This window comes from Pinus tabuliformis, chromosome 9, assembly GCF_031772625.1.
Source record: "Pinus tabuliformis cultivar Carrire ecotype Pingquan chromosome 9, CPIR1, whole genome shotgun sequence".
NCBI classification, from domain to species: Eukaryota; Viridiplantae; Streptophyta; class Pinopsida; order Pinales; family Pinaceae; genus Pinus; species Pinus tabuliformis.
Window position 1 is genome coordinate 1,736,685,001 of NC_142307.1, and position 72,089 is coordinate 1,736,757,089.

Genomic DNA, 72,089 nt, shown 5'->3' on the forward strand with positions numbered 1-72,089 from the left:
GGCTCCCACCAATCAACAAAGGCTAATGGCAGCCTATGATATCCAAGAAGGGAAAATGACCCTTAGTCACTTCAGGTCTACAGTACAGTAGCCCCAGTCAGCGGCTGATTATATCAGAACCAATCTGGATATCCTTTCTAAAGACATCCACCCAATGGACCAGATTGAACTACATAAGCAAATCGGAGAAATGGTGTACTCCACCTTCGCAGATAAAGCAATATTGGCCCATAGATTGCAAAATTCACTTCATAATACTTCTGCCCAATTGGAATTGGAGAAAGCTTCCTCATTAGCTAAGGACAACAGAATTAAATCTTTGGAGGAGATTATCACGGAGCTGGAACATGATCCCAAGGATCCCAAGGGCTTACAGGCCTTGATAAAAGAGAAAGAGGAAGATAGCAGCCCTCAGGAGGCAACTCAAGCTGCCAATTACAATACATCCTCAAACCACAGAAGTTGCACAACAGAAAGAAGAGGAGGATGTGGTAAGTTTGCTAATGAGAATGAATGAGAGACTGCTAGAAATAGAGAAAGCCTTGGAGACAGCACTGCAAGGAAAATAGAGAGAGTTGGCCTCTCAGCCAGCTCAAACAGCTCTAACTATTACAACTACTCCTCCTACAGTCGCCACAGCAGTCCCTCCTACTGATCTGGCATCAACACTAGGTACCTCAGCTCCAGCCTCAACTTTAGCAACAAATACAACAGTACCAGAGGCCAGCCTGGGTATGGAAGAGATGATGAAAGAAATAAAGGCTTTGGAACTCCAAATGGCAGAGCTCAAGGAAACCAAAGAAAAATTGGCCAAGATTGAGGTAGATTATGATAAATCCAAAATGGCTGTGGCTGAGAAGACAAGGGAAGTAAAGGCCCTAGAAAATAAGATAAAAGCCTTGGAGAAGGACCTTACTCTTCACAAAACTCTGGTAGAAATCAAAACAATCTTGTCGAGTAAAATTGGCCAGTCCATCACTGATCAATGGACATCAATCCAGACTATTCATGACCAAAGTGAATTGATAGGGATAGCTCAATTTGAGACTAAAAAGGCCAGAGCATTATTGGCAAACAAGCCCGAATAGGCCAACGAGATGATCCATTTTTTGAATACTCATACTAGAGAATAGTTAGCAACTCTAGATATCAGGAACAGAACAGACACAATTTTGTTAGTAAAAAAGGTGTTGACCATGACGAATTTTCTGCAGAATTTGGAAAGAAAGTGCCAAGAGATGCAAACAGAAATAAATTCCTTCAGAAAAAAGTTTGTTGTGTTGCAGAGCAAGGGTTACCCAGTTTATTGACCAACAATGGAAGACTGTTGACACATGAATAGTATGCTCGCAGGGTAAATACCTATGTTACCAATCAAATTACAGCATCATCAAGCAGAACATAAGAGACAGTACCTCCCTCTGGACAGAGTTTATATGACAAATTAGAAAATTTGTTCTATATTGAACATGAAATAAATCATCTTTTTGAAGTCCAGCCAAATTACTACACATATACTGAAGCTGATGAAACATTAATTAAACTATAGAGACACCAGCTGCCAATAGATGAATGGTGGGAGGGCATGCTTGAGGTTTTACCAAGGTAATTTTCATTCTCTTCTTTGGTCAGCTACAAATTATCAAATTCAAATATAAGAGCCACCTATCAGAAAATAAGATTGACAAAGGAGGGAAATTGCGCTAAAAAGTGTTAAGGCAAACTCAGGCACAACTGCCAAGTGACAGCGCATCAGGAATGCAAATCAGAGAAGTAGCTATCAGCTGACTACTTAAGCTGAAAACTCAACAATAGTGGAACACCTAAGGTGGCCAGTACAGCATAATTACTTTTGCATTCATTTATGTACGGTTTTTCCATATCAGTTATTGCCTTTTCCAAAGTAGATGGATGAATTTATTACTTGATATTTTTCCTACGGGATATTTTGTAAACTCTTTTATAAATACTTCCCCAAGATATGTATTATTGTTGGCTGGTGAATATCATTCTGGACCTGCGCTGTATGTTTTGAGAACTCTTCTGAAATAAAGATTGCTGGAATGCTTTGCTGGTGAATTTGCTGGTTATGGAATCAATGGTAGAAGGATATATTGCAGAATTCTCGTGTTAATACATGGATCAATAAGTCTTCTTTACTCTTGTGTTATTGTATCTGTGTTTTATTTACCATTTAAATATTATTCTCTAAGTTAGAGGAAAAAAGGATAACATAGAATTTACTTTGTTGTAGTCTGTGTTCAATTCCTGTAATTTCTTATGTTTTCTACAGGACTAGCATAGGCAAGAATTCTTGACTACTCTTGTCTCCCTGGTTCTTTCACTCTAAATATCATCAAGGAATTCTTAACTGCTCCCTGATAATGTTTATACAATTTCCCTCTGTTAGCATAATGAAAGATTCTTGATTGCCTTTCATTCCCTGACTTCATTTCATCTTATTCCAGTTTGAAAATTGTTCTGTGTTTAATTATCTTGCTTTGTAGTTTTCTTATTGCCAAAGAAACCATACCTAGAGGTTTATTTCCTAACTCCATCAACCCAACGGTCTGAAATTCTCTCACTTTACAGACCTGCTCTACTGAATGTCATCTTCCAAACACCAAACAAGACTTGTGCCTCATAACTAGCCTAACATATAACAAAACAAATCTAAATCATAAAGAGAGAGCCCTCTCTGGTTGCAGATTGGCTAGGATCTGCAGCTAAAAGACTGGTAAGTGGTTACCTTGGCCGTATTCCCTTCTGGAGGTAGGGAACAACCTGAGTGATAACATCATTGGCGACTCCACTGGGGATCTGAATTACGATTTGTTACTGCTATCTATTTTCTAGAGCTACAGATGGAGCCTGAAGCTAGCCAGGTAGCCTTTGAAACTGTTTTTGTTGTGCATCTACAGGAGTAAATAAACACTGCTTCAGTCAATCTCCAGTCTAGTTTTAGGCTTTAAACAGTTGTCCCAAAGATTTGATCAGTCTCCCTGTTTCAACATATTCAAAGGAAAGCCCAAAGCCTCCTATATTTCAAAAGAGCTTCCTGCAGAATATCGTCAAAAACTGTGATCTTTAAACATTTCCAGAAAATACCAAAAACAAATTTAGAAGCTGGCTCCAAAGAAGAAAGTCCGGTATACTAGGTCAAATCCTGATCCAGATCCTCTAGCCATTTTTGAAAATCCTAACCTGATCTCTAAGAGCCTTAGAAGACAAGAAAGTCTAGCTAAATCTGTTGATTTAAACCCTGATATACTTCAGCAAAATCTTACAAAATCTGAGCTCACCCCTGGGAGAGCAGCAGTCCTTTCTATCAATACTACAGCCTCTCTGAGTTCTTCATCCACACCTCAAAGTATCTTCTCCATTCCCCCATCCACTGCACATATTTCCACTACTATCCCTGTTGTTCCACCTGTCTTATTTCTTCCTGCTGTCCCGTTTATCCCTGTAAATATGGAAAACCGTTATGCTCCTCTATAGTTGCCTGCAAATCTAGGGGCTATGCCTCAGGATTATCAGAGCAAGATTACATATTTTGATGGTACTGGCTCCTACACATCCCAACAACACACTAAGAAAATGATGGACTACTTTGAGAACTATGAAATTGATGACAATGATGTCAGAATGAAATTTTTTGTTCAAAGTCTAACTGGTGAAGTAAGGACCTGGTTTAGGGCACTTGGTGCAAACACAATTGCTGATTTGGATGCCCTTTACCAAACCTTTCTCAACAGATGGGAAAAGAAGAAAGATCCATTGCACATCCTATCAGAGTATGACAGTTTAAAAAGAGGCCCACAAGAAACTGTCCAAGACTATTGTGCTAGATTCAACAATGTGTACAATGCTATCCCTCAAAACCTTAGACCTCCACCTAACTTAGCCTTAATCAAATTCCCTGATGGATTTGACTCTGACATGGCATATCAGCTAAGAGAAAGAGCTCCTGCCAACTTGGAAGACATGCAGAGCATAGCTGTTAGTGTAGAGGCAAATCTGATCACTAAAAGAGCCCGAGCTAGAGCTGAAAGAAGGCTAAATTTTAAAGAAGAGCCTTCAGCGTTTGAAAAAAAATTGGATGCAATCATCAAAGGAATGGATAGGTTGGGTGATAGAGTGGAAACCATTGAAATAAAATCCTCTTGGGAAGGTCAACCAAGTAACACCACTAGGAATCCGAACTTTAGAAAGAACCAAAATCCTAACATCGGGAAGGCTGGCCCTGATCAGAATATCAGACCTCTGTTTCAAGAGAACTATGCCAAAGCCTCAACCTCTAGTGAGCCAACAAAGGACACTCAAATCAACCTAATGGGTTTAAACAGTGAGCAAAAAATCTTTCTAACACAAGATGACCAAGAGGCCCATAATTTCAATCAATTTCAAACCAAGTCCAGAGAGTCATTTGATTTCAGAGAAGGGTATGATGCAGCGGTCTATGAGGTCCATAAACAATACAAAATAAGAAGCAGAACCATAGATGTTCCTGAAACTACCAAGCTAAAAGATACCAAGCAGCCAAAGAAAAGAAAAGATAAAGTTGCCCTAACAGAACTCCCTGCTAAAACAGACCCCAACCCAAAGGAACCCACAGTTGAGGATATATCAGACTCATAGCCCTCGAGGAAACAACCATCCACATCCTTTCCCTCAAAAGAAAATCTAAACTCTGTCACACGGAATTGGTCAAGGGTGCGGACACGGCTGACCTTCCTAGAAGTCTAAGACATTCTAATGACAAACAAGACAAAATGGAGTGATCTTTCTCTAAATACACCTTTTACAACATGAAAACTACAAGTGTTTAGGCTTACCTTATTCCAAAACGCTGTTGTTGAAGTTTGTCCTTGGCGATCCGGATGAGCTCCTCCTTCATGTCAATTCCTGCAACCACAAACAATCAAACAATTACCAAGCACTTGTATTTCATATAATAAAACATATATTCAACATGCAGACCAAGGAACACATGAAATAACTCATTAACACAAGCTATTGAGAAAAATAAACCAGTTTGTATTAATAACGAAACAAAGAAACTCTTACAACCTGGCCTTGGTGTTGTGCAAGTTCCTCCCAGGGTCCATCAAGGGTTTTCCTCTACTTTGACAAAGCTCACCCACTTCCAAGTAGAATCAAGTAAAGACAATCTCTCCTCACAAAGGTTGTAATGGAAGACCTAAATCCTGCAGCATTTACCCAAAGAAAATGTATAGCTCCAACCTCTCCTCCCTCTGGCTCAATGTCTTTATTTATAGTGCTGTAAAGAGGTTATTCAGGTCCACTATCAATGGGATCATCCCCCTTTATGGGTGGGATAGCTCCCTTATTGATGGGATAAGTTCCCTCTTAATAGAGATACATGAACCAACTGGAGGCGCATCCATTTCATCAAACCGACCTCTAGAATGTTCTAGAAGTAACCACAAGTAACTTTTTTAAGATGAAACTCGCGCATTTTGCCTTTTACAGAAGGACGCACCTGTCCCTTAACATACAGAGCGTCCATGGACGCAGCTTTTGTGAACATGGTCAGCATCCCCGCAGGTAAGGCTAGAGAGAACCTGCGACCCCAGAGATAAACATAGTTTTTACAAGACTTTCTCTCTTCTTTGAGTTTGAGATGGATAACAGAGGCATGAGACTTGCCTAAAAGGGTAGCATGACTGTTGATTTGAGCCATACTAACTGTAAGTAGTCAAGGTGACATTTTTTAGTGTAACAAATTGCCCCCTAAAGTGCGAAGCCTGGAATAGATTAGGGTTTTGTAATTCTAGGAAGGGTGAAGCGCTTTATCATTTCAAGGATTGTCTTGTGGATGACCTGGTTGGAACCTGCAATTTTCAACACAAAATACATGTATAAGATTATATCATCACTGAGGTAGGCATTCCCATACTCAGATTCAAAACTTTAACTAATGGACTAACTATTCTGATACAGGAATGATCTTGCAGTACATCATTTTTATAGACTTTTGTAGACACAGTATGGACACAGCCATCTGTTTATGATTAGTCTACATAGATAATGAATACAAAACTCCTTGCAGCCTGGATGGTAAAAACTAGATCCAGGGTCTTCACTTCTACTTCCCGAATTGGTACGATTCTAAGCATGTGATTAAATGATTTGATGTCGAACATGTTAGAAACCACTTGATTACCAGTCGATGATGTGAACTGTTAACAAGCGTGAGAGAGACCACTAGTAATGTCAATGGTTCTCAAAGTACCAAGCACAACCCGTGAAATGTGAATAGATGTTTTGATGTCGAACACTTCACGGAATCCTTTGATCGAAAGTCAATGATGTAAACTGTCGTCAAAGGCGAGAAACCTGCCATTGATGCATGCAGACTTCAAGGTACCGTCGATTCCTAAGTCATATTTCTAGATAATGTGTCGATGTCGATAGAAAGCGACTCGTTGCAGGCAAGCCTGCAACACGGAATCATTGTTCAAGTCAAAGAAATGTTGCTGTAAGGACTGACTCAGGGATGGTCAAATGGATGACAAGTATTTTGCAGATGAAAGTTTTACTTGCAGACCTCCTGAACACATAACGACACGACAGATGGTTTGGTGAATAACTCAAAGTTAATCCCTGGAACCCGGTTAAAGACTTTCAAAGTGATTTTGGTCAACTGTGAGGTAAAAGATTTCCCAACCCAGGTGAATGAAAAAGTGTCGTGTTCAAGAGTGGTAATAAAGTTTCTTTTGAAATAAAGGTAACAAATAGGCTCATTCTTCTCTCTTTTCCCCCACCATTTCTGGCAAGTACCTCTTTATTTTTAACAAGCTTGAGGAGGATAACATATGCTTGATTATAAACTCATCCTTCGGACGAGTCCAACCTAGTTTAAATTCGAACCCTAGGAAGGAGTGGTTCGTTCCTGTTTGTAATTGAACAGGTCCTTTACTGTAAAAGTTTAACGAGCCCAATATAGGAACAACTCGGCGTTTTTCAATTTTAGAGAGTCTGAAAAAACTTAAGGAAACTCCACGTTGAACTTTTTCGTAAATTTGTGTCCCTCAAGCCCGAAAAAGTATAAAATAATACCTGGGGGAACCGCTTGATCTTGCGACCAAGGAGTACTTTCATGATAGTGTCGTCGACCTGAAAAGTAAAAAGCGATCAAGGACACGTCGTTTTATTTCCTTATCGAGTTTGAAACGACAAAAACCCGGCAATCTTTTCTTGATTTTACGGCCAGAAAAGAGCTAAAAAGGGACCGTCTTTTAATTCCGTTTTAACGAGTGAAAAAGAAACACTCGGCGATCTTTTCATGTTTTAGGAGTTAGAAAAGGGCTTAAAAGATGACTCTGATATTTTGTTTGTGAAAAATGACAATTTCCCTTGAAGTCCTTTTGTCCTGTACAAAAGCAACACATTACTCATACCTGTTTAAAATAGGCAAAAATACGTCGAAAAACATCTTTTCATGGTAAAAAATGAACTAATTCACCCAAAAAACCTATAAAAAGACCTTTTACCATGTCATTTTTACCGTTTGACTTTGGAGGTTGAAAAAGGAGCTTTTGACAAGAAACTTCCCGTGGTTGCTGCGGAAAATCTGACCGTCGGAATCGAACGCCGTTTCATCCAGGTATTTTACACATCCTACTCTGCATTTCTATCCGTTTAGAATTAGGTTTTAGGTCTTAATTTCATTTTTTGGGGGGGTTTTGGTTTTGGAATGCGCCTCTCGGCGGACGCAGGTGCCCTTCGGGTGACCTGCGTCCCCCGACTTTTTCTCATACGGGAAAACGGTCGGGGGACGCAGCCCGCCTTCAGGCCAGCTGCGTCCGGACGCCCTGTGCTACAAAACTGGGGTGCGTCTTCCGAGAAATGCGCATTCCAAAACCCCAACTCCCTCAAAAAAACTACCAAAAAACCTCAAATCAATTTCTAATTGCCTTTTTTGATATGCAGGGCATTAATCATGTTAGACTGGAGAGAGAGAGAGCATGTAGAGGAAGATGAAGCTGCAATAAATCACCAACCTTCTCTGGATGCCCTAAGAGCATGTGGGTTATACAAATATTGGACCATACCGGGCATGAGGGGCCAGGTAAGATTCTTGGAATGGCTGGTTGAGCGATGGAACGTTCAAGAACAATGCTTTTACATAGGAGGGCACCAGCTCGAGATAGAGCCCTCGGATGTATACTTTCTCACTGGCTTGCCAAACAGAGGTGAGCAACTCAATCTTGCGGGGACTAGGCCGGGTGGCCAATCCCTTGATAGTCTCCGCGAGGATTGGTGCACACGTGGGGCTCACCATTCAAAAGGCATAGAGATAAAACACATCACTCTGCCTGAACTCAAAGTCATTGCGTTCACGGTCACCAGAATTTGCGGCGCGGCCGCTTTGCACATTGCTTCCGGATCCCAAATGCGGATGGCAATTGACTGTTACCAAGGCACCATTTTCAACTGGTGTGAAGCTGTGTCGGCTCATATGAAGAGCCAACTGACCAAGGCAAAGAACGGACGACTAAAGACTTTTGGATATGGGCCTATAGTCGTGAGCTTTGCCTTGGAGAGAGTTCCAATGCTGATCCCTCAGCAACTCACTGTTGATATCTTGGGTCCTCGGGAGCCAAAGCTGATTCGATGGGTTGCGGTGATGGCCCGGCATCCTGACGAGGGTGCGGCAGTGGTTCGATTCTCAGATAGTTACTTTGACTGGTTAGAGGGCCAGCTTTTTGTGATACAGGACTTTCCGTATGCCGGAATGGATTTCAGAGGTGATCCGGACATGGTTCTTCCACAGGGAGAACAATGGGACGACAGAGGTACTTTTATTTTCACAAGTTTTCTAATTATGTATTTTTTGTATTTTTTATATATATCGTCTCAAAACTAATAGTAAAACTTTTTCAAAATGCAGATGTTGGTCCACAGCGTCCAGCCAACCTCCGGCCTTATGATAGACTACATCCAGCTGCACCGGTACCGGCCCCACAGGACGCGGCTGCAGACGTACTAGCTGAGTTGGAGCATGATCTAGAGCGTCTCACGGCAGACATACCTGAGACTACTATGGACGACATTCCTATCAGGCTTCAGCGTTTCGTAGTCGCGGTCCCTGGACCGTTTAGGAGATTTTTGCGTAAGGTAGCCCGCGCAGTGGTGTCGTACAGAGAGCACCACCAGTGATTGACTAGTCACTTTTGTAGTCACATGTGACATTTTTGACTTTTTGTACTATCATTTTGCCGATCATAAGGTGTTTTCAACCTATGATCGAAGACGATGTATATATTTTTTGACACACTTCTATCTATATATATCACTATTACCGGCTTATCTTGTTTAACATATATGATGAAATGTTTTTAAATTTACTTGCATGATTATTATAAATGTCTGTCCAACACTCGAGAAGCAATTGCATCTGCTAATGTATTCAGGGACCTTGGAATATGTTGATATTCAATGTAATCAAATTCACGTTCCAAGAGACGCACTCTCAAAAACAACCTTAATAACACAGGATTTCTAATGGCATAAACTCTATTAAGCTGTAATACAACAAGTTCAGAATCTAACCTCACTATCAAACGTCGAATTCCAAATGAAATAGATTCGGATAATAATTCAACCACTGCACTGTATTCTGCAATGTTATTCGTTGTTTGACCGAGGCTTACCCCATGCATAGAAACTAACTCGTCAGAGGGCGAATAGATAACCCAAGCTGCGGAAGAGATATTCCGTGTACTACGACAAGCACCATCAGCAAATCCAATGTATGTTTGGAGAGGCGTCGACATCTACAATATCAAGAGTAAAACCAAGATAAGCCAGAATAATGACGAAAAACCACACTCGCTAAGCTAAGCACACTGACTAAACTAACACACTTGCTAGCTAGAAAGGAAATCTAACCTATCTAAAAATTTCTCCATACCCATCATTTTAAGCATAATACCTCTTTAGGTAAAGTCCATTTCTGGGTTTACCCAAAGAGTCCCCATCAAAATCAACTAACTCATAAGCCCCTTTTGCTAGCTTTCGCTTTACAATGTAGGGCCCATGCCACATGGGAACGAATTTTCCGGCACCTAGCTTATCGTTAGCTTGATCATATAATAGTACTAGGTCTCCTTCCGAAAAACTTCGAGGGGTTACATTTTTATCGTACTGAGCTTTCATTCGTTTCGCGTGAGTCTCGATAGCTAAAGTAGCGTCACGTCGAGTCTCATCTAATTTAGCCAAGTATAATAACCGTTTCTCCTCTTCGGAAGTAGCTGGAAGTAATTCGACAGCCATTTGAAGTGATGGGATTTCGCATTCAATAGGTAACACAGCTTCTAAGCCATAAACTAGCTGGAAAGGGGTGAAACCTGTTGAATTTTTCACTGAAGTTCGATATGCCCATAGCGCCGAAAATAACATGTTATGCCAATTCGTTCGATGGATACCAATGATCCGTCGAATCATGATGACTAGAACTTTGTTGATTGACTCAACCAAACCGTTGGCTTGCGGATAATAAGGAGTAGAGCTATCGTGGCGCAAACCAAGCTGGCTTGTAAGCTCAGTCATCATGACGTTTCGAAAATGGCTCCCATGGTCAGTAATGATTGCTTGTGGGACACCAAACCTAGTTATGATATGATTGAATACGAAAACTGCAGCTGTCTTGCCGCTTGCGTCGAATGTAGGCATCGCCTCGGCCCATTTTGTAAAATAATCAACCGCGAGGATGATATACGCATGCCCCCCGGCCGAGTGAGGGTTACAAGTAATAAAGTCAATACCCCATTTGGCGAATGGACCAGCGGCAATTATAGGGTGGAGAGGAGCAGGTGGAGCGCGCATCTTTCGATCAAACACTTGACAGTTGTGGCATTTTCTGACGGCAAGGATACAATCTTTAAACATAGACGGCCAGAAATAGCCAGCGCGCAACACCTTCTGAGCTGTGGCATACCCAGACATATGACCGCCACATGCTCCAGAGTGACAATCATTCAAAACTCTCTCAGCCTCTTCGTGAGTTAAACAACGTCGAAAAACTAAGTCTGCCCCCAGGCGATAAAGTGTATCTCCGATAATTTTGTATTGCTGGGATCGAAACCGAATTTTTCGACGGTCTTCCTTGGAAGCTTCAGGCCGAAAGGTTTGGGTTTGGAGATAGATGATTATATCCCCATACCACGGATCTAAAGTGCTAATAAGAAACAAAGATTCGTCCGCAATGGACTCGTCTGCCACAGTCTCTGTGTCAGCACTCGGGAAATCACACATCAATTCCGCAAAAACTAAAGATTTCTTAGACTTGGACTTCTCGAACTCCAAGTCGAACTCTTGCAGGATGACAATCCATTTAGAGTACTTGCCCCCTAGCAGTTGTTTTGTCAAAATATAAATCATAGGGTTGCAATCCGAAATAACTGTAGTTTTGCGGAGAAGAATGTAATGACGAAAACGCTGGACAGCTTGAACGGCTGCCAGGGCCAATTTCTCCACATGCGAATATTTTAACTCAGTGGGATTTAAGGTTCTACTAAGATAATATATCACATGCTCTGCTTTGAATTCATCTTCTTGAACTAACACCATTCCAATGGTGGAATGCGAAGCTGCGAGGTATAAGAAGTAGTCCTGGTTGTAGTTGGGAGGATGCAATAACGGTGCATGGGTCAACGCGTGTTTTAATGCATCAAAAGATTGTTGGGCAATCTCGTCCCAAAAGAATTGTGCGTTCTGTTTCAACAACCGTGTAAAACCTTTAGTGACCTCGGCGTAGTTTGGGATGAATCGGCGTAAAAAGTTCGCTTTCCCTTGCAAACTTTGGAGTTGGCGCAAACTCGAAGGAGGAGGCAATTTGATGATAGCCTCGACTTTCGAGGGATCGACGCGAATGCCGGCTTTTGAAACAACAAATCCCAGCAATCGACCTGTTTCTATACAGAAAACACACTTGTGGGGATTCAACCGAATTCGATAATGCCTACACCTCATAAAGATTGCTCGTAGGTGGACAAGGTGATCAGCTCGATGTAAAGAATGAGCAGGCAAATCATCGAGATAGGGTTGCACAATGTGCTTGATGTCATGAAATGCATAAGACATCGCCCGTTGAAAAGTAGCGCCGGCATTCTTAAGCCCAAAAGGTAATTTGCAATAAGCAAATGTCCCCCATGGACAAATGAATGCCGTTTTTGGTTGATCGGCAGGTAGAATATTGATTTGATTATAGCCTGAGAAACCATCCATGAAGGAAAACATCTCACTTCCGGCACAATCATCAATAATTTGATCGATATAAGGCGTAGGATAGTTGTCTTTTGGACAAGCTCGATTGATATCCCTATAGTCGATACAGATTCTTATTGTTCCTTGTTTTTTATTGACGGGAACAATATTCGATACCCAATCCGTTAACGGGATCGGATAAATGAAACCTGCTTTCAACAGCTTTTCGACTTCTGCTTTAATTGCAGCCGCTTTTCGAGGGTGAATCTGACGCAACCGTTGCCGAATGGGTTTAGCATCCGGGTAGGTTTTGATTTCATGAACAACAATGGCAGGATCGATTCCTGGCATTTCCTCGTAAGACCAGGCAAACACGTCGCGGAATTCTTGGAATAGGGCCTTGTAAGTTTGGATTTCTTCTTCAGTACATGCGGCACCTATATGAATGTTCTCCTCGATTCCGGGCTTCACTGATATATCAATGGGAACAGTACGAGAAATATTCCCTAAATTCAACTCTGAGTGTCTTTGACATATTCAGCGGTAAAGATAGATGAAAAATCATTTTCAAATGCATCGCCCTTAGGTAAAAACGAAGATCTGTGATGGAGATCTTCCCATGGTAGATCATCTACACTTAGGATTTCGCGAAGTTGTTCGTCAGATGACACTTCTTCGGGAAACGTTATCCGTTCTAAGGGTGAGGTGAAAAGTGACTCTTCACTGACCACATTCATTTGGTCGGTTTCGGTTGAATGAAAGTCGGTAAAAGACATAAGAGCTTCATAAGCAATCTCATACGGACTCAACGGCATAACATCACCGAGTGAGTCTAGCTCAGAGTCAGATGGAACATACCAAGGATCATCATAAATAATGTTTTCTGACGTGATCATATGAATTGTTGCAAACGAAGGGTCTGCATTGAGTGGAGGGAGAGGAAAAGTTCCCAGTAAACCGGAATCCTTAACTAAACCTACACCAATGTCCCTATAAGGGATTGTCGTTTTACCAACATGCTGGATAGTTTCTGAAGAGGTTGGGTCGGATGAAAAGTATGTCAGCTGATCAATAGTCACGATCTTACCGTTATGTGGAAACTTAATGACTCTGAAGACCGATGAAACGACCGCTGTCATAGCATATGACCAACTTCGACCCAAAAGAAGGTTGTAGTCTAGAGGGGCATCAACCACTTCCACATCCAGACTAACGGTTTTACCTTCGACCCCTATAGGCAATTCTTGTAGAATACCAAACGGACGGAACCCACGGCCATCAAAGGCCTTAAGGATGGTGGGGGATTGGTTCAACGAAGGAGAACCAAGCGATCTCCAACATTGAATCGACATAATACACGTAGAAGCTCCCTCATCAATCACAGTCCGATGAATAGGCCTGTTTTTGACTATCACTGGAATTTGGAAAGCCATTTGATGGGGGAGACGTGGTGTACTATTTTCTAGATCAAAGATCATTAGGTTCGGGTCCTGAACATCGACAGCTCCGATAGCCGACAAAAGCAATTTTCGTTGCGCTGGACATGATTGCAGCACTTCGAGTGCCGACATTGCTGAAGGTGAAACAGCTAAGTCTTCAACAATGTTGTAATTCTGGGCTGCTCTCGCATGTGGATTGAAAGCAGACCTTCGAAGTACACCCTTGGCGGGCGGCTTAATCACTAAGTCTGGGTTAGGTTTTTCGATCTGTAGTGGATCGGAACCAGGAGCTGAGGTTGATGGGTTAGAGTGAGAAGATTCTGCTTCCTTACCATCAACAGGAGCCTTACTACCATAATCTTGCGATCGAGTCGCAATCCTGACATGAGACATCATCAAAATGGGTTCTTCACTGGCATTCGAAGAAGAACCTATCATCTTATTCTCCTGCTCTGGAAATGGATTTTTTAACACAGCAGGAGTGGGAGAACCTTTGACTATTTTCACTACCTCGGCCCGATGAGGGCAGTCTCTCGTAAAATGATCTTCTTCACAAATGAGACAAGGATATCGAGGTTTGCGCTTTTCGTCATTGGTTTCCGACTTTTCCGTTTTCTCCTTTGGAGCCTTGTCTGCTTTAGCCTTCTTCTTTCCTTTCTTCTTTCCACCGTTTTTTGGTTTGGCCGTAGATGACTCTACAGCGTGAATGTCGGCGGTAAGTTCAGGAGAAGACTCTCCTGTCGGAGAATCAGGCAAAGTGATAATTGGAGTATTGAAGCCTTGGAAGACTTCTTCTTGCTCTTCGTAGTCACGATACCAATCATACCATCAGCGGCATGAGATCCCGAAGGAGCAGCAGCGATTTGGTTTGACTTTGGAAGATCCGGAATTTTCTCGTGTAACGTACCCGACTGAGTGTAAACTAAGTCAAGGTATTGTGCCTGAGCAATGACTTGCTCCTCAGTAACTACTCCGGCCTTAGCTACATCTTCAGTAATTCTTGGTAATAATGATTTGACAAACCATTCAGCTAAGATTTGGTCCGGGATAAAAACTTTCACTAATCTCCTTCGACGTCTCCACTCATGAATGTGATCAGAAATGTACGTGGATGTCGATTGTTTTAGCGAAGTTAATAATTCTGTACCATTATCGTATCTGACTGGTAACTGAAAATGAGTTAAGAACGAGGTAGCTAACTGGCTAAAGTTGTAAAAAGAGGCCCGTGGTAACTCAATGTACCACTTGGCGCGAGACCAATGAGTGTACGCTGGAAAAGACGTAAGCGGATGGAATCATCTGAGATGGAATTTGAAGCACACCAGAGGTGGTAAGTCATCACGTGATTAGACGGATCCTCTCCAGACTTACCTTCGAACTTGGGTATATCGCTGGGCAACTTATTTGGCATTGGCGGCCAGAACTGAAGATATTGAATTGGATCGTTCGTTAGGCGCGTCAAGTCGGGTAAATCTAAAGTCGCAATAAACGGTAACTGCCGGTTAGGATCTCTAAAACTCTGAGTCACAATACCAGCCCCAGGAGGAGGATATCCAGGATAACTAGGAACAGGAGTCGCATTTGGGATATTATATCCTCCTGGAAAACCAGGATTAACCGGACCGTACTGGGGTTGCTGAGGTTGTTGATAAGTGTACCCAGGATACGGTTGATACTGGTAAACCGGTTGTTGGGCAGCTTGCCCAGGTTGATACTGTCCCTGGTACGGAGGTTGAACAAATTGAGGTTGAGTAGTAACAACCGTACTTGTACCAGGTTGGCCTACAGGCATCTGGACTGTGGTTTGAACCGTAGATCCAGACAACGGTACAGATGTCTGAGGAGTGGTTACAGGGACAGTAGAAACCGGAGCTGCCGATACTCCAGAAGTAAGCATGGTAGATGAAGCGGTAGTTGCTGCAGCCGTGTGAGGTGGAGTACCAGGTGCAATTGGCGGCTGAGTAACTACGGAAGTTACAGGGGTCTGAACACTTGACTGGACAGGTTGCGGTTGCTGGGGTGGACCAGGAACTACAGGTTGTCCTGCTTGAGGTACCGACTGTATACTTGGTTGCGACATCTGTTGACCCTGTGACGGATCCCATGTTAACATTCCAGGGTATTGACTCGTAACAGGTTGAGGATACTGAGATCCATAGCCGTATTGAGGATAGGGTTGATAATTGTAAGGTGCAGTCCCATATGATTGCCCTTGAGGTGGTTGATAACCTTGACCAGGGTATTGACCCGTAGGTTGATAACCTTGAGGTAAATACGAGTACTGGGGTTGACCTTGACCTTGAGGTTGGTATCCTTGAGGTTGATACCCTTGGGGTTGATACCCTTGGGGTTGCCATCCTTGAGGTTGATATTGATACTGAGGTTGACTTTGGGGTACATATTGAGGCTGGGGTTGACCTTGAGGTATGTATTGCCCCATAGGAGTGTACTGACCTTGAGGTTGCCCCCCAGACACGAATGAAGTACCTTGAGGTTGCCCCCCAGGCATTAACGAAGGTTGCCCCCCAGGCGGTAATTGGCCACCTTGAGGTTGGTTAATGGGAGTTGAACCTGACATCATATAAACATCACCTATACTCAATGGTACATTACCACTGTTTCCAACTAATAACCCATGATCAATGGGTTGAGGAGATGCTCCCGCAAAGGTACCAGAAAGTGATTGATACCCAGTAGGAACAGAAGGACCGCCATGTAAAAATGATTCAGGACTTTGCGTAAACACAGATGACTGACCAGACATATTTACAGGAGAATGAATTCCTCTAGGTGGAAAAGGAGTACGAGGTGTAGAAAAACCTACTGAGTTGTCTAAAAAATTGGTTAATGCAAGGTACCAAGATTCACTTCTAGGAGGACTGTAAAAGATGGATTCACGCTCCCTTAGATCAAGGGTAATTAGATCTTCAGAATCAGAAACGCCTATTTCTTCCTCTGGAACAAGTTCTTCTATAGCAATTAATCCAACAGGAAGATTTTCGGTGATAATTCTTTCTATTCTTGGTGAATCAGGAACACTAGGAGTTGGAGTAACAGGTTCGGAAATTTCAGGTTCTTCGCCTGTTTCACTGGCAGATGAAAAACTACCAGCAAGCTCGGAAACTGTAACAGCTTCGGGATTGTAACCTGTTTCTAAACTTTGGTAATCTGGATGGACTACCAAGGAAGATTCTCCTTCTTCAGGTGAACCTACTCTACTGCCACTAGGAGGAGTTACAAGGACCTTTAAACCTTCTAAATTACTGGGGTCGTCTCGAGGAGGTGAACCCCTAAGTTCACGGGATCTTCTCAACAATTCGGCCACAGAAACAACTTCAGGAGACTGGCCCGCAATTCGACGGGACCGTCTCGGTAATTCCGCCACAATTAAAGATTTTTAACTACAACACACGAAAACAAAGTAAAAAATTTCAAATCAAACCACCTAAAGTCTTCTAAAGAACCAAACAAATTTGAAGCACACGCCTAAATAATCTAGAGCGTCAAAGCACACACAAACAGTATCTTCCGGACCAAAAGCGCTAGTTGGTGATTAGGCCCAACCTCGCAGGATTCAGTACAGAAATGGCGGGTGGAACAGTTACCCCGGCAACCTGCTTAATGAATAGACTGGACCAAGTTCCTCCACTTTAACCGTCTCGAAGTGAAGCGAACCCCCCAGAAAATCCAAGTGAGTATAACCGACGTCTGCTCCAGGTACAGTGGGACCTTCCCTCCACCGTCACCTTGGGTAGAATCCTAGATATTATGGCCACTAAGGTTACCAATCACAACAATTACACCTGGGGGAACAGTCTAAACTCCGACAGCACGCAAGGGCAGAGTAACAAGCTCAATCCCCTTACCGGCTCCTTGACAACAATCCAAGGTTTACCGATAAGTGACCCCTGGCTCCTCGACAATGGTTAATCCGAGGTTTACCGTTTGTAATACGTACTGTCTGGCGTCGTTCCCAACGAGGGAGGAATGATCCCCTCACTGGTTCGGACACGAGCTCGTGCTTCTCCTTTAAGAGGAGCTTTCCCAGAATGTAACTGAAACAATTGGATTTGTTCTACTCAAGATAGACTATCTGTTTGGTTTTGTAGTCTTGGAGAGTTAAGTACTCACCTACTCCAAGACCCTAGCCTAAGCTATGTTGGTGCTTCAGAGCCCTAAAAAATAAAAATTACTAGATTGATTTTAATTTAAGCGTTACTTTTAAGGTTGTTTCTTAAGTCAAAAGGTGATGGAAGTGAAACCAGTGGTGTGTTGACTCGACTCGAAACCACTACAAAATGCACCTAGGATGATTTACCCACTACTTTACTTTTTCGATGAATTGCTTAACTAAAAAGTTGAGAGAATGCAATCTTTATAAAAGCAACTTCTTAATTGAAGACAATCAAAGAAACAATTCGTTTTTCTTTTCCAAGCATAAAAACATAACCTCTCTTTACATGCACGAAAAAACTCTTTTCTTCTTTCAAAAACAAAAAGCTACTTGAAACAAGACTTTTTAAGAAGATGTTTTTGTATTTTTCTTTTAATAAAGCAAATAAATCTAATATAACCAAAAATCAATCTTAACAACTATTAAAATCTACGAAAATCCACTCATAAGCAAACTAAAGGCAAATTTATTCTAAGCAATTTAACGAGGCCAAAACTAACAATGATTATTCTAAGGTGTTTTACTTGATCACAATCAAATCAAGGACTAGCTTATTGCAGAACCAAAAACTAGCCAAAACAAAACTCTAATCTTTTTGTTCTTTTTGTAAAATGGAAATCAATACTTTATAAACAAGCAATTCGAAATTTGACCCAAAACAACTAAATGGCAAGTTGCTCACACAAGGAGACTTTACGACAGGCCCGACTTCTAAGAAGGTTGACTAACCAGAGAGATCTAAGGCTGGACAACTTTCTACTATCAAAGTCACTACAAAACCTATCCAAAAATCAAACCCTAGGTCTAAACTTCGTTGAAATCCACTAAAACACTCAAAGCTCACAAAACAAGTTCAGGTGAAAATTTTTGACAGGGTACTAAAGGATCTGGGCAGAAAACACTAAGGAAAATCAAAATCTAAAAGCAATTTAAAGCAAAAATGGAATTTTCTTGAATTTTACAGGAAGACGCAGGCCACCCGTTGTCACAGGTGCGGGCCCGCTCTGTGCAAACGACAACAGCGCGTCCAAAGACGCACTGTGCAGTACTCAGAGGGTGCGTCCTTCTGGAAAAATGAAGAAAAACCAAATCTAACTAAATCTAAAGCTAAGCCACCCAAATACTAATTCTCACAGTCAAAAACCAGAAAATAAAAATGATTTTCTCAAAGCAAAGTTCACATAAAGGAAAAGACTCTCTCATTAATGGATTCCCCAGCGGAGTCGCCAATTTGTCACACGGAATTGGTCAAGGGTGCGGACACGACTGACCTTCCTAGAAGTCTAAGACATTCTAATGACAAACAAGACAAAATGGAGTGATCTTTCTCTAAATACACCTTTTACAACATGAAAACTACAAGTGTTTAGGCTTACCTTATTCCAAAACGCTGTTGTTGAAGTCCGTCCTTGACGATCCGGATGAGCTCCTCCTTCAAGTCAATTCCTGCAACCACAAACAATCAAACAATTACCAAGCACTTGTATTTCATATAATAAAACATATATTCAACATGCAGACCAAGGAACACATGAAATAACTCATTAACACAAGCTATTGAGAAAAATAAACCAGTTTGTATTAATAACGAAACAAAGAAACTCTTACAACCTGGCCTTGGTGTTGTGCAAGTTCCTCCCAGGGTCCATCAAGGGTTTTCCTCTACTTTGACAAAGCTCACCCACTTCCAAGTAGAATCAAGTAAAGACAATCTCTCCTCACAAAGGTTCTAATGGAAGACCTAAATCCTGCAGCATTTACCCAAAGAAAATGTATAGCTCCAACCTCTCCTCCCTCTGGCTCAATGTCTTTATTTATAGTGCTGTAAAGAGGTTATTCAGGTCCACTATCAATGGGATCATCCCCCTCTATGGGTGGGATAGCTCCCTTATTGATGGGATAAGTTCCCTCTTAATAGAGATACATGAACCAACTGGAGGCGCATCCATTTCATCAAACCGACCTCTAGAATGTTCTAGAAGTAACCACAAGTAACTTTTTTAAGATGAAACTCGCGCATTTTGCCTTTTACAGAAGGACGCACCTGTCCCTTAACATACAGAGCGTCCATGGACGCAGCTTTTGTGAACATGGTCAGCGTCCCCGCAGGTAAGGCTAGAGAGAACCTGCGACCCCAGAGATAAACATAGTTTTTACAAGACTTTCTCTCTTCTTTGAGTTTGAGATGGATAACAGAGGCATGAGACTTGCCTAAAAGGGGTAGCATGACTGTTGATTTGAGCCATACTAACTGTAAGTAGTCAAGGTGACATTTTTTAGTGTAACAAACTCCCCTCCTGAAAATAATTTCAAAACAGATTTACCTCAAAACGGCACTCATGATGAAGAGAAGGTCACTGAAAATACAGCAAAAAAGGAAAACCTTGCTGCTGGCAATATAAGAATTCAAGTGGAAAAACCTTTTAACCTAGAAGCAGAAATAAGCAAGTTAAAAATAGCAATTCCACTGTCCAAATTGGCTAAACATGAGGTTTATAGGGAACAAATCAATAGGTCACTTCAAATATCAGAGAATAGGGATGCAGTCAATGTTTTAGATGACCAACCAGAACTGATTTTTGGTCCTGAAGTCAATGGTAAAACAGTAGATGGAGGAGTTCATCCATTCTATCTGAGCTTTAACATTCATGACAAAGTTATGCATAACGCAATGTTTGATTCGGGAGCTTCCCATAACCTAATGCCTAAATCTGTGATGGAAAAGATAGACTTAGATATCACAAGGCCCTACAAAGACTTGTTCTCGTTTGATTCCAGCCAGGTCAGGTGTCTGGGCCTAATCAAAGATTTGTGTGTATCTTTAGTCCAATATCCAGCCAAAACAATCTTGATGGATGTAGTGGTAGCTGATATCTCACCTAAAAATGGAATGCTTTTGTCTAGATCTTGGGTGCAAAACTCCAAGGATCTTTGCAGCTAGACATGTCCTATGCCACCATTTCAGTCTTTGGCTAGCCAAAGAGATTGTACCGAGAAACATTAGAGAGACCCCAAAACATCCCCATCTATTCTATGCATTCTGATATGGATTCATTCATCTTATACAATGCTGATATGTGTCCCAAAACTGATGTCAAACTCCTGGGAACAGCACAAACAAAAAACATAAATGAACAATATAGTGCTCAAGATCAAAGAATTGTTGATGTGATTGATGCAACAAATGAACAAGACATAGCATATGAGCTACAAAATCCAAATCTGCCCACTGAGCAAGTTTCCAAAACTCCTAAGACTAGTCACAATCAAGAAATCCTGTGGTACTTAGAGTTTGATGGGTCAGTGAACAAATTAGGAGCAGGGGCAGGGGTTTGGATACACAACATGCAAAATTACCATGCTCAAGGTCATGCATATAGGCTAAATTTCAGATGTACAAACAATATGGCCGAATATGAAGCCCTTTTGCTGGGACTCAAATTGATTAGAAGTCTAGGGGCAACCAAGATTTCAATTCTAGGGGACTCAGATTTGATTATCCAACAAATGAAGGGAAACTTTGTTACTAATGATCTTAGGCTAAGAGCTTACAGAGGTGCAGCCATTGAAATACTGAACAACTTCTTAGAATCTCAGCTCACCAAAATTCCAAGAAAGCACAATTTACATGCACACAGTTTGGCGAATTTTTCCAGCACTTGCAAGCTTCCATTTGAGCCTAATCACCACTTCACTGCTGAAATTAAACACAGGCCTGCTGTCCCAGATAATGTAAAAAATTGGCAAGTATTTGAAAATGATACACAGATCAATAATCTCCTCACTTTGAAAGAGTAATTCTCAAGTACAAACATAGACACAAGCACCATTGATGATCAACGACCAATAGACAAAATTGAGCAAAATATATCAGCTAAAACAACAAATCCGATTTTGCATCCAACAACCTTTGATTGTAAAAATTTACAAGAGCTGAAACAAATGGACCTTGATGAAATGGCGAAGGGAGAATCCGAAGTAATTGAACTAAAGGATAATTTTCTACCCACAGGCCTAACTCATTTGGAGGATATATTTTATTCAAATGATATTCCAAGAAAGCCAAAAATGCAACCACTGAATGCAGAAATTGAGGACTACAATACTGGAACCATAGAAAATCCCAACATGGTAAAACTGTCCAAAACATTACCTCCTGATCAAAAGCTGAAATACATTGAGTTGTTTAAAGAGTTCCAAGATGTCTTTGCATGGAGCTATGAGGACCTCAAGTCCTATGATACTTTTGTCATCCAACATACAATACCCTTGAAAGAAAATCAAAAACCTTTTAAACAAAAGCTAGGAAGAGTTAATCTAGTCCTCCTTCCTCTTATTGAGAAGGAAGTCAAAAGAATGTACCAGGCTGGAATAATTGCACCTATTAGGTTTTCAGAATGGATTTCAAACCTAGTACCTACTAGGAAGAAAATGGGAGAGACAAGATTGTGTGTTGACTTAAGAAATTTGAATAAATTCTCTCTCAAAGACCACCACCCCTTTCCAAAAATGGATCATATCCTACAAAAGGTAGTAGGAACTTCTAGAATCTCACTTTTAGATGGCTTCTTAGGATTTAATCAGATTTTAGTCCACCCGGATGATCAAGACAAAATTGCCTTTACAACACCTCGGGGAACCTTCAAATATGTAAAGATGCCTTTGAGACTCAAAAATGCAGGGGCTACATTTCAAAGAGCAATGGACATAGCCTTTGCAAAGGAGATCCATGATTTCTTAGTCATATACCTGGATGACCTCATTGCTTTTTCAAAATCAGACCAAGAACATTTAGAGAATTTGAGGCAAGTGTTCCTAATTTGCATAAAATATGGCATATCATTGAACCCAAAGAAATCATTGTTTGGCCTGGAAGAAGGCAAACTCCTAGGTCACATAATTTCAAAATATGGCATCAGAATTGACCCGGACAGAATTCAAGCTATCCTCCAAGTCCCTCACCCAAGAAACATCAAGGAACTACAAGCCTTTCTAGGGAAGATCAATTTCCTAAGAAGATTCATTCCCAATTTGGCTGAACTGATAAGATTGTTGAATAATATGCTGAAGAAAGATTCTAAAGTCAAATGGACCATAGAAGCTAAACAAGCCTTTGAGAAAATCAAGATAGCTTTGACTAAAACGCCTGTTCTCACAAGCCCAAAATTTGATAGATATTTCATAATCTTTTCCTTTGCATCTCAGCATACTATTGCTACTGTCCTATTACAAAAATATGACCAAGGATGTGAGAAGCCCATTGCTTTTTTCAGCAAAGCACTTAGGGATGCACCTTTAAAATATCAAATCATGGAAAAACAAGCTTATGCCCTTGTAAAGGCCATTAAGGATTTTAGAGTTTATATCTTGTACTCTCATGTGATAGCTTATGTCCCAAATGTTGTGGTCAAGAACATTCTAACTCAAGAAGGAATTGAAGGTAAAAGGGGCAAATGGATAGCCAACATTTTAGAGTATGACATTGAAATCAAGCCTACAAAACTCATAAAAGGACAAGGGTTAGCTAAATTAATGACTAAAACCAATTTTCAAGCCCTTGACATAAATGAACTGGATAATGAACATGAGATGGCGACTCCACAGATCAATCAAGCCTTTTTACAATCACCTTGGTATGCTGACATATGCTTTGTATTGTTAAACTTGCAAGCTCCTCCAGGGTTATCCAGAACTAAAAAGAGATTCTTGAAAATGAAGGCTTCAAAGTTTTGTATTATAGACAATGTTTTATTTTGGAAGAATCATGAAGGTATTTTGCTAAATTTCCTAATACAGGATGAAACTAACAAAATACTCAAGGAATTTCATGCAGGGGACTGCGGAGGACACTTGTATTGGAAGTCAACAGCTGATAAAATTTTAAGAGCTAGTTTTTATTGGCCCTCCTTGTTTGCTGATGTGAGAAAAATTGTAGTTTCTTGCCATAAATGCCAGATCTTTGAAGGCAAGAGAAAGTTGTTACCTTTACCTCTAAAACCCATTTTCACTGAAAGACCATTCCAACAATGGGGTTTAGATTTCATTGGAGAAATTCACCCTTCCTCTTCTGGCCAACACAAGTGGATTTTGACAGCCACAGACTACTTTACCAAATGGATAGAAGCTATCCCTTGTAGGAAAGCCAATGACTCAATCATCATGCAATTCCTAGAAACCAATATTTTGTCTATATTTGGCTATCCGGAGAAAATTATTACAGACAATGTTGCTGCCTTTAAATCCAAAAGAATGATCAATTTTTGTGATAAGTACCACATTACCTTGGGCCACTCCACAGCCTATTACCCTCAAGGTAATGGCCTAGCTGAATCCTCCAACAAAAGCCTGATCAACATCATCAAAAAAGTATTGGAGGAGAATAAAAATAATTGGCATAAACATTTGGTTAATGCACTATGGGCAGACGGATTGACCACCAAAAGATCTATTGGAACAAGCCCATATGAATTTTTTTATGGCATGGAGGCTGTGTTCCCCTCATCCTTGGGAATCCCTGTAATCAAATTGTTGCAAGAGTTACAAGCAGAACCCAATGACATTCAAAGGAGAATCAATCAAACTATTCACTTGCAACAAACTAGAGAGGAAGTATATCAGAGAACTCAGGTTCTGCAAGATAGACTCAAGAATATTTTTGACAAAAGAACAAAAGCTGAAGATTTCTTCATAGGAGACAAAGTGCTGAAGTAGGATTCTAGAAGCGAAGACAAAGGAAAGCATGGAAAATTTGATTTCCTTTGGAAATGACCTTATGTCATTCAGGCTGTACAAGGAAACAACACTTATTTTTTGAAGAGTTTGGATGACACAGAAGCTGAGGAAGGCCCAGTCAATGGGCGAATGCTCAAGCATTATTTTGATCCTCTTTGATCAACATAACAGGACTGTATATTGTACATAAATAGTGTATATTTTAGTAGTTCCTTACAACAATTAGATAAGGGATAAGATGCAGCAAGTTCTGAAGGAAAAAAGCAAACATTTGTGCCACCTTTTGTACATATTTGAGCTTATCAGAAGAAATCAAAAAGAAAGCTTGGGAGCCATGAAGATGACTGAACATTTAGACCAACTAGAAAAACAGAGTTGTTATTCTGTTCACATTAGCTCATGAGAAGTGTATACATGTTACAAAGATTCAGTTGTGTGTCTACAGCAGAAGGAAGTTTCAGATTACAGCAAGAATTGAAAATAAGGCCATCTGACCTACTGTTCTTGGCTTTTCACCTGGAAAAGCCATCCCCAAGTGGAGCCACTATTAGGTTCCTATACCAATAGGTGTCATTTCTCATGATTGACTATGGAAGTGCCAAATATGATCATCCTTTCCATGCTGCAAAGGTTCCATATTTTGTAAACAAATAAAGAAAATTAAAAAATGTAAAGAGGGTATGCCCTAAAAGAAAAATCAAAGGGCAAGAAGAATGAATTGGTCAACAAAAGATAAAGAAAATGAACCCCAAAGAAAGACCAGGAAAGTGGCTAGTCAAAATGCCACTACTGTCCTATTTTTGCAAAGAATTTCAAAAATCATGCAATCAGTGATTTGGCCTCACTTGATGGATGGTCCAACAGCTCAATCTGGGCCAGTCCATATTTAAATTTCCTGTTGTAGAATAGAGAATGAAGGTCTGTCCAAATAGTTCAAGCTTTGCAGATCACTAGATAGATAGAGAAATAAAGGGCCCAACTACTTAATCTGAGCCCTTGGAAGAAATAAGGATAGATCTAGATAGGAGGGCAGTCAAAATAAAAAAGGAAAATCAGGGTTTGCTAGTTCAAGTGCACCCAATCAAAATGAAGAAAAAATGCTAGGAATTGTAGAATGGGTAAGTAGATTGAAGTTGCAGAAATAGGTCTATCAGCAGTGTCATCTTTTGAATATGATCTATTTCATGGATATCTCAAGTGCCATGGCAAAGGTGTGATCAGATGTTGCATGTCTAATTCCCCCTCTCTCCCCTCACAATAATCATTCACTAACATCCCTCAAAGAGATTGGGATCTGCTCAAACTCTTAACCTCACTTCATTTCCATAAAAACTTAAGTGAAACTTCAGGTTTACTTGAAAGCTCAAAGCCACATTTCTTGTGTAAAGTTTTATTTCTCCCCACACCCCCAAGTCTAGGTGATTCAGTTTCATGTACCTAGCACTTCCCCTCATAGTCATATTAACATGTTAACTATATTATGTAACTCCCACCTATATATCCTCTCCCCTATTATACATAAAAAACCCAAAAACATTATAAATATCCCACCCCGGCCTAATATGGCTATGTTTTAATGTCCTCGTGAGTCATTGGTCCACCTGGGGCCAATAACAACCCACAACGTGTTCCATCGGGATTTGTTCGACCTTTGGTTAAACAAATAACCATAGTCACCACGCAATAACACTGGGATTTGATTAACATTCGGTTAATTAAATAACCTTATCCGCATACCCCGATAACCAAGGTTTTTAAACACCCACTATGCATATAAAACATTAAATGGTTGGTGGGCTCCCACACCATAACCGCCCGCCACCTTGCCTTCCCGTCAACCATTGGATTGCGCCCTCCAGATTCAACGGCTCTCACCGATATCAGAGCTGCCCCTACGTATGATAGTTAGCTCCCGATGGAAAGCAGTTTTCCCACTGTACCCCGGGACGCACGTCACCCTTCAATTGCATCGGGCCCATTCTGACGCAAACCGCCCCCGCACAAAAAGCGGTCTGATGGAAACCACAAACTTTCTCCTGTTCCCGCTGCTCATGTCATTCACCACATCTGCAAGTATGCCAACGCTCGTGTTACTGTTTCTCCTGCCGTGTTCGCCATCTCATCCGTCCATGTCAGTGACCACGTCATCTGCCATGTCACCTTCCGTACCCCGCTATAGGACAAATTTATGTCATGATGATGTCATCACAAAAAGGGCCAAAAAGCCCAAAAAAACCCAAAATTTCGTTAGAAGGTTGCGAAAGCGATAGTTTTGTTTATTTCCTCCTGTTGATTTACGATGCCTGTGCATGCAAAGTACAACCAATTCGCCACCATAGCTCCAACCCACCACCCTGAGGAGTTCAGTCCACAAACTCGGCCCCTCACCTTGCTCCTCAACCCGCATTTAGCACCTAGCGCCATAGAACAGGTATTTACCAAAAAACTCACTGATAAGCCCTGTTTTTTTTATTTTCTCTGCTAAAATCACCGAAACAGTTAGAATTCTAGTTGAATTACGCTGTGGCATGTGCATCTTTATATTGCAAATCACTCTGTTTACCCATTTTTCAAAAGAAGTCCTGTGAATTCTGCTCCTCTGCAAATTAACCATAAAAACTGAAACTCAAACCCATTTCCGCTTGTAAATCACTGAAAGAGCCCAAATACTGAGCGAATTCTGCCCAAAGACACCTGTAAAAGGAGCACCCTTTCCCCTGCTTTTACCCACAAACTCGGCCTCTCACCTTGCTCCTCAACCCGCATTTAGCACCTAGCGCCATAGAACAGGTATTTACCAAAAAACTCACTGATAAGCCCTGTTTTTTCGATTTTCTCTGCTAAAATCACCGAAACAGTTAGAATTCTAGTTGAATTACGCTGTGGCATGTGCATCTTTATATTGCAAATCACTCTGTTTACCCATTTTTCAAAAGAAGTCCTGTGAATTCTGCTCCTCTGCAAATTAACCATAAAAACTGAAACTCAAACCCATTTCCGCTTGTAAATCACTGAAAGAGCCCAAATACTGAGCGAATTCTGCCCAAAGACACCTGTAAAAGGAGCACCCTTTCCCCTGCTTTTACCCAGCTTCCCAATCAAATTCTGCAAACTCTATTTCTACTGTGAACTTCACCCAAAGCAGTAATTTCTAGAAACATAACTCAGTTTGTGATTTACTGAGGAAAACCAAAACCAGTGTTCTATTGTCTGTTGCTCCAAAAGCTCTAACTTCAAGTTAAAGATCACTTAACAAACTGAAAATGGAGGCTCCAGTGGCCCTGAATATTGCACCCTTGAATGCACCACATAAGGAGTTAGAGTGGCTACCTCTTGCTGATAGAGATTTCTAGATTGATGACATGGAGGGTGATAAACCTCACCTTCAAGATTTGTGAAATAAGGAATAGCTACAGAAATAAAACTGATATATTTAGAATCTGGGAGTCTAATATGACTATATACTACCTGCCTTCAGTGAATGTCTTCCCTGACCTCATCCATCAATGTTGCGCTAATTATGAGCTTTCTCAAAGGGCAGTCATGGACCCTTCTAGAAATGTCCTCTTTCATATCACCCCTCAGTCTATAAATGAGATGCTGCACTTCAAGCCAACTCAGACTTTGGTCCCTCTCTCCATGAAACATTTGCTGGATCAAGCCTCCAGGTTATCCTCTGCAGAAGTTAACCGAATTGCCAAGATGTTCATGCCACCAGATTGCTACTCCAGATACACAATTCCCTATCACCATGCCTGGTTTGATGAGCCTGGAAAAATGGTCATAGACATGATTTCCTACATCCTGGGATTTAGAACAAGTGAAATTATGGATGAGACTATCTTTTCCTTGATGTCCATGTTTTCTCCAGGACAACCCCCTACTGTCAAGTATGATTATGCCACCTTCATAGCTAACAAAATTCACGAGCAATTCATGAATTTAGACAGAGAGAGAGTGTTCAAGTACACTTCATATATATACCATTTGCTGTTGTACTAGCAACCTGTTAGTTTCCCAGTTTCCCTCAAAAAATTGGATGCTAAGGGGGAGTGAAGGTCTGTAATATTTTGGTCCTCAGTATTCCATCAAGTTCATAGCTCCCCATATACATATTGTGAGTTTATTGACCTTTTCATATATACAGCCACTTGTTTGTTCTCAACAACTCCTCCTGCCAGGCTCTCAGCTGAAATGCAGAAAATCCTACATCTCTCAAAGGAATACAGTATTGGTGACTGGTATTTTTACCAAAACCACACAGTGGTCAGGATCTATGGCTGTCAATTAGCTCCCTACAAACTGCCAAAGTATGTCCCTATGAGACTCTTTGCCGTGCAATACTACAGGCAATTCAATAGTTCATATTTGACTCATTTTTATGGTGTTAGGAAAAAACCACAGCTCAAGATAAGGGATCAATTGGGCCCTTTTATCTTCAACAAAAGGGAAGAAGCATTGAAGGAAGCTGAAAATATTCTGAGAGAGAAACTAAAGCTGAAAAAAAGTTTTCTTTGGTCACCATATGACCTTGAACATTTCATAAGTTTTAGGAGAATAAAAAACAAGCTGACAAGATATGTGCACCATAGAATCCCTGAAATTGAACAATATACCAATTAGGAAGAATGGGTAGAAGGCACACAAGTTGAGGAACTTATTGAAGAGAAGAGATTAGAAAAAGAAATGAAAGAGTTTGGAAAGACACTTGACCTGGACTCTATTGGATAGGTGCCTTTCACATTGCCTCAACACCCTGGAGCGGGCACAACCTCTGCCACAACTTCACAACAACCTACCCAAGAGACTACTCCATCTACAGGGACATCCAAAGGCAAGGAAGTGCAGCAGGAGACAATGGCAAACCAGCCATATATAGCAAAAGAGAAAAGTCAAGGGCAAGCCCCTTCAACACAAGCAAAGGTAACTGAAATCCCTGTGTTACAAACTCCTCTCAATGAGGAAAGAGCCAAGAAAAGGGACAGGCTGGAAGAGACACCCATAGGAGCATCCACAGAATATCAAGGGGAGAAGAGGCAAAGGTTGAACCCCTAGTCTGAGGAAGAATTTACAGAAAAAACAGCAGGAAACCTAAGGGGTGAGGAAACAACCGAACAACGGATTCCTCCAATTTTGGAAACATCAGCTAGCTCCTTTCAGCAAGAGAAAGAGAGGCAACATGGTGTGGAGGTTACATCAACCGGGCAACAGAGCAAGCAAGGCTCTGACATCAAGAAGGAATTCACTGAAATCAAGGCCAGGAATGAGCGGGTAAGGTTCCAGCTCTATTACCAATTGCAAAGAATGGCTCCCACCAATCAACAAAGGCTAATGGCAGCCTATGATATCCAAGAAGGGAAAATGACCCTTAGTCACTTCAGGCCTACAGTACAGGAGCCCCAGTCAGTGGCTGATTATATCAAAACCAATCTAGAAGTCCTTTCTAAAGAAATCCACCCAATGGACCAGATTGAACTACATAAGAAAACCGAAGAAATGGTGTACTCCACCTTGGTAGATAAAGAAATATTGGCCCGCAGATTGCAAAATTCACTTCATAATACTTCTGTCCAATTGGAATTGGAGAAAGCTTCCTTATTAGCCAAGGACAACAAAATTAAATCTTTGGAGGAGATTATCATGGAGCTGGGACATGATCCCAAGGATCCCAAGGGCATACAGGCCTTGATAAAAAATAAAGAGGAAGACATAACAACCCTCAGGAGGCAGCTCAAGCTGCTAATTATAATACATCCTCAAAACACAAAAGTTGCACAACAGAAAGAAGAGGAGGATGTGGTAAGTTTGCTAATGAGAATGAATGAGAGATGGCTAGAAACAGAGAAAGCCTTGGAGGCAGCACTGCAAGGAAAACAGGGAGAGTTGGCCTCTCAGCCAGCTCAAACAGCTCTAACTCTTACCGTTGCTCCTCCTACGGTCACCAGAGTAGTCCCTCCTACTGATCTGACATCAACAGCAAGTACCTCAGCTCCAACCTCAACTTCAGCAATAGTTACAGCAACAACTACAGTAGTACCAGAGACCAGCCTGAGTATGGAAGAGATGATGAAGGAAATAAAGGCTTTGGAACTCCAAATGGCAGAGCTCAAGGAAACCAAAGAAAAGTTGGCCAAGATTGAGGTGAATTATGATAAGTCCAAAATGGTTGTGGCTGAGAAGAAAAGGGAAGTAAAGGCCCTAGAAAATAAGATAAAAGCCTTGGAGAAGGACCTTACTCTTCACAAAACTCTGGTAGAAATCAAAACGATTTTGTGGAGTAAAAGTGGCCAGTCCATCACTGATCAATGGACATCAATCCAGACTATTCATGACCAAATTGACTTGATAGGGATAACTCAATTTGAGAATAAAAAGGCTAGAGCATTATTGGCAAACAAGGCCGAACAAGCCAACTAGATGATCCATTTTTTGAATACTCATACTCGAGAACAGTTAACAGCTCTAGATATCAGGAACAGAACAGACACAATTTTGTTAGTAAAAAAGGTGCTGACCATGAGGAATTTTGTGCAGAATTTGGAAAGAAAGTGCCAAGAGATGAAAACATAAATAAATGCCTTCAGACAAAAGTTTGTTGTGTTGCAGAGCAAGGGGTTACCCAGCTTATTGACCAGCAATGGAAGACTGTTGACACATGAACAGTATGCTCGCAGGGTAAACACCTATGTTACCAATCAAATCACAACATCATCAAGCAACACAAAAGAGACAGTACCTCCCTCTGGACAGAGTTTATATGACAAATTAGAAAATTTGTTCTATATTGAACATGAAATAAATCATCTTTTTGAAGTCCAGCCAAATTAATACACATATACTGAAGCTGATGTAACATTAATTAAACTACAGAGACACCAGCTACCAATAGATCAATGGTGGGAGGGCATGCTTGAGGTTTTACCAAGGTAATTTCCATTCTCTTCTTTGGTCAGCTACACATCAGCAAATTCAAATACAAGAGCCACCTATCAGAAAATCAAATTGACAAAGGAGGGAATTTGCGCTAAAAAGTGTTAAGGCAAACTCAGGCAGAGCTGCTAAGTGACAGCGCATCAGGAACGCAAATCAGAGAAGCAGCTATCAGCCGAATACTTAAGCCGAAAAGTCAACAATAGTGGAACACCTAAGGCGGCCAGTACAACAAAGTTACTTCTGCATTCATTTCTGTGCGGTTTTTCCATATCAATTATTGCCTTTGCCAAAGTAGATGGATGAATTTATTGCTTGATATTTTTCCTATGGGATATTTTGTAAACTCTTTTTATAAATACTTCCCCACAATATGTATTATTGTTGGCTGCTGAATATCATTCTGGACCTGCGCTATATGTTTTGAGAACTCTTCTGAAATAAAGATTGCTTGAATGCTTTGCTGGTGAATTTGCTGGTTATGGAATCAATGGTAGAAGGATATATTGCAGAATTCTCGTGTTAATACATGGATCAATAAGTCTTCTTTACTCTTGTGTTACTATATCTTTGTTTTATTTACCATCTAAATATCATGCTCTAAGTTACAGGAAAAAAGGATAACACAGAATTTACTTTGCTGTACTCTGTGTTCAATTCCTGTAATTTCTTATGTTTTCTACAGGACTAGCATAGGCAAGAATTCTTGACTGCTCTTGTCTCCCTGGTTCTTTCACTCTAAATATCATCAAGGAATTCTTAGCTGGTCCCTAATAATGTTTATACAATTTCCCTCTGTTAGCATAATGAAATATTCTTGATTGCCTTTCATTCCCTGACTTCATTTCATCTTATTCCAGCTTGAAAATTGTTCTGTGTTTAATTATCTTGCTTTGTAGTTTTCCTATTGCCAAAGAAACCATACCCAGAGGTTTATTTCCTGACTCCATCAACCCAATGGTCTGAACTTCTCTCACATTACAACCCTGCTCTACTGAATGTCATCTTCCAAACACCAAACAAAACTTGTGCCTCATAACTAGCCTAACATATAACAAAACAAATCTAAATCATAAAGAGAGAGCCCTCTCTGGTTGCAGATTGGCCAGGATCTGCACCTAAAAGACTGGCTAGTGGTTACCTCCATCGTATTCCCTTTTGGAGGCAGGGAACAACCTGAGTGATAATAACTGCTTGTTATTTTTCTTTCTTCTTTTTCACAACAGAGGTCTGCACGGAGGAGCTTTCTCCTGCTTTGTGCGTCGTGAAATCTAATTGGCTAGGTTCACACCACTTTGTTGGCCATCCACCCATGACCTCCTGTAAAACTATGTCAGCCACTAAGTATGACAACTTGTGCCATACCTCTTGAGGGTCTTTCCTTGTGCAGATCCAGACATTGTGAAATTCTTCCTTAAATTCTGCGAAGGCCCTCAGCGACTCGAATAAGGTGGGAGATAATGTCAGCCTCTAGTTTAAATCCATGTGGATGTCATTCTCGATGAAGACCAAAAAAAATTGGTTTCTGTAACCCATTCTGCATCTTTTGTTTGCCATAGAGAAGAAAAATTCACTTCTTCTGGGAGGGTCTCATTCAGTGGAGGGGACTGACTATCCTCTGGGTGCCTCCATGCCACTAAAACAATTAGGAATAAGATCTGAGCATAGTGGAATGGATGGCTCTTCTCTTGCACCTCGTGACAGTTTGCCAAGAATTATTTACAGAGATATTAGGCCCAGTTATACTGGATCTTGTTCGCATAATGTGTTGCTAATGAAATGATCAGCGCAAGCACTTCATCCATGTGACACTTCTGCATTATCTTTCCTACTAGGATCTACGCTACAAACTATACCACCTGATCTGCTATGGAGTTGATAGAATATCTATGGTTGCCCTTTACCATCCTAAACTCAGTCTTCATGTGGTCTGCGAGTTGTTTTTCCTCAGCTTTTCCCACAAAATCCTTTGTCGGGTCTCCTCCTTTATACAAAAACTTAGTAATCCTATGAATTAACATATTCATGATGGGGATAAGCTCACCTAGCCATAAAAACCCATCATGCACTAATGTCAGCAACTGTCCCACACATGCCATATTGATATTGTAGCGGTGAAAATGGGGTATGAATAGCATGCGCAACAGTCTCGCCAGCTAAACTCCTCTGACCCATTTCATGGGTTCCAACTTCGTGACCCCTGTATCTTCATAGTATATGTGGGACATATATTATTTTTTCGCTAAATGCAGGAATTTCGCCTGGTCGACGAGGTTCTGGTCTTCCATTTTTAGCTTTGGTATGCACACTAACAGCGTACCCTCAAATTGAACTTCAACTCAGAGCAATGGCATAGCAATTAATTTTGTTTTGGAATCAATGTCTCTGGCCACCTTATTCTATCCTCTTCGTGGAGGCACATATACCAGAAGCATAGTGAATGGTTTCACATCCTCAACATCCAACTCCTCAATCCCTTGGAAGAATCCATCTTCATCTAGATCTAGGGGCACAAAAGGTTGCTTTTTCTTGTCCGTTTTCCCTTCTGCCACACCTCTTGTGGATGATTTCTCAGTGAGTGACACACTGGTTCGATGACAGACTTCTTTTTCTTTAACTGAGACGTAGACTTCTTCAGCTTAGGCAACCTTGGCACCGTAGCTACTGCTAGTGTGGCTTCTATGCCCATGGCTTCCAGAGTTGGGGCCTCAGATAACATGGCCTCAGAACTCATAGGCTCATATATCCTCTCCAAAGACACATGGCACACTGTATCAGAATAATGAGCTAGCCCTGGGTGCTTGAACAAAACCTCCCAATCTTCTCCGTACATGCAAGCAATTCTTAAACAACAAAGTGTTTCTTTGCAGACCAATAAGACATACTTATAACAATTTTCATATTCAAATCTAACCGTTCCCTCCATAATTTCGTCATAAATGCACCTTTGGCAGCAGATTTTCAAAGATTTTCACCTTAATTGTTGCCTACCCATTCATCCAAATGAGATTTTCACAATCCAATCAGCTATAGTGACTCTAACAGCTTCTTTTGGATTAGGCTGCGTGACACCCTCCTTCATGGCACACCATCCTGAGTGCAGCTTCATCTGGTGCACAATTGTCAATCTTCGTGCAGTCTTCTTACTGCCATGTCCTCCCAGTCGAGCAATCTAGTTTATAGTCACGCACTCCCTTTCAACTGCCTAGAGCACTAGGCCTATCCTGCATTCATATAGTCATTGAACAGGGGAAGCATCCCCTATATATAGCTTCAGCCAGCTCCCATTCACTTTTCTCGGCAAAGGTTCACCATTCAAATTTATGAGATGAAATATGCCACCTTATATAATTTTCTTGACAATATATGGTCCTAACCAATGCATCTGGAATTTACCCAGAAATTTGGTGAAATTGCTATTATATAAAAACACAAGATCACTTATCTTGAAAGTGTGAATCTTGATATGGGGATCATGCCATGCTTTTTTGCCTTCCTTTTGCACTTGTTGGTGGAATACCTCTAGAAATTGGTCCTCCTCTAACTCCATTAGCTATGCGATCAATTCCTCCAGAGCCTCGTGATTCGCCATATCTGTCAAAGCTGCTATCTGTAGACTATGTATAATGTACTCCATAGGCATCACCGCTTCAATGCCATATACCAATCTAAATGGTGTTTTCCCTATTAGATTTTTATAGGTTATCTTATCGGCCCATAGTACTGTATTTACGTGTGTATCCCATTCATTCCAATGCTCATTACATACTTTTGTCAACACATTCTCCAAAATTTTGTTAAAAGCTTCGACTGTCCCATTTGCCTGCAAGTGATATGGTGTGCTCTTCTGATGGTAGAACTTGTTGGCCTTGGACGTAAGGATTTTGAACCTGTTGGCCCTAGACATAAGGATTGTGAACCTGCTACTGCATGGGTTGACCTTGACCCTCAACAAGCTGACCTTGCTGATATGCATATATGGCCTACTACTACAAAGGCTGATCTTTTCGGTGTTGCAAAGGTTGGCTTTATTGCTACAAAGGCTGACCTTGTGGCTACTACAAAGGTTGCCCCTACTGTTGCAAAGTCTTTCCTTGCGAGGATGAAGGTTGGGAGGACTGCTAAACAAACTGTGTTTGCGGCTACAAAGGTTGCTAAGACCATTGCAAGGGTTGACCTTGTGGTTGTAGCAATTGTCATTGCTACTGCAATGCTTGCCCTTGCTACTATGAAGGTTGCCCTTGTAGCTACAAGGGTAGCTGGATAGTTCCTAGATACTTCCCAAATTGAATCTCGCCATATCCACTAGGCATAATGGATTGGCCAGGCTGAACATAAAGTCCATCTTGAGGAATTTAAGGCGGGGTAACCAAGGCTTGCAAACCGTATGGAACATAAGTTGGTTGGAATGGAACCTGAGCCATATATGGCTACTAGTATTGGACATTACCTGACCTGGATAGATCAAAAGGGTTAGGAATGGCGATGTAAAAAGGTTTATTCATTCCAACCATGTGAGTCTATGATCCACTAACATTGGTCTGGCCTAACATAAGAGAAATATTCGGATCTTGCCCCCTAGGTGGTGGCATGGTCTATCCACTCACTAGATAGGTAGAAGAACTTACTGAGACCTAACTCAAGACAGTTGGTTGGATGGGAGAGTCGGTCGAAACGATGAAACATGTTGAGATGGAATGGTAGGATGAACTGGCACTAAAGTGACTGTAGTTTTTACGATCAGTCGAGAGGTCATGTTCTGAACGAATGGACTTGAGGTAGGCATAACACGGGAAGACCCGATGGGGTTTTGATATGATGACGAGGCACTAGGAGTGCCCGAACCAACTAAGCTAGAGAAGTATAACCATGCGGAAATATGGGCTCACTAAACTCAGGATAAGAAAGCGACGAGACTCTTCCCATAAAAGGGAAACCTTTTGGAGGGAACAAGTATCCCTACTCATCACCCATGTGAGGAGTGTGAGTAGAAGAAACTTCCGACTCACTCGGAGAGGAGACTAGGATTTCACCTCATGACTCCATAGAAAACAACCAGTGATAAGCCAAAGATGAACGAGGAGAAAACTCCAAAGGAACATGATGTTGATCATACGGGTTGTAAGGATGTTGTGGATATACCACAAAAGGGTTCGGTAAACAAGCAACTAGTCTTTGCAGACTATCAAGAGTCTGCGGACTCTTGGGAATCTGGATAGGATTATCAGGGGATTTTAGGCTAGATTCGTAAGGTGACCCAGTATTTGTTGGAGGTGAACAAGAAGACAAAGGTTGAATACTTAGAAAAATCCCAATCTCAACACCTTGATCCTCAAGTGACTACAGAAGTTCAGGGAAAGTTTCTCCAGATGGAGGAGAGGAAGAGGAATGAGGCAAACCTGATGGTTCAGCCATGATGACTTTGTCTCAAACAAAAGAGAAGAGATATTAATTTCAAGGCTTTAAAATATATTAGGGATATACTCACGATGTGGTACAGAATAAAACTATCAGGAATGTGATGTGATCGTGGGAAAAACAAAAATTAAGATGTTGAAACAAAATAATGCCTTTTCATGTTTTAAGAGTCGAGAAAGAGGAAAATATGACTCTAGTCACTTTCAGTTTGAACGAGCTCGAAAGGACAAGTGCTCGACAATATTTTAAATTTAAGGAGTCAAAAAGACCAAAATGACTGCTTAGGATAATCTAGGCAAAAGGGATTGCCACATAATTGTGAACTGCAGAATACCTCCTAGAAAAACAAAAAGTACGAGGAGCAAATCTCCCAGAATGTTTTGTTCGGTGTATCACATTTACAAGATGACAGACTTGGCTTCCTATAGATAAAGGATTGCAAACCTAGTGGGGTATCAATTTATATATGCATTGCTATGAGGAGGACAAGTCCATACTAGCGTTGTCTAATGTCGAAGTGAATGACAGTTGCTAGGTTTAAAGATGTCGGAACACATCTATAGCCTTGACCTCGGAGCGTTTAGCTTCAAATGCACCTTAGGTTAATTGAATATATTTTAAAGGTTTATCTTGAAATTAAGTCTCATATTTTAGGCCCTATCGAGGTCACCTGAAAAACACTTATGTGCAACTATATGAGATAAAACCCTTTCAATTTGATGAATGTTTACATTAATTTAGATAAGAGAAAACAATCAACGCAACAAACAAGCAACTGAGAGTAAGATGACTCTTCACTACTTCGTTTTCAAAAAAAAATAATGAAAATTCTTTCCACTTCCTACTCTTCCTATCAGATACACTTCAACTAGTCCTTTTAACAGTAAAAGAAGTTCATTTCATTTCAAATGCTCATGATGATGTAATTCTAGTTTCCAATCATGCTACTTAATGCAACGTATCAATTAAACAAACTAGAATGATGTATTTTCAACAATGGAACGCTAAAATGAATCTTTCACATAAAAATTTCAATGAAAATTCCCAAATAACCCAACATCAATCAAATGAAAAGTATGATAAAAAGAACTCCTTTCAAACCAATATGCAAAGATTAAATCGAAATAAACCAAGCAATGTAATTTATGCTCAAAAGAGAGACGTTCAAAAAAAGAAGAGGAAACGAAACTTTTTCACTTGTTCAATTGAAACCGAAGCAAGATAGATGCAAGGGCTAAAACATGAAATGCATGAAGCAATAAATCAACAACTTGACTTGATGAGAAGATAAGAAAATGAATGGATAATGACCTAGATGTCGTAGGAATGTAAACCATCCAAAAACTCAAAAATATCAAGTAATGCAATCTCAAACCAATTAAGCAAACAAATCAAGCCAACAAAGCATTCTAGCTAGGGAGAATAAAGGCAATAAAGCCAAGAATCAAAATCTATGAGAACAGGACACACTAGCAATGATTTAAGAGAAACCTGGATGTTAACCTACAGAAATCGGCATGACTATCTTACTAGAAACAAGTGCCATAAGGGGATATGGTGCCACTGTTTAAGAGGAACTCACGCTGGTCAATGCCACTGTTAGAAAATTAACAACGCTAATCGAGGGATTCAAAGAAAAAAGAAAAAAATTCACAAACCGAAACTAGATTTGTCACTATAAAGTCAAGAATCAAAGCAACAGATAACATAAAGTATAGATTACAAAAGAGAAAGAGTGATACGAGAAAATTCGTCACACATCATGAAATGAAAAACAATCCAAAGAGAGGGATGGATCCCCAGTATGGTCACTAATTTGTGGAGTAAAAAGATTCTCTCTACAGACAGAGACAATCCCTCTAGCCCATGGGAGAGGGTATAGCCACAAACAAGACAATCTGACGTAAGTTCCCTTAGATTTAGAATGGATAAGATCCTACCTCTTGTATCACTAATCCTCCTTGATGAACAAATCCTTGTGTCTTTGTTCTAGTGACCAACTCCTTAATGTCAATCAAGTACTTGAAGCAAATAGACAAGAAACCAAAGCACACATGATAGCATACAATATATTCAACCTACTTAAGAGGCCAAGAAGTCTTAAGCTACCAAAGAGCGTATGTAATTAATATAGAAAACAAAATATGAGTTGTATTATTATGAAAAAAAGGAAAGTACAACCTTTGCCTTAGCGTTGCAGGTTTCCTTTAACGTGTCTGAGTTCCAGTACCACTGTTAGCATCTCACGATTCACCTCAAACTATGGAATTTCAAGGCTTCTTCATCTTTTCCCCAAACCAAACAAACTACAAGCTTATTCTCCCTTTACAAAGATAAACTAGAAGGCTAAGGCTATCAAGATTTTGTAGATTATTCTAGCCCTTTCCTTATCTAGGTCAGGTTGGAAAAGGAGAAGTTTATATAGCTTGAGAGAGGGGACATGTGTCCTCTTATGATGGGAGAGGCCTTACCCCTTTTGGTTTGTTCCATTTTAATAGGGGAAAAGAGCCCAAACAGTCTCTCTTAGCTCTATCTTGACTAGCCATTTACCAAACTTCCATTCACGAAGCTTCTAGACCTGGAAGCTTCCACTCCATTTTTAAAAAATTTCCAAAATAGGTTCGGTACGGTTCATAAATGGATTACTAGCACTGTTCTACACTAGGCTGAGTGTTAGACTCTGCAAATCAGTGCAGGGAAGAAACTAAGTGATAGAGCCAGTCTTGAAAACTGAGTTTCAAGGAATATTCTCTGGAAATGATGTAAGAGGAAAATGTTCTGCAGATGAAGAGTGATGTAAGGACATGTTATTCATGATAGGAAAACACATAAGGATCACTGTAAAGATCCTCCAGGATCGAGGAACGGGGAGTACAAGGACAATGACAAAATTCTATGTAACAACACTACATAAACAAAGAGACATTATTCGAGATCCTCTTTCCGAGTGCCATGAAGGAAAAACATTTGCAAAGTAGGATAAATGTCTTCGAGTATGTTCTCCATGATATTGTTTTTTGATTGGATTTTTCATATGTTTGGTCCTACCCATTTTCTCTAACTAGCACAATAACCAAAGAAATGTATTTACTTGTCTTAGGAAGCTCAAGGTGCCATTTTAACCCTAAGAAGATCAATTCAATGAGAAGATGCTAATGAGAGGTGCAAGACTTCCTTGATAAGCAAGTCCCTTTAATATGAGAGGGATGCTTTCAACACATCCTAGTTGTTTAAGTAAATTACGGTGCTCCATAGACATATCATAGTTCTGACCTAAAATGTCTTGAGTTATATATATATATATGGGCTTCATGGCTTTTTGCTAGAACTTAGCCCACAAGGGCTTTATGTGCCAATGAAGATTTATAATAGAGAGGTATTGATTTTGTTTTTCGCAAGTGTGCCCAATTCAAGGGTCCACTCAACGGTAGACACAAGGATCTTGACATCAGTATGATCATTGTGGCTAGCTATGGCTACTATAGTGGCTTGATCTAAATTGATCTAGATAAGGTCTTGTTGTGGCCACAACTACCACCCTATTAAAACATGCTCTAATAACAAATTTTGAATGGTCCCCCTATATGTCTGATCTATCATCTCTCTAAATGATCCCTTTCATCCCAATGATTTTAAATCTATGAAGAGCTGAATATTACATTCACAAATGGTGAAAGCCCCTCAACAAACCCCTCACAATAACCTTGGCAAGCCCTTCATTCATATGCTCATCGGGGTTTTCCTAGCTTCCAAAACCCTTCATCGCATCATTGTCCCGTTATAATCCCTTTACAAAGGAAACCCTTCGCAAAATATGTATACCCTCCCTCTTTCGCTTATCGCATTCATCCTAGGCCCATAATGCATGCCATAAGGCCCCAGACTTGACGTCGTTATGAACCACAATATATATATTGTCGGGTCCGATAGCCTATTGCATATTGCAATCGGCCTCAGTCCAAGGTTTATGTATATATGGCATGCGCTTGGTCTTCGGACCCGCCGCACTATGAACCACATTGTATACATTGTTGGGTCCAGCCCCAATTGCATATCGCGTATTGGTGGAGCCTAGGCCTTATACATAACACGTGAAAAGATATAGCAAACCCGCCAAGCTATCAAATATAATTTATATATTTTCGGGTCTGAAGCCTTATCGCATATCATGATCGGCGGAGCCCCGGGCTTGTGCATGTTGTGATATGTGATAGGCTGGACCCGATGATATTTATAGACTCCAGAATATAACATTTGAGGTCTGGCTTGAGCGATCAGAGTGGGATTTCTTGTGCTTTCGTATGCATTCCAAAATTTTCTGAAATTACAAAGGATCAGGTTTTTAGTGAAAAAGAAGGCCTGTGGAGTCCCGATAGTGCAATTGTGCATCAGGGCGGTGAAAGGCATGGGTCCTGTGACCTGAGAAGGGGCCAATACCTGATTGCGATGGAAGGAAGCCCTTGAAAACTATGCCAAACCTATGGGTTGAGTGGGAAATTGTAAGTTGATTGTGTATCAGGCATAAATCCTTTTCACACTTATTCTATACTTTTATAAAATGAATGAAAGTAGCATTATGTTTGATTGAGCATTTTTGTTCTATTGTTCACAATCATTAAGCTAATTATAGCTATCCTTGTAGGTGAGAAGCAAAGGACGTAGGAGGGGATTCGAAGGTTCATGTATGTAGAAGCGTTACCTTTAAGGGCGTGGATGCAAGCATTTCGGGTCAAAACCCCACATGTTGCCTGTACATTCTGTAAGAAGAGCTGTCTCGATCTTCTTTATGGGAAGGCAAGAGATAGGCACCCTTTTCACCAACATCTGTTCTCTTGCTCAGGAAAGGAATCGATCCAACCGTTATGCTTTCTATGTGTTAGTGGTCACGTTGACAATCCTACCTCTGTGTACTTGATTTGCATATCTAAAATAGTGGGAAGATGAAGAGGCAGGGTAGACCTAGAGTCATGGGGCATTTGCATAAGTATTACCTCCGAAGAGGAGAAAGGGATTTTTGGCTTGGAGAAGAATAATTTTGATTTATTGTGAATAAAGGGGACTATTTGGTTCAAGGAGGAGCCATAGTTTTAGATTCATTGTATTGTTTTGGATCGGAGTGTTATTACTGGCATGAATGTAAATGTGATTTGTATTTATACATATTGATGACTTATAGTTCACTATTAGTCTTGTTAAATTAAATGTGATTCAGTTTCATGGTTAACTTGTGAATGGTCTCTGGTTTGAAACTAAGTTAAACATCAGTTGCAAGTTTTAATTTCATAAAAGAATGTGGATTCCTATATGAGTGATTAGATTGCAATTTAGCTTTAATACAATCTTGTCCAGCTGTGAATTCAATGATTGATTCATTTGGACTTGAATCTATACATGATGTTTAATCTTCTTTATCATGCTCCTACCTAACATATATATGATGTTTCAACCTCTCTATTATGCTTCTGTAGGATAGATTAGGATAGATAGAACTAGATCAGAGTAGTTAGAAGTAGTATAGAGAGGATTTAATACATAGAGGTTAGTTGTTTTATCTTTGTCAATTTAATTCAAGTCTTCACCCCGGAAGCAATCTTTCGACATGTTCAAACATTTTACGGGGTCACTTAAAACGCATCAGATCTAGCCATTCCAAACTAAAGCATGTCTAATTGGGGCTTGTGATCGGGTTAGTTCCCCTCATTGGAATGGTGCACATTTGCCATGTCAACAAATTGGCGCTAGAAGGAGGACCTGAACCGCCCTCTCCAGCTTTTCAAGATTTCATCTATAAGTGTGTTGTGGTCACCAACAACCCCCCTCTTTGTTTGGTATTAGTAATAACATCAAGCAAAGGGGGACCCTTAACAAAAAATCCAAAAGATATTTTGTTTAAAAAATCTTTTGTATTAACTCCCTAAGAGCTATATCGCGTCGCAAAGGTAGAGAGAAGCATTTTCCCAAAGCGCATAAATACACTGAAAAAGAGCAACGCGAGAACCCATCACGTCGCGTGCATTAAAAGCGCTCAAAAAGGGAAAACCTAAGGAATCGCCGACGGCTGATATGCGACGTCGCACGTCGCAATGTCGCATAAGCAGCACAGAGTGATAAAGCGAAAACCTTACGATCTTGCGATCTGCGATCATACAAAACTGCGATCTACGATATTGGCAATTTGTGATAACACTTAATGGCATCGCAATCCTCGATACTGCGATTCCAATCACAGAAAGGACTCATCGCAAGAATTCTCCGACATAAACGGCAAACCCAAAATTGAGCGCGCACCTTAAGGGAAATTAATGATCGCATGCTTCAGTATCCAAGAATGATTGTATCGCGTTTTTCGAAGAGTCAAATCATGATGAGTGTCAGAATTACGCATTCATTAGAACTTAATGCTTTCATGTCAATCTTTTCGTCATTTCTCTTCTTCTTTACGTAAACTGCAAGACATGTAAATGATATAAATCTATATGTAGGAAACATCTAAGGAAAAGAGGAAAGCGCCAATGGGGTAACAGAGAGAAGATGCCTCCGCAAATGGATGCCGCATGCAACAGGACTGCGGATTCCAGAGTATCGCCCAGCAGGCGCTGATGAAAATAGACTATCTAAGACTCAGAGTCAAAGGCGCACAAAAGCAGTGTGTTTGCAAAAGATCTTGAAGGTCAGACTGGGTAAAGCAAAAAGAGAAACGCAAAAGAAGGAGGACGCTCCAGAAAAGCCTGGAACAAAGAACGGAAGCAATTCTTGATACAGGGGATTGTCCAGACAACGCAACTCCTAACTTATTGAGTCATTCGCACGACCGGAAACTGAAATAGCAACAACAAAATCAGTTCGAAAGGAACCTGGGTTGTACTAAGTATACGCACAACGAATACACCCAGCTAGAGAAAGGTTTTCGAAAATATCTTCTAGTCTGTCAGAAAGAGGTGCCAGCTCTTGTTATTTCTAATTTTCAAGCTCGAACAAAAGGAAAGGACAACCAGCCGACTCTTTCAGGGCAAACAGCACATTTCTTACAGCACTAAGGAGCAGATACAGAAACGGTTAGAAATTAGATTTGATTTTTAGAAATAAATTTGCTTTTAGTAAAAGGGCGGTCATTTGAAGTCGTTCCCTAAATTTGTGTAATTAAGATTAATTAGTTAGTAGTATTTAACCCTTCTCATGGCATTTGGAGAAGGGTCCAGAAATTTGTCAAAAAACTTGTCCTCAAAACATGCACTTTTGCACCCTCGGAGGGGGTTTTTGATGAATGGATGGATCGAGATTTATTTATGTTTGCATTTTAATGTCTGCTACTGATGTTGCACTTTTGTACTCTTAGTAGATGTTAGAATTAAGTAGAGATAAATCGTTATTACTTGAAGTTTGTGAGTAAAATCAGTCATAAATGGTACTTTTATCTCTTGATTAATTTTTGCCCATATTCTTATAGTGATATACAGCTGATTTGTTTATATGTTAATGTATGAATGTCTGGATTACAATTTGGCACTTTTGTAAGGTGGAATCATTTGTTTATGCTTAACATATGAATAACTGATTATGCGATATGGTGGTCACAACTGTTTTGCCTAACTTCTTATGCGGAACGGTTCATCTTAAATTGATTTATATTCTTATGATAGCTGAATGATCTTTATTACCAGTTGTTGTATGAAATCTTTTTAGATCGCATAATGAGATAATTATTACTTGGGTTAGTATAGATTAGATGTGATGTTTTTGTTAGATTACAGTAGCATAGAGTCAGTTTAGAGTCTAGAATTAAATTAGTTTAAAATTACCTTTATATTAGTGTCCTAAAAATCTACACACACACACACATCGTTTAGATTGGGAAGCTGGTGCCATCATCCCCAGTCGGACCCGCTACACCAAACGGGCAAGGAGCCGCCAACCAGGTTCCCGACCGGGTGGGTATCCCCCTTGTTGTTGACCCGAGTTCGGGGCCCTCAACATATTTGGCACTAGAAGGAGGGCACGAGCTATGAATGGCGCATAAATCAAAATCTAAATACCATTCTGAGAGCAAATCACCCTCACCAACTCCCCCGACTTCTCCGGTACGATTAAACTCGGAGCTAGAAGTCGCTCGGGCATGCACTGCTGCTACACACTCTAACATATTAGACCAACTTATCATTGATCCCCCTGAACTTCAAACTTCAATTCGTAAACTCCAGGGATTCTCTATTTTTACTCAGAGGTCTGATAAATCTAAAGACAACGTGACTTCGCAGTACAATCCTGCTCATCCCCTGACCAGATTGAAGAGTGAAAAGTTTGGCATCCAGCCCACTGAAATCCCTCTCCCCACTAGGAAAAGAGCAAGGAAAGCACTTCCTAAGTTTGACAGAGAGACTCTTTCATCTACCTCGTCCATTTCAACTCCCTCACCGCGAAGTCAGCCACCCACATCTTCACCCCAAATCACTCATCCATCTTCCACAACCCTTCCTCCCCGATCATCGAAGATCATAATATCTCCATCTTCTCAGCATCAGAGATCATCTTCTGCACTTCCATTGAATAGCAGCTCAACGATGGCCCAGTCTCCATGGAACAATCCTGGGGTGGTTTTAATGCCTCCACCCCTGAGCCCTATACTGGTCCATCCTGAGAAATGGCTGCCTAAATTCAATCCAGAAGGAGGCATGCTAGCCGAATAACATATCAATAATTTCATGCTTTCTGTTAATCTCAACGGAGTTACTAACGAAGACGCTGTTGTCCGGCTTTTCCCTTATACAATGCAACGAACAGCCGGGTCATGGTACTTTTCGTTACCTTCCGGATCCATCACAAGCTAGGACATTTTTCAAAGTCAGTTCCTCACCAAGTTTGGTGATGACAGATCCACGGCGACATTGATCAATGAGCTATCTAATCTTAAGGCTGAGGCTAGAGAACCCATTAAAGATTTTAACTTACGGTTCAATAAGATCCTCAACAAAATCCCCGCTGCTTCACAACCCAGCGAGCAAGTAAGATGTGAATGGTACATCACGGCCTTACCATCTAACTTGGCTATCTTCGTAGATAGGGCAAGCAAGACAACCTTAGTTGAAAACTTAACAGAGGCGTCAGCAGTTGAAAAATGCGTAGTAGCCCTTGAAAAGAGATCTGCAATTGAAGAATGTAAATCTAAGAAGATCTCTTTCAAAGAAGACACCAAGAAGAAGCAAACGAAAGATCCTTTCGATATGGAAGGATTACAAAAAGTATTAAAGGCCATGTCCAATGAGATGATTGATATAAGAAAACAAGTAGCAGAAACGTCTTCAAGAAAGCCTTTCAGGACTTTTAAAAGAAACCCTCCCATGGAGACGAAACCACCCAACGCTGTCTCAAACGTTGAATCTGAAGAAGGAGAAGAAGAGAATACCATCGAAGCACAGACCGACGATGAAGAAGTGGTGGAACTACAAGGAATGTGGGATTTCATCCTCCCACAAGAAGAGGATCAAGAAGCATTTCCGGTTAGCACGAGAAGCAAAAATCAACTTGATCCTCCCCAAACTACCCTAAAACAAAAGGGCGCAAGCCTTGCAACAAAAGATAAGGTCGCAACAAAAAAGACAACTGCTAAAGCGACCCAGTTTAGCCCAGTCCAATCTGATCAAGCACCTCCATCAAGAACACTAATAGTGTCGGATGAAATGGAGTATAACATCATTGATGACATGAAGAAGACTAGGGCTAACATCACTCTTTATGAATTGAGTAAATTGAAACACCAACAGAAAATAATGATGAAAGAATTACATGCTGTGCCTACTACATCTTTACCTACAGCTGTAGCTTCCCACAATCTGGGAATGCCTCCAACCAACGCGATCAATAAGATTGATCCAAATGACATCGCCTTGATTGGAGGAAGATCAAGATCTCATACTCCTCCTTTTCTTCTCACATATGAAATCTTCAATAAAAACGTGCACAATTTCTTGGTCGATTCTGGTGCTTCAACGAATATTTTACCCAGGTCAATATGTGCCAAATTGAATGTGCAACCTCAAAAATCCACAGTACGTATAGTTCAACTTGATCGATCCCAAGTTGAAGTGATTGGTGAACTTAATCAGGTGACCATAAGATTGTCGTCTAACCCAAAAGTGTGTCAGGTTATCAACATTCTAGTAGCTGATATCCCTGAGTTCTATGGTTTGATTCTTAGCAGGGATTGGTCGGAGAAACTCCACGGATATTTCTTAACCGACTGGTCGCTCATGTGGTTACCATACAATGGTAAACCAAATCAGATAAAGGTTGAACGAGAGTTGCACCAAAAATACATAGTGACAGAACTGGAAGGAGAAAATGAAGCCATAACATACAATAGCAGCATTGTAGGCAATTACGCAGTAGATTCTTTCCTCGGCAATTTCAATGCTCATATTTCACCTTACTTAGAGAATTCAGTTTTGTCCCAAGTTGAAAATTTCTCCCAAACTGATGACTCAAAATGTTTTAGTTTTTTAGATAATTCTGTAAATACATCTTTATTTTGGAAATTATATTTTGACAGGTCTAAATCCAATGAGGGAGCAGGAGCAGGATGCGTTCTGATTAGCCTGGACGGGAACAAGATTATGCTCACATGCAGACTTGAGTTCGATTGCACGAACAACACAGCGGAGTACAAAGCCTTGGTTCAAGGCCTATACAAAGAAATCGGATTGAACGTTAAGTATCTTCAAGTCTTTGGAGATTCTGAGATCGTCGTAAAATAGGTACGTAACACCATACATTGCCTGTCAAGTCATTTAAAGCACTATCAATCATTAGTTCAAGATCTCATTGCACATTTCCTAGCATTCAACATCTCGTCAATTCCAAGAATTCAAAACACGAGCGTAGACCTGTTAGCTAACGTAGCCTCTAGACTTATTCCTTCCAAAGATTTTAGTCCTGATAGGTTTTCAATAGAATTAATCTTTAGACCATCCATCCCTGACAACATCACCAATTGGAGAGTATTTAACAACGATCCTGACATCGTAAATTTCCTTACTTCTAAAGGATCCTACTCAAATCAGATAATCGACGAAGGCCATCATGATCACCAAATACAACAAAATGGCACTGACAATGATGTACTGAAATCAGTGGTCAAGTTATAAGATTTATATGATTTGAAAAGTCGGTTTAAAAGGTCCGCCAATGCTAAACTTTACAGTTCTACCCTGAACTGTGAATTAGTAAACCTAGGGACCGATCAGAAGCCACAAAACGTTAACCTAGGCCACGGCCTAGCCCTTGAAGAGAAATCAGCATATATCCGTCTTCTGAGACAGTATAAAAATGTTTTTTCCTGGAATTACGATGAGCTGAAGACTTACAACACTTCTATCATTCAACACACTATCCCTATGATTGACAATGAAAAACCTGTCCAGCAGAAGCTCAGAAAAATACACACTAACTTAGAAAATCAGATAAAAACTAAGCTTAATAAGTTGTTGAGAGCCAGAATACTTTTCCCGGTCAGGCATTCCAAATGGGTATCCAATATGGTACCCATTAGAAAGAAAAACAGAGATATTAGGATATGTATCGACTTCCGAAATCTCAACAAAGCCTGCCAGAAAGACAATTTTCCCCTCCCACCTATGGAACAAATATTACAGGTAGTAGCAGGCTCAGAATTAATGTCTTTCCTGGATGGATTTTCAGGGTACAATCAAGTACTGGTGCATCCTGATGGTCAGTTAAAGACTACGTTCTGAACCAAATGGGGCACTTATGCATATCGGAAGATGCCATTTGGTCTGATCAATGCCAGAGCTACCTTTCAGAGAGCCATGGACATTGCATTTAAAGGGTTAGTCAATAAATTAGTAGTGATTTACCTGGATGATATAACAGTGTACTCCATAAAACGATGCAACCATCTCAAAGATTTGAAGCAAATCTTTCAAAGATGTTTGAGGTATGGGATTTCGCTCAACCCAAAGAAATCTTTCTTTGCATTGAGCGAAAGGAAATTGCTCGGATTCATAGTGTCGAAATCTAGTATTCACATAGAACCTGACAGAATCAAAGAAATTTCCGAGATATCCATGCCCCATAACAAGAAAGCCATGCAATCCTTCTTTGGACAGATCAATTTTGTCAAAAGATTTGTCCTGGATTTTTCATGTATTATTTCTCCCTTACAAAATATGATAAAAAAGAATTCAAAATTCAAATCGGGTCTAGATGAGCATGAAGCATTCAACTTAATCAAACAAGCTATCATCAACGCTCCATCTTTAGCAACCCCAAATTTTTCAGAACCGTTTATCTTATACATGTTTGCCTCAGAGAAATCTTATGTTGCGATTTTAACTCAAGCGAATCAAGAAAAGGCAGAAGCTCCAATCGCATTTTTTATCTCGAACTTACAAGGTTCTGAACTTAATTACTCAGACATAGAGAAACAGGCATATTCCATTTTCAAAGCGATCAAATATTTCAGACCTTTCTTGCTAAAAGGCCATACCAAAGTCATAGTACCGTTCCCAGCAGTAAGAAAGCTCCTGATACAGAAGGACGTGGGCGAAAAGAGAGCGAATTGGATCACCGCCTTACAAGAATACGATCTTGAGATCAAGCCAGCACACATCGTGAGAGGTCAAGGCTTCTGCAAGATGTTAGCTGGAGCATCGCAAATTCCTGAGAACTCGTCTGAAGAGGTACACATGTATGAGGTAATCCTAAACGACGCAGAATCATTATATGCTGACACCATTTATTTTCTTAAAAACAGGTATGCTCCATTTCACCTGGATCACACCAAGAAGAGAGCCCTGAGATTGAAAGCTAAACAATACCAGCTCATAAATGATGTTCTGTTTAAAAGAAATTACGATTCTGTGCTTCTTAGATGTCTTGAGAAAACTGAAGCCGAAAAGGTTTTGCAGGAACTTCACGATGGACCAGCAGGTGGACACTATGCTGGAGAAGCCACCACACATAAAATCTTGCGTGCAGGATATTACTGGCCCACGGTGTTCAAAGACTCATACAATTACGTAAGGAAATGCCAAGTCGGCCAGATTGCTGCAGGGAAACAAAAGAAGTCATCCATGCCACTGTAGTCGGTTAACATTGAGCAACCATTCAGTCAATGGGGCCTGGACATAATAGGTGAGATCGTTCCTCACGCTTCTAAACAGCATAGGTATATCCTCACGGCAACTGACTATTTTACCAAATGGGTAGAAGCAGTTCCTCTCAAGACAGCTAATTCTGAAAACATTATTGAATTCATAGATCAGTTTATCATCACTAGGTTTGGATTGCCAACGGCCTTAATGTTTGATAATGCATCATATTTTTCTGGAAATGCAATGACTGAGTTTGCGCTCAAAAGAGGGTTCAAACTGAAGTATTCTGCCAACTACTATCCGCAAGGTAACGGGTTGGCCGAATCAACAAACAAGAACCTAATCAGGGTTATTAAAAAGATAGTCGACCAAAACCAAAATAATTGGCACAAAGCGCTGGTAAATGCCTTATGGGCAGATAGAATTACAAAGAAAGCTTCTATCGGCACTTCTCCCTTTAATTTAGTTTATGGGAGAGAAGTGGTTCTTCTGACTCACCTAGTCATTCCCTCTTTGTCTTTAGTGCAATATATCGATGAAGTATCTACTTCCTCTTTACGATTAAGAAAAATGGAAATAATCAAACTAGAAGAGCAAAGAGAACAAGCTAGGAAAACCCATGCTCATCACCAAGCACTAATAAAATCTTCTTTTGACTCAAGCATCATAACCAGAAAAAACTTTCAAATGGGAGATTTAGTTTTAAAATGGGATAAGGCTCATGAAGAAAAGGGAAAACATACGAAATTCCAGAAGCTGTGGCTTGGTCCTTTTCAGATTGTAGAGGTCATAGGCCCATCGACTTTTGTGTTGCAGGATTTAACAGGCAGGAGAGATTATGTGCCTGTGAATGGACAAATTCTCAAAATGTATTTTCCATAGAAGAGAATTCTTCTAGTTTTTGTAGGATAGATTTAATTTTTAGTTTTTATTTTGTTTTGTTTTTCTCTTTTTATGAATAAAACCTGTTGTAAATGATCATTTAAAAAGGATTCATGAAAGAGTACGCCAATTCTCTATCAGATTTTGATTTCACTTGTACAAATTGCAAAATTTTTGAAAATCTGAATTTTATTATTGACAAATAGAGTTAACTTCACCTTGATTACGATGCTAGTTTCAACCTCTAAAAACTTGGACAAAAGCAACCGTTGGTAAAGAATTGTTTTGTATCAGCACAATGAAAGCTATCATCAATAATAAAATAAGTATTCTCAGCAAAACTGTTGTTTTCAAAAACTCTATTATTGTCGTCCAGAGCTTTCTTAAGGAAAAATAATGACTTCCTCCCTGCTAAAAGGAAATTGCAGCATTCAGAGAAACAATCCAAGGAAAACACTATATCGCAAAGAATAAGAGGTCTCATCACGAGCTGGCTTATCATGATCACATATATTATAACTTGCTGACTTTGCCAATACTGTCTATCAAAACAGGGCCACGAATTAAGATTGTTGCAATCAAAAGACAAGAGGTCTCATCACGAGCCGGCTTGTTCAGCGAAAGTGTAAATCAAGTGAATGACTATGTCATAATTTGGCCACCAAACCAAGACATTGTTCTTTAGAGAATTAAAAAAAGAAAAGTGTGTCAAAAAGGATATTTTTTCTCTGGAATGTTGCGAGTAACCTCAAGCAGGAAAAAGGATCATTGCTGGATAACATGGTAACCCTGTCGAGGCTATGAACGCTTGCGGGCAGCAGAGGCTCTACCTACGACAAATGAGCATACTTTTAAGCCAGTACGCAGAGAAGACCTTATTTTATCTTTAATCAAGACCAAGTAATGTCTGGTGCGAATGCAAGAAAAATCCTGAGGAAGCAAGCAATTGGGATATAAAAAAGGTTGAGACAAAGTATCATTGACAAGGTGAGGGGTAATCTACTCTATCTGTCCATAACAAAATTTAGACATATAAAAATTTTGTTGTTTTGGAAGTGAACGGTCAATAGAAAAGCAGAGATAATTGGTTCTTCAAAGTGAATCGCCATTGTTGTGGTCACCAACAACCCCCCTCTTTGTTTGATATTAGTAATAACATCAAGCAAAGGGGGACCCTTAACCAAAAATCCAAAAGATATTTTGTTTAAAAAATCTTTTGTATTAACTCCCTAAGAGCTATATCGCGTCGCAAAGGTAGAGAGAAGCGTTTTCCCAAAGCGCATAAATACAATGAAAAAGAGCGACGCGAGAACCCATCGCGTCGCATGCATTAAAAGCGCTCAAAAAGGGAAAACCTAAGGAATCGCCGACGGCCGATATGTGACGTCGCACGTCGCAATGTCGCATAAGCAGCACAGAGCGATAAAGTGAAAACCTTGCGATCTTGCGATCTTGCGATCTGCGATCTGCGATCATACAAAACTGCGATCTACGATATTGGCAATTTGCGATAACACTTAATGACATCGCAGTCCTCGATACTGCGATTCCAATTGCAGAAAGGACTCATCGCAAGAATTCTCCGACATAAATGGTAAACCCAAAATTGACCGCGCACCTTAAGGGAAATTAATGATCGCATGCTTCAGTATCCAAGAATGATTGTATCACGTTTTTCGAAGAGTCAAATCATGATGAGTGTCAGAATTACGCATTCATTAGAACTTAATGCTTTCATGTCAATCTTTTCGTCATTTCTCTTCTTCTTTGCGTAAACTGCAAGACATGTAACTGATATAAATCTATATGCAGGAAACATCTAAGGAAAAGAGGAAAGCGCCAATGGGGTAACAGAGAGAACATGCCTCCGCAAATGGATGCTGCATGCAGCAGGACCGCGGATTCCATAGTATCGCCCAACAGGCGCTGATGAAAATAGACTATCTAAGACTCAGAGTCAAAGGTGCACGAAAGCAGCGTGTTTGCAAAAGATCTTGAAGCTCAGACTGGGTAAAGCAAAAAGAGAAACGCAAAAGAAGGAGGACGCTCCAGAAAAGCCTGGAACAAAGAACGGAAGCAATTCTCGATACACGGGATTTTCCAGACAACGCGACTCCTAACTCATTGAGTCATTCGCACGACCGGAAACCGAAATAGCAACAGAAAAATCAGTTCGAAAGGAACCTAGGTTGTATAAGTATACGCACAGCGAATACACCCAGCTAGAGAAAGGCTTTCGAAAATATCTTCTAGTTTGTCAGAAAGAGGTGCCAGCTCTTGTTATTTCTAATTTTCAAGCTTGAACAAAAGGAAAGGACAACCAGCCGACTCTTTCAGGGCAAACAGCGCATTGCTTACAGAACTAAGGAGCAGATACATAAACGGTTAGAAATTAGATTTAATTTTTAGAAATAAATTTGCTTTTAGTAAAAGGGCGGTCATTTGAAGCCATTCCCTAAATTTGTGTAATTAAGATTAATTAGTTAGTAGTATTTAACCCTTCTCATGGCATTTGGAGAAGGGTCCAGAAATTTTTCAAAAAACTTGTCCTCAGAACATGCACTTTTGCACCCTCGGAGGGGGTTTTTGATGAATGGATGGATCGAGATTTATTTATATTTGCATTTTAATGTCTGCTACTGATGTTTCACTTTTGTACTCTTAGTAGATGTTAGAAGTAAGTAGAGATAAATCGTTATTACTTGAAGTTTGTGAGCAAAATCAGTCATAAATGGTACTTTTATCTCTTGATTAATTTCTGCTCATATTCTTAGAGTGATATACAACTAATTTGTTTATATGTTAATGTATGAATGTCTGTATTACCATTTGGCACTTTTGTACGGTGGAATCATTTGTTTATGCTTAACATATGAATAACTGATTATGTGATATGCTGTTCACAACTATTTTGCCTAACTTCTTATGCAGAACGATTCATCTTAAATTGATTTATATTCTTATGATAGCTGAATGATCTTTATTACCAGTTGTTGTATGAAATATTTTTAGATCGCATAATGAAAGAATTATTACCCAGGTTAGTATAGATTAGATGTGTTGTTTTTGTTAGATTACAGTAGCATAGAGTCAATTTAGAGTCTAGAATTAAATTAGTTTAAAATTACCTTTAGATTAGTGTCTTCAAAATCTACACACACACACACATCTTTTAGATTGGGAAGCTGGTCCGATCATCCCCAGTCGGACCCGCTACACCAAACGGGCAAGGAGCCGCCAACCAGGTTCCCGACCGGGTGGGTATCCCCCTTGTTGTTGACCCGATTTCGGGGCCCTCAACAACGTGCCATGCATGGATTCAAAAGCATTAATGTATGGATCGTAAAGGTCGGAGAGATCCTGCACACATTTGAAAGAGCCTCATTTTGAAGAAACAGAGACCCCTCTAAGTATTGTTTCTGTGTTACCCAAAGAAGAGAGACTGTGGGAATATCCTATCACTCAGGAACAACTAATGAGAGCACTTACTCAGGTTTATGCTCATTCCCTCTCTTAGCTTCCCATTTTTCACTCTTCACCTTCGACAACTAAGAGAAAGCCAAGGATCTTTAGCCTAAGCAGAGATACATCTACAACCACTTCTCTCGAAGATATTGTGCTATAATCCTTGCAAAGTATCGACATCCCTTGGGAAGAAATTCTTGAGGATTCCCCTTCTAAAGGAAACTCCTCGCTTGATTTTGAGAATCCTAATGGAGAAGCCTCCAACCAAAACTTCCCTATCCATAATATGGCCAACGTTCCTCCTCTAGGTGGGAATCAACCTCCATCTCCTCCTTCGGGTGGGAATCAATCCCCACCTCCTCTGGAAGCACTCCCTCCCTTGCTTGCACAGGATGCTATAATGGTACCTAGGCAGAAACATCCCTTACCAAAAAATACAGAAAAAGTGTTAACCAATTTCGACCTTGAGCGGGGAGATACCGCTGATAACCATATTCATTCTTTCTTCATAGCCTTGCATAGGTTGGGGGTCACCGATGAAGATGTGGTGTGTTGCCTATTCTCTTTTACTTTGACTAGTGTAGCCTCTACATGGTATTTCAGCTTGAGAATAGGGTCGATTACCTCTTGGGATGCTTTTCAGCACGCCTTTTTAGATAAGTTTGGTGATGACAAAACACCAGCAGCCTTAGTTTTAGAAATATCCCATTTGAAAATGGAAACCAAGGAGAAGGTTAAGGATTTTAACATCCAGTTCAACACCTTATTCAACAGAATACCAGCCACTACTCGACCTACTGAAGAGGTGCTAATGGAATCTATATCTCTGCTCTCCTTGTCCCTACAGCAATGTGGGTTAAAAGGAGTAATGTGCAAACCTTACAAGGTGCTATCCATGAAGTGGTGAAATTTTAAAATGAAATGATCAGGCTCATAGCATGCCACCCTATAACTAGAGAAAAGAAAGCCTCTTAGATATCCAAGAAGAATAATGGAAATGATAACAAAGGGGCTAAAACTAAAGATAAGGACACCATAGATGTGGAAGGGTTGCATCGGATCATTAACAAACTTACAAACACGGTCATTGATATGAAAGGGAATCATGGAGAGAGTACTAGTGGTAATGGAGGATACTATCACAACAGAAAGCCCTTCAAGCCTTTCTATCGTAAGAAAATAGAAGGTGGTCATGGTCAACTTGCGCTGCCTGCTCCACCCAATGAAGGGGCTTTAAACATAGAAGAGTTGGCTCTTATTGGATCGCTCCTTAATAAAGAAGATCATGTACTAGAGCTTGAACCAGAACAAGGAGATGAGGAGGAATACGAAGTAGAAGAGCCCTCGGATGAGGAAACCCAGATTAATGTGCTATGAGATTTCCATAGTGATGAGAATGACGATGAAGGAGATAACATTGCAGAAATCAAAACTAATGAAATCCACACGCAAAGTAAATAGCCGCTCCCAAATGCGACAAATCCCTTACACCAAATAAAGCAACATGTTCACCCTATGAAAGCATCCACTCCCAGAGTTCCTATCGAGAAGAGTAGACTTGGTAGTCAATCCAAGAATGCCCCTATTGCAAGTCACCTAGAGAAAGAAAATGCATCTCCCACTATAACACAGGCTACTCAAGATGGTAAGCTCCCATCTAAGATTGGAAAAAAGGTATGTTTACTCTACCATATCCTGTTTATAACATTCATTACAATATTGTGGATGATTTCAAGAAGTCTAGGGCTAATATCACCTATTTTGACTTGTTAAAATTAACGCAACAAAGATATTTGTTGCTGAAAGCTATGAATGAGCGGAACTGAAAAACCCCCACCACCTCCAGCGGCCAAACCGAGAAACCAGTGTCCAAACCTATAAGTACCTCTAGTGCATCCCAAATACCATCAGCTATGGAGGCCACTTTATCTAAAATAAATCGAAAGCCCCAAGATGTCAGTGCAGCCATGATAGGGAGGAAATCAAAATCTATGACTCCACCCTTCCTTATCACATTCGAAATATTCAACATGAATGTGCATAATTGCTTGGTAGACTCTGGTGCCTCATCAGCTGTTATGCCTTACGCTGTTGCTAAGAGACTTCAGGCAATACCCAATAAAACTGAAACTCGAATTATGTAGTTGGATAGAACGAATGTGAGAGTTATTAGGGAGCTAAAAGATGTGTTGATTCGGATGGCTGCCATTGATATAGTGGTAGTGGATATACCTGAGGCTTATGGGATGTTGCTTAGTAGGAATTGGTCATCAAATCTAAATCAATATTTCTCGATTGATTGGTCCCATCTTTTGTTGCCTCAGAGGGGAAAAAGCGATATGCTGAGAGTGGATCAGGAAAGATACATGAAGTACGTGGTAACGGAACCAAACAAACCCAATGAACCTATAATGTTCTATAACTATATCCTTGGGAATTATAGTTCCGACGTTTATGCCATGGAAACCTGCTTCAAGGAGTGCCATGAAGAAACAGTCAAGGAGGCTTTGACATACACACAGTTGGAAGAAAGAATTAAACACCCCCATAATCCAACTGATGAATTACCTTGTATTATAGTAGATGATAGGACTAATTTCATAGGAAGTAGTTCTTTTAGCATAACTTTAAAGTTTATTTTCGGGCACTTCACTTTGATGACTCTAACTATCTTGGAAGTTCAGGCGCTGGGATCATTTTCATTAGCCCACTAGGAAACCAACACCTGATGGTCAGTCGGTTGGAATGTGTGCACACCAGTAACACAGCAGAACATGAAGGCTAGCTGAAAGGCCTGAGAAGAGCCATTGAAAGGAATGTAAAAAATCTTAGAGCTTTTGATGACCCACAGATAATGGTGAACTAGGTAAAGAAAAAGATACACTGCAGTCTGCCACATCTGGTGAGGCACCAACATGAGGTATGGAGTTTAATTGGCAATTTTGATTCTTTCAATGTCAAATACATACCTTGAAAGTATAACCATGATGTCGATTTGATGGATGCTATGGCTGTGAACTTTTGCCTAATCTTAGATTAAACAAGAATAAATTTTATGTTGAATTGATTTTCAGATCATTCGTAAGTCATAACATCTCAAATTGGCAGGTGTCCGAAGGTTATAATAAAATCCTTGAGTTCCTGCATTACGAAAGAACACTCAGAAACACAACCATTAACAAAAAGGAGCATGATGAACTTGTAAACGGAAGTGATGACAAGTTGATATCTTTCATTGAGAAATTTATTTACTCTCATGAGTGAGCCAACACGTAAACAAAAAAAATTACAACACTCATGGCTTAGCCCATTCCAAGTTGTGGAAAAAATTGGTCATGGAATTTACAGATTGAAAACCTTACAAGGAGAGATTGAAAAGCTCCCTATTAGTGGCCAACATTTGAAGAGATACTTCCAGTAGCCATCGCATTGGTGGTTGCATCCTGAGTAGGTTAGAGTACATTTTATTTTGCTCTTAGTTTAGTTGTATTTCTGTCCTTTCTTTTGTCTTCTGCCAAGTCTATTTTCCTACTGTTTTGAATTACATTCCTTTCCAGTTAGCTGATTGTAGTCCTCCAATCTCATTCTACCTTTCAGATTTTCCCTCTTTCACTACTCTCATCCTTTCCCTTCCTCATTAACTTTATGATGATTCTGTTTTTCTTGAATCCATCAGCTCCTCGCAAATCAAACAAACTTTCTATCAGCGCATGAGCACTTGAGAATCAGCAGTGGAATGCAAACCAAACCCCTCATTGGCATCCGTGAGATCTGTTGATAACTTGGATATCTAGAGCATGTAGGGGCATCTTTATAAAACAAAAAATGTGTAACTACAACTGGACTGGCATGGAGGAATGCTACATTTAAATAAATCCCACTCAGACCTAGCCTATAGTTGCTTGTAAGGTTTATAGTCATTCTTCATTGGTCCCATCCACCACACTAAATGGTCCAATACATGTTAATCACAAGTAAACATCCTTTCATGGGCTAAGCTCACTGTCTCATGCCCTGTGACAAATCTAATTGTGATCTAGTCCTTGTGCCTGAAACTGGAAGGACTTATCTAAAAATAAATGAAATTCCAAGTCCTTGTTCCAATCTGGAAGGACATGTTGTTTGGGAAGTTGGTTAGAGTAAGGAATGTTGATGGGCTCAGAGTACCGACTGACACAGCAAGTCCAACCTTGATTAAGTGGTTTAAAAATATGGCATGATCCATGACTGTGCCCCATTCAATTAATGAAAATATAGCACTGAAATTCTCATATAAAGTACAAGAAAAACATGTCTACATCAAGCTTGATGAGCAATAAAGAGCTGAGGTACACACCTAAATAGGTATGGATAGACAAGTGATGGCCCCAAAGGGATTTTTGAAAGTGGGAAACAGGTAAAGGAAGTTCAATAAACCCCATAATATTGCTATTGGAGAATGCCTGCTAAAATCATATCAACAAGTAGAAGCTATTTGTCTCTATCCCTCTTGAAGCAATTAATATTTAAGTGGAACCCATGCTTGTCCATCTATATAGTTTGCATTTCAAGTTTATCTTAACATCCTGATGTTTTATTGATCTAAAGCTTACGTGGAAATAGAGATAACTGGTTCACCCAGCGGTTCACCGTTTTTTGTGGCCACAACTACCACCCTATTAAAACATGCTCTGATAGCAAATTTTGAATGGGCCCCCTATAAGTTTGTTCTATCATCTCTCTGAATGATCCCTTTCATCCCAGTGATTTTAACTCTATGAAGAGTTGAATCTTCCATTCAAAAATGGTGAAAGCCCCTCAATGAACCCCTCACATATAACCTTAGTAAGCCCTTCATTCATATGCTCATTGGGGTTTGCCTAGCTTCCAAAACCCTTCATCGCATCATTGTCCCGTTATAATCCCTTTACAAAGGAAACCCTTCGCAAAATACATATACCCTCCCTATTTCACTTATCACATTCATCCTAGGCACATAATGCATGCCATAAGGCCTCAGACCCAACGGCACTATAAACCACAATATATATATTATCAGGTCTGAAAGCCTGTCGCATATCGCGGTCAGCCTTAGTCTAAGGTTTATGGATACATGGCGTACCCCTGGCCTCTGGACCCGCCGACACTATGAACCATATTGTATACATTGTCGGGTCCAGCCCCAATCGCATATCGCGTATCGGTGGAGCCTAGGCCTTATACATAACACACCTAGCGATATAGCGTACCTGCCGAGCTATCAAATACAATTTATATAGTTTTGGGTCTTAAGCATTATTGCATATTGCGATCGGCGGAGCCCCAGGCTTGTGCATGTTTTGATATGCGATAGGCGAGACTCGATGATATTTATAGACTCCAGCATATAGCATTTGAGGTCCGGCTTGAGCGATCGGGGTGGGATTTCCTGTGTTTTCATATGTTTTCCAAATTTTTCGAAATTACAAAGGATCGAGTTTTCAGTGAAAAAGCGGGTGTGTGGAGTCCCGATAGCACAATTGCACATCGGGGTAGTGGTAGGCATGGGTCTTGTGACCTAAGAAGGGGCCGATACCCGATTGCGAAGGAAGGAAGCCCTCGAAAACTATGCCAAGACTATGGGTTGAGCGGGAAATTGTATGTGTTGTTCTGTAGTTTTATAAAATGAATGAAGGAAACGTTACATTTGATTGAGCATTTTTGCTCTATTGTTCACAATCATCAAGCTAATGATAGCTATCCTTGGAGGTGAGAAGCAAAGGACGCATAGGGGATTCGAAGGGCCGTGTATGCAGAAGCGTTGCGTTTAAGGGTCTGGCTGCAAGCATTCCAAGTCGGAACCCCACTTGTTTCCTGTACATTCTGTAAGCATGGTTGTCCCGTTCTTCATTATGGGAAGGCAACAGACAGGCACCCTTTTCACCAACATCTGTTCTCTTCCTCAGGAAAGGAACTGATCCAACCATTATGATTTCTATGTGTGAGAAGTCGTGCTAAGAATCCTACCTTTGTGTACTTGATTTGCATATCTAAAACTGTGGGAAGATGAAGAGGTAGGGTAGACCTAGAGTCATGGGGCATTTGCATAAGTATTACCTCCGAAGAGGAGAAAGGGTTTTTTGGCTTAGAGAAGGAAAATTTTGATTTATTGTGAATAAAGGGGACTATTTAGTTCAAGGAGGAGCCATAGTTTCAGATTCATTGTATTGTTTTGTATCAAAGTCTTGTTACTAGCATGAATGTAAATGTGATTTGTATTTATTCATATTGATGACTTACAGTTCACTATTAGTCTTGTTAAATTGAGTGTGATTCAATTTCATGGTTAACTTGTGAATGGTCTCTGATTTGAAACTAAGTTAAACATCAGTTGCAAGTTTTAATTTCATAAAAGAATGTGGATTCCTATATGAGTGATTGGATTGAAATTTAGTTTTTAATATAGTCTTGTCTAGCTATAAATTCAATGATTTATTCATTTAGACTTGAATCTATACATGATGTTTAATCTTCTTTATCATGCTCCTGTCGAACGTATATATGATGTTTAAACCTTTGTATTATTCTTATGCACGATAAATTGGGATAGCTAGAACTAGATTAGAGTAGTTAGAAGTAGTATAGATAGGATTTAATACATAGAGGTTAGTTGTTTTATCTTTGTTGATTTAATTGAAGTTTTCCTCCCGGAAGCAATCTTTCGACATGTTCAAATAGTTTACAGGGTCCCTCAAAACTCGTCGAAGCTAGCCATTCCAAATGAAAGTAGGTCTAATTGGGTCTTGCAATTGGGTTAGTTGCCGCTGTTGGCATTGTGCACATTTTCCATGTCAACAGGTCTAAGGTGAGAGCTCATTGCAATAGTAAAGGTTTACCATCAAGCATAAATATTTCCAATGCCATGATTGATGCATTCGTTGTGGCTCCTCATTCGTTCTTGAGGCGTGTTGGGAGAAGGGAGAAAATCATGAAATCCAAAAGAGATGTGGTGAAAGGGCAGAGGCATCAAAGGGAAATAAGAGCATAATGAAGTGAGGTTCCAAGAGGCTCGGAGTTCGGGAGGGAATCTGTGAGCGAGGAGTGGGAAGGAAGGTTGCAAAGGAGAAGCAGAAAGCAAGGTGAAGGTGATAAAAAATGATAGAAAGAGGCACTCTCGAGGGGTAGGAGGCTTTTTACTTGAGCACCAAAGAAAATTCCAAAGCACCAATAAATGAAATAAGGAAACAAAGAGGCTCTGTGAATCCTTTTGGATTAGCATGCCCTCCTTTGAAATAATCACAAAATATTTGTACTTAGTGTTGAGCTAATTAGTATAACTAATCGATTCTAGAGGAGTTGTGGCCGAAGAGGTGATTATTTAGTTGAGGAGACTCATGAGTGGAGCATCCCACATTAGAGGAAGTTGAGATGAGGACGAAAAGTTGAACAATGAATTGTTGACAATATTCCTATGTTGCGCAGCTAAATTATGAAAATGTGAAGCACCAAGAGCCGAGGGGGAGCGAAGCTTTGGGCCAAGTAACTATGCAAGTGAGAACTCCTCTTAAACAATCACATAAGGGGGTGGAAGGGGTGGCTAGGTCATTAGGACCTAGACCAACCCCCAACATGAAGGAAGAAACACTAGGTTGGAGGGGAGGAAGCAACTCTTGGAGAAAGATAACAATGTTAACAACAACATAAAACTAGGGTCAAAATGGCAATGAAGGTTGGTAGAATACAACATTAAGTGTTTCATACAATTAAAAGTTGGTCTTGATAACAAGTGGGCTAAAAGCATTGTTGAGGGGATGAAATGACAATGATGCCATCCCATCACTTTCACTCAAGCATATGAATCATGGGAAAATAAATATTCAATATATATATGTAATAATTTTATTAGCATGTGGATCATGGGAATATATATATATATAGTCATTTTATTTAAATTTTTTAAAAAATAATAAATTTTAAATTGTAAAAACTTTACTCTCCCAAGGCAATGAAACACATACACATATCTCATAATTTAATTACTTCTTGAATTGCACATTATAATTATTCATATATTATATTAAATTTTTAAAATTTTTAAATGTGGTAGGTATGTGATTTTCTACTTATTATTTTTTAATTTAATAAATATATTAAAAATATAATTAATTATTATATATTATTTTTTTAATTTTTAAATATATTAAATACATAATTAATTATAATATTTTATTGTGATCCATTAACGATTAAAATTCTTAATGTGATGAAGATGAAATTCAAATACAATATTTTATTTTAAACAAAATTAAAATAATTTATTGTATTTTATATTTTTGAAAACAAAAGATATGATTTTAACATTGAATTTCTAATATACATAACACTTTTTAACACAATTAGTAGTTTAACATTGAATTTTTAATAAACATAAAACTTCTAACACAATTAGTAGTCTGATGCTAAATGTTAGTTTTGTCACTTGGGCCAGTTTTGTTACCAGTGAAGTTTTTGTTAGTTTTGTCACTTGGGCCAGTTTTGTTACCAGCGAAGTTTTTTTATCAAAAAATATTTTGAAGAGTGATTTGTATCCTTTGATTCTACTATAAATAGCAAATATATGAATTTTCCTTGTGAAAAAAACACTAGTAATACAAAGGTCACCAATTGATCCACCAACACTTATTTTAAATATTAATACTATAAATGATATACTAATTTTTATCATAAAAAATATTTAAATTTTAAATTTTATAATAAAAAACATTATCATTTTTGCAAAATTTAAAATATGGTAAATATATATAGAATGTATATTGTTAACATTTTTTTTATCATTTGTGGGAAGTAATTAAATTTAAGCATATTGTAAATATGTGTCAGGTCATTTGTGGGAATTGAACTTAGGTATGGAGGATTTCATTCCTTTCTCCCAATAACCTAGGATAACCCCAATTGACATATAAACTTATATTTAATTTTAAAACTTTTGTTTTCTTGTTCAACTTAGAGGAATTTAAATTTTAAATCTAATGGTTTACACAATACTCCATAACAAAGCTAGCAATACTTTAAAACAAAACTCTTCTATTTTCCTTTGCACCTTTAAGTGCAATTGCTAGTATAATATAATTGAATATATTATTATTATCCAATTTCAAGGTCAGACATATATTATTATTATCCAATTTTAAGGTCACAACCAAGTAAGACACCAAATTGGTTTATGAGATCCCCTTGTTTGTGAGACAAGAGACCCACCTCAGCTAGTTTGTGAGACAAAAGACCCACCTCAGCTATATTATACTAGCCATTACTCTTAAAAATGCAAAAGCACATAAAAAAATAAAAAAATAAAAAAAAAATACTAATACAAAATAGATCAAAACTATGTTAAATTAAACTTTCAAATAAATAATTTTAAAATATTTTTAATAAAAAATTAAAAAACTAATTTTTTTTCCTCATTAAATAAATCAATATAACTTGGAATAAACATTTTATAACTTTCCCTAAACATTCTATCATTATAATTATTCAAACGAAACAATTTATTAATAAAATTAAACATTAAAATGGTACTAAAGTCAGAAAACATATTTTCCACTATCTAAATAAAAAGGAAGAAATGCATTATGTCCTAGCAAATCAAGCAGACTTTGTTCATTTTTTAATCAAACAATGCCTAATAATGGTAGAAAAGGTATTTTTCCATGGGGGAGATGAATGAATTGACATGTTCATGAATCGATCTTGATGGCGGGGCTGCAGGCTTTAGAGACAATCTCTCTAGTCTGCTAGCAAGCTCTTCAATATCTCGGTCAACTTCCTTCTCTTCTGGGTAGAGTGCATCTGTTATGCTCTATTAACAGCCAGTCCCCATATATCACAATCACGTTTAATGAATTAGCACATGCGTAACAATTTTACATCAATACAGCTCCAGAAGTTATTGAATATACACAGGCGACATATCAGGCATATACATGTATATATATTTCTATTGCACACATCCGCAGGCTTTCTGTCTTTATTTGTTATGGGCGGTAGTTATGAACAGGCATTACCATGTAGACCGGCGCACCTCCTCAACCGGCCAATTCAATTGACGGCTCTTCACCTTCATCGTGGCACCGTTAACAACATAATAGATGTATCTATGTGTATACTTTATATCATATAGCGTTATTGCATACAGTTTTATACCAATAAATTCCACGCCTCCTTCCACAACCGAGACTATATATATCTATACCAGTCCTGGTTAATAAGTCGCACATGCATAACAGTTTTATGGGATCTTGTTACGCCCTTCAAGCTCAGCCGCAAGCAAACATACAGCAAGTATGTAAACAACAACTCTTCAACTGGATTTTTAACATATGATACGCAGACTATATATATGTATACTTACGCCATCCGCATTAAAACTTCCACTTTAACGCAGGAATGACTACCACACCCCAGATTCTCATGAAAGCACGCCTGTGGCCTTTTACCCACGAGTTCATGATAATACCATGATACCAATTTTATTACAGAGAGTTCCACAGTCTCGGCGCCGGTATATAAACAATGATGATATCCGCAGGTAAAGCATTCAATTGCAAAACAGAGGCAATAATCTTGTAAACCAGGGGCATGCGCAACTATCATTTAAGCTGTAAATCATTATGAAGAGAACGAATTCAGTTATGAATGCACCATGAAGGAGCATGAGGGACAAAACAAATCATTTCAAACACACACATAATTTTATTCCACAGTGTTTATGAATATATACATTATGAATATATACATTATGAATATATACATTACAAAGAAATGAACTGAACTATTCGGAGCACATAGTTTTCCTACTTTAAAAGTATGATCAAGGCGCTTTTTCCTAGATTTTCTGCCTTTTGTTTTAGGATCAAAATAGGCATTTTTATCTTTATCTTTTACAAAAGGCAACTTTTCCCTTTTTCCCATAATGATTTAAAGCATGAGTTTTATTTTCCCTCTTATCCTAATTTTAAATGAAAACATTGCTTTATTAAAATAACAAAATACTAAAATTATTACGCCCCCCTTTTCATGCTCCCGCATGAGACACCCAACCTTAAAATTAATCATGATCTCCTCATCATGTGTTTGGATCTGTGGATGCCTGGATCCCATATCTTGTGCTTCAAGTCATCATGTGCTATTGCTTGCTGTCTTCCTCCATGTTTCGATATCTTACGCTGCCTCGCTCCGCTAACTGCACTCTCACAATCTTCTTCTGCTTCTCTTTTGTTTTGCTGGTGTTGGCCCTTTTCCAGGATACTGTCATCATCCTTCTGATGCTTTCAATCTCTTGGTCCAATAAATCTCCCAGTTGTTGATTTCTTACTTCTATGCTGATCTCTGTTCTAACTGCCACCCTATCATCCACCCTCTCTTGTCTTCTGGAACAGAGAACTTCTTTTCTTTTCATTTGACTGTTCAACTGGTTCAATTGTTTCTCAGTACCGATGCCAATACCTGCATTCACAAAACACATGTTAAAATTAAAAACATAAGGCTCCTGGGCCTTATCTCCTTTTGGCACTGATTCAAGTGGTTGTTCTGTTTGGTCCTTCTCTTCTTGCTCTTGTCCCTTGTATTGAACTTTTTCACTTGCAATCTCTCTGTCATATCTTGGATTTTCCAACCAGTGCTCTATCAATGCAATTTCTCTATAGCATTGTTGCAGCATTTCATCATCATTTATAGTCCCTGCATTCACACACACACTGTCAGTTTGAAAATCACTGAGTTCAACAGTCTCAACTGTTGGTTCACTTATCCATGCTACAGACTCATCTACTTCTTCTGCATCCATAAGGACTTCTTCTTGTGCTGTAGCAGCTTCACGAGATTGCATGTCTTCCTCAGCCCCTGTAACCACATCAAAAGTATTAACTATATCCAGCTGATCTGGCTCTACCCAATAACACAAAAACTCATCAATGATCTCCTCTTCATGACTCAACGGTGTACTTATTGTCTGCTCCAGGTATTCATTTTTTCCAAGTAACAGAGTTCTTGAAATAGTCTTTTGTCCCGGCTCATCTTCTTCTTGAAGAGGCAACAATGTATGATTGATACCATCCTTCCCAAATTTATAAGTGTTTCTCTTCCCATCATGCATGGCTCCTCTGTCATATTGCCAAGGTCTTCCAAGTAATATGTGACACACGTCCATAGGCATCACATCACAAACAATTTTGTCTTTGTACTTGCCCACTTGAAATTCCACTTCACACTGTTCACTTACCAACAGTTGATGTCCCTTTTGTAACCATGACACCTTATACGGTGTTGGATGCTTCGTTGTCTTCAGCTTCAATTTCTCCACTACATCTGTAGAGACCAAATTGTCAGTGCTGCCACTAGCAATAACCATCTGGCTCAGCAGCCACCTACTTCATTGGCTTTAGTAAAACTTTATTAACCACCAGAGATTCTCCTCTTTCTGGTGCATCTTCTTCTTCTGTTACCGCTGCCGCTGGTGCTTCTTCTTCAGCTGGAGCAACAATTGCATTCCTCTGCTTTGTGTCTGCATTCTCTCGGCACTCAAAACCTCTGTGTCCCAGCTTGTTACATCTGTAACATCTTATCTCTCTGCCTCCTCCTCTGCCTCATGTTCCTCTGGAAAAACTCCCTCTGCCTCTTGCATCACCTTCTCTGGGTGCATGCTGGGTTGAGCTACTGCTAGCTCCTTCTTTAGGTGCTGTAGATCCTCCTCTACCACCATGACTTCCTTTCCCTCTGAAAGTCTCTTTCCCTCTGGCAAACTGCTTCCTTATGAGTTTTTCCTCAGCTTTCAACGCCAGCTGATAAGCTTCCTCCACTCTTTTAGGAGACAACAAACTGATCTCATCATGAATGTCCATTCTAAGGCCATTCACGTATCTAGCCACCTTCTCATCTGTGTCTTGGGCTTCACCAGCTCTTATGCTTATTTTATAAAACTCTTCTGTATTTTCTTTCACTGTTAAAACTCTCTGTCTAAGATTTTGCATTTTTCTAAACAATGTTTGCTGATAATTACTTGGCAAGAACTTACCTCTTAACTTTGCTACCATTCAGCTCCAGTTCTTGATTGGCTGCTTACCAAGTGTCTTTCTTTCCGCCTGCACGCCATCCCACCAGAGTGCTGCATGTCCCTTTAACTTGGTGACGACAAACTTGACTTTCTTCTCATCTTCTGTTTCTTCGTAATCAAAGAATTTCTCCATGCTGTTAATCGAGTCGATCAATTCTTCTGGATTTAATCCTCCTTGGTATACCGGTACTAACTTGTTCCATGGTCTGGTTGTGGACTTCAACACTGACTGAAAGAACTTAATCTCAGGCGTAACCTCTACAGTTTAGTCTTCTTCAGCAGCTTCAATTTCGGGCTCACTGTCATCTCCATCATCTATATTTCTATCTGCAGTTAATGCCTCCACTTTAGCTCGCAGCTCTTCTAAGGTTGCCATTAGGTCAACATTTGTGGCAGGTCGTCCTCTTCCACCACGTCCTCGTCCTCGTCGTCTTACAACTCTGAAAGCCATCCTTCTTCTTCTCTTGAGATTCAGTTCAACGCCAGTTGATGGCTCTGATACCACTAATGATGGCGGGGCTGCAGGCTTTAGAGACAATTTCTCTAGTCTGCTAGCAAGCTCTTCAATATCTCGGTCAACTTCCCTCTCTTCTGGGTTGAGTGCATCAGTCATTAGATTGGTAATTCATTTCCTTTTAAAATCATACTGTTATGCTCTATTAACAGCCAGTCCCCATATATCACAATCACGTTTAATGAATTGGCACATGCGTAACAATTTTACATCAATACAGCTCCAGAAGTTATTGAATATACACAGGCGACATATCAGGCATACGCATGTATATATATTTCTATTGCACACATCCGCAGGCTTTCTGTCTTTATTTGTTATGGGCGGTAGTTATGAACAGGCATTACCATGTAGACAGGCGCACCTCCTCAGGCCAATTCAATTGACGACTCTTCACCTTCATCGTGGCACCGTTAACAACATAATAGATGTATCTATGTGTATACTTTATATCATATAGCGTTATTGCATACAGTTTTATACCAATAAATTCCACGCCTCCTTCCACAACCGAGACTATATATATCTATACGAGTCCTGGTTAATAAGTCGCACATGCATAACAGTTTTATGGGATCTTGTTACGCCCTTCAAGCTCAGCCGCAAGCAAACATACAGCAAGTATGTAAACAACAACTCTTCAACTGGATTTTTAACATATGATACGCAGACTATATATATGTATACTTACGCCATCCGCAGTAAAACTTCCACTTTAACGCAGGAATGACTACCACACCCCAGATTCTCATGAAAGCACGCCTGTGGCCTTTTACCCACGAGTTCATGATAATACCATGATACCAATTTTATCACAGAGAGTTCCACAGTCTGGGCGCCGGTATATAAACAATGATGATATCCGCAGGTAAATCATTCAATTGCAAAACAGAGTCAATAATCTTGTAAACCAGGGGCATGCCCAACTATCATTTAAGCTGTAAATCATTATGAAGAGAACGAATTCAGTTATCAATGCACCATGAAGGCGCATGAGGGACAAAACAAATCATTTCAAACACACACATAATTTTATTCCACAGTGTTTATAAATATATACATTACAAAGAACTGAACTGAACGATTTGGAGCGCATAGTTTTCCTCCTTTAAAAGTATGAATATATACATTACAAAGAACTGAACTGAACGATTTGGACCGCATAGTTTTCCTCCTTTAAAAGTATGATCAATCGCTTTTTCCTAGATTTTCTGGCTTTTCTTTTAGGATCAAAATAAACATTTTTATCCTTATCTTTTACAAAAGCTAGTTTTTCTCTTTTACAAAAGCTAGTTTTTCTCTTTTTCTTTTAAGATCAAAATAGGCATTTTTATCCTCATCTTTTACAAAAGCCAGCTTTTCCTTTTTTCTCATAATGATTTAAAGCATAAGTTTTATTCTCCCTCTTATCCTAATTTTAACTAAAAACATAGAAATTCTAAACAAAATACTAAAATTATTACGCCCCTTCATGGTCTTGATGCTCCAGCATCAGATCTTTCCCTATTCCTATTCCTCGAACTGTGTCAACCCTACCTCGGCATATGTGAAGAAATTCGCGTGGTATTTAATGTTTTCAGGCTCTGCGATATTCGTTAGTCTTCATACATAGCGCCGGTTTCCGACTCAGGGAAGTTAGAGTGCGCCACAAGTTTCCTTCAGCCTGCGTGATCAGGAATTGTTACGGGGAGGGCCTAAGTTGAGGCTACGCGTGATTTAATTTCACGTTGATATATATTTAGATCTAATGGGCTCCGAAGGTGGTGCAGGAAACGCCCAACGTCAAATGCGAATAGAGGAATTAGGGTTTTTCCCTGCCCACAAAAGGAGGGTAGAGGTGACATGCTTCACAAGTCAATTTGAGAGACTACCAACACCCCTCGTCGAAAACATATTATTTCGCCTGGGTGCTGATGACTTTATTCAAGCTCGGACAGTCTGCACTTCATGGAGAAATATGATAACTCTTTCTCCTAAGTTTAGCATTCTTTGGGATCAAGGTATTACACAAAAATTTATGTGCTACGAAATCTTACCGATCCCTAAATACCGGTTGAGTGACCTCGACTCAGACTCACGGATCACACTTGCGGATGAGAACATTCAAGAACTAACTGATCATGAGGACATTCAAGAAATGCCGTCGATGCCTGAAAACTAGATGGGTGACCTGGGATTTCTCGCAATGCACTTCACATGATATCATTTAGGGTTTATGTAGAAGGTGAGAATATTGTTTCTCAGTTATGATGATGTGCATGAAGTTGATAATGTTTAGGGCAGAAATTTCATTTCTCATAAGACTGTCTTGCTGTCAAAAGACAAAGTTTATCATCGGAAATTGACAATTCTGAGATTTATTTTCAGCTATAGGGATTACACAGTCAAGTTTCCTGTGGAATCTATGAATAATATGGCATGTCAAATAATCTCTTTGATTTAGTAATTGAGAAAATATCCTCCTGAAAGTGTTTTCCTTTTTCATTAGCCGGAAAACCTAGGCGATATGAATTCATACACTTATAAAATCGATTAAAGAGAAGGAGGAGAAAGACGCTTTCTGTTTTGTTTGATGGAGATAGTTGTGAACAATTCTTTGGAATTAGTGTCTGTAGATATTTGGAATAGGATGTGTATTTGTTTATAAAGATATAAATTCAATAAAGTAAAACAAACAGTAAATTTTTAGAATAATATTTATCATAACTATCTTAGTCTCTCCAGATATTGCTTCTCAAGCATATGAGAGCGTAGGAAACATTTACATAAGTTATAGTTAGACTAAAGTATTTTCATATTTTTTGATATTTGGACCTAAGCGTTTGTATATTTTTAAAATTGGAGAGAACCCAATTTCGAAAAGAACATTTTCATACTTTTGATTTATTTAAATATTAATGCTGGTATATTGTTATTTAATGAAATGTGGAAGGTTTCTGGCTTAAAAGCATTCAAACCAGTGAAATAGGTAGAAAGTGATGATTAATATTAATGTGAACCAAATTTCTTATATTTATTAATGGATTTTGAAATAGGTTTGAATTTTTATTGTTGAAAAAAAATTTAATTGTTTAAGAAAAATATTTATATATTCAGGAAAAATATACATTTTCTTTCTATTATGTTGTCATTTGTGTGGGTTAAATCTATATTTTCTAGTTATATTAAACTAGATCTTAAGTGCAAATTTAATATGCAATTTTTTATTTCTTTATTCTCCAAGTTGTCTTTATATTTGATAGCATATCATTGCTTTTTCTCCATAGGCAATAGGGGTTTTGTCTTCTTAGTTCCCAAAATGTTACACCCATTAGTAATAGTATATCCCAAAATATTTTTCAGATTTCTAGTGCAAAATTCCCTTAATTGTAGGTTTAATTTCTTTGTTTTAAGTCTTTCTTAGTTGATTAGAATTTGTTTTTTTTTTTTTTGTAAGCTGAGGCATGATTCTATTACTATTAACAGAAAAAAACTATGTACATAAACTTAAACATGGCGCCACCCGCCCAGAAGGGAAACCGGGTGGCCTTCGAAAGTATATAACACCCATCCAAAAAAAATAGACTTCCAGTTTATCAAATCTGATTGAAAAGCCACCTGGTCTACCTAGAAACATACTATGCATAGCTGTAAAGAGAAGCGATATCAAAAATGCAAAAAGAGTCATATAGTAACCTCCATAATCTACGGCTTCATGGCATCATCAGTCCTGGTATCAGGTTCTGCCTTAACTATTCCATTATCTTTGAGCAACTGGATCAGCTGATCCATCTTCCTGTCCTGCATCATGAGTGTCACTTGAAGATTCTTCATTTCTTTTTTGATGTTTGCTCGGGCAAGCTCCACCATTTCACCTGCGACTTGCTCCATTGCCCTGGCAAGTAGACGTTTCATTCCCCAATACACATGCAGGGATTGCTTGTAGAGAGACATCCTCCCTCGGGTATGGCCCGGGTCAGGGAGAAAAGTCTCCCAATCTGCCATTTCAGGGTCCGACTGATCCTGCAACGCCTCTTCTTCCAGGTGGTCGATAATTCTCCGAATATGGTGATGAGTTTCATTGACATATGCATCCTCAGCTTCCTGCAATTTCCGCCGCATGTTCTTCTTGCCGCGCTTCCTGCCT